The sequence below is a fragment of the Scleropages formosus genome, chromosome 25, assembly GCF_900964775.1.
Source record: "Scleropages formosus chromosome 25, fSclFor1.1, whole genome shotgun sequence".
NCBI lineage: Eukaryota > Metazoa > Chordata > Actinopteri > Osteoglossiformes > Osteoglossidae > Scleropages > Scleropages formosus.
In genome coordinates this window covers 3,864,879-3,936,967 of record NC_041830.1, presented here as the reverse complement: position 1 = coordinate 3,936,967, position 72,089 = coordinate 3,864,879, and the positions used below count along the sequence as shown (strand labels likewise).

At 44.0% G+C, this 72,089-nt stretch overlaps 1 protein-coding gene across 2 annotated transcripts; it reads right to left on the bottom strand.

Moving 5' to 3' along the window:
* Positions 1–12,187: 12,187 nt before the first annotated feature.
* Positions 12,188–60,764, bottom strand: kcnc4 (potassium voltage-gated channel, Shaw-related subfamily, member 4). 2 transcript variants are annotated; one of them, XM_018741802.2, is made up of 4 exons: positions 59,973–60,764; positions 19,345–20,281; positions 18,661–18,867; positions 12,188–12,332 (listed from the first exon to the last, which is right to left on the bottom strand). In XM_018741802.2, the coding sequence occupies exons 1-4, from the start codon at positions 60,582–60,584 to the stop codon at positions 12,289–12,291; spliced, it is 1,800 nt and encodes a 599-aa protein (XP_018597318.1). In that variant the 5' UTR covers positions 60,585–60,764; the 3' UTR covers positions 12,188–12,288. The 2 variants fall into 2 exon arrangements, with proteins under 2 accessions (XP_018597318.1, XP_018597320.1); XM_018741804.2 differs by lacking the exon at positions 12,188–12,332 and adding an exon at positions 18,001–18,264.
* Positions 60,765–72,089: the final 11,325 nt, after the last annotated feature.

Below are 72,089 nucleotides of genomic sequence, written 5' to 3'. Positions count from 1 at the left end.
TTACAGGAGGGTGTGGTGGTGCAGTGGGTTGAACCACAGTCCTGTTCTCCGGTGGGTCTGGGGTTCAAGTCCCGCTTGGGGTGCCTTGCGACGGACTGGCATCCCGTCCTGGGTGTGTCCCCTCCCCTTACGCCCTGTGTTACCGGGTAGGCTCCGGTTCCCTGTATGGGACAAGCAGTTCTGAAAATGTGTGTGTGTGTGTGTGTGTGTGTGTGTGTGTGTGTGTGTGTGTGTGTGTACTTTCCACTTGATGCGCTAATGTTCATCGTTCGAGTAGGTGCGTAAAACTCAGGATGGATGAATCCTGATAACCTTCCTACAAATTTTTTTCTTTTTTTTTTCAATAATTTCTTCTTCTAATATAATGAAATACATGAGAGATGAACTGTTACATATTCGGCAGTTCACTCTGTGTATTCTGACACCAGTTTTCCCAAACCTGGACACTTTTTTTGGATATTCTCGCTGGCGGAGCAGCGGCTCTCTGTTGGAGGTGCAGAAAGTGCAGAAGGGGTAAATGCGTCGGTGTGCTCATCAAGCTCCAGCAGCGTGGGTTTCGGACGATGCTCCCAAGTATACATCTGGCAAATCTTCTCTCTTCACCTAATAAAATGGATGACTTTCATTACTCACTAGAACCAATAAGGATTTTTCATGTTCTGCCGTCCTGTGTTTCATGGAAACCTGACTGAGGGAATCCATTCTGGACAGCGCTTTACATCTGCCGGGCTTCCAACTCTACAGAGTGGACCACACATCGGCGTCTACTGGAAAAACAAAAGGAGGTGGAACTTGTTTTTATATTAAAGAAGGTTAGTGTCCGGATGTCAGTGTTAAAGAAAATGTGTTGCCACAATTTATAAAAATTTTCCTTAACTGTAAGCCATTCTACTCACTGCGTGCGTTCTCCTCATTCATTTTAGTACATCCCACCCCAAGCCTGTGTGAAGGAGGCGCTGCAGCTTCTACCTGACCAGATCACCAGCATGACACAAAAATACCCAAACTCCCTTCTGGTTAATCTCTGGGATCTTAATAGTGCAAGTGTCAGCACTGAACTGCCTAGATTCAGGCAGCACATCAAGTGTCCCACCGGAGGCACTAACACTCTGGACCACTATTATACGATGCCTATCGCGCTATCCCCGTACAGCTTTGGGATTCTATGATCACTGTTTGCTTCATCTTTTCCCAACATACAGGCAGAAATTAAAATCTACTGGGCTTGTTGTCAACACTGTGAGGAGATGCACAAGCGAGGTAAAGCTGGAGCTACAGGTCTGCTTTACCTGCACTGACTGGAGGGTTTTTGAGGCTGCAGCTGCTGACCTGGATGAGCTTACTGATACTGTGACCTACATCAGTTTCTCTGAGGAGCTGTGCATCCCAACAAAGTTTGGAAATAATCAGAAAACACCAAAGCTAATGTCTTGTCCTGTGTCTTTGAAAAGGACACCATGATTACCCAACTTGAACTTTTGTTGCTTCAGTGCAATGGCAGTTTTTGCAGGAACTGAGGGCTGCACAGGCTGAAGATCTAGGACCTGAAGGAGTCCCGGAAGGTAGGGAGTACATCCTGGTAGGTATGCATCCGCAGCTACTCCATTCGGCACACAAACGACTCTCACACTACTCCAGTAGAAGTACTGCTGGCCCTCCATCCAAGACAATGTGCAGGAATTTGTCGAGGCCTGTGAGTTTTGTGCTCAAGCCAAGACCCCGACCCTAAGGCCAGCGGGATTGCTGGAACATCCTTGTCCCTTCCCGGCCTTGGTCCCACATGGTGGTGGATTTCCTAATGGATTTGCCCGCCTTGGAGAGCAACAGCATTATCCTGGTGGTGATCGATCGCTTCTCCAATCTTTCTGCCTCATTCTGCTTCCTCGACTTCCCACTGCACTGGTTCTGACCAAATAATGGGGACAGCTGGTAGCGTAGTGGTTAGAGCAACCGGCTTTAGACCCCCAAGTTCGAGCCTCACCTCCTGCTGAGTACCCTTGAGCAAGGTACTTACCCTGAATTGCTCCAGTAAAAATTACCCGGCTGCATAAATGGGTAAATAATTGAAATCTTAACATTGTAAGCTGATTTGGAGAAAAGTGTCAGCTAAATGAATAAATGTAAATAACTCTTCCACCAGATGTTCTGGCTGTATGGATTACCTGAGGATGTTGTCTCTTGCTAGGGGGCCCAGTTTGTATCCTGAGGATTGAAGGCTTTTTAGCAAAAGCTTGGGGTCTTTGTCAGCATCACCTCAGGGGACCACCTCTGTGTCAATGGTCAAGTGGAGTGCCTGAACCAAGACCTTAGCCGGTTTCAGTGGTCGCAGTTCTTACCATGGGCAGAGTACGCCCACAACACCCTTTCTCATTCCTCCACCCTTCTAATTTCTTTTAGGTTATCAACCTCCCCTATTTTCCCTGGCTTCCAGGCTCTACAGATGTCCCTCCTACCGACACCTGGTACCGGAACAGCGAAGAGGCCTGGTGCTCCATCCGTAATCACCCGCACAAAAATACCCAACACCACAAACAAGGAGCTAGCAGACATCGCTATACCCCGCTGTTCCAGCCAGGGCAGAAAATATGGCTGTCCACCTGGGACATCCGCCTGAAATTGCCATCCAGGAAACTCAGCCATTGCTTCATCGGACCTACGAGATCCTCTGGCACAGCTCCTTAGCCCAGCTTCACGTCTCCCTGGTCATGACTTGTTGCTTTGTCCCTTGACTCCGATGCTGGATCATCGCTCCAGCCCTGTTTGTCAATCAATCGAGCATTTGCCCATCCCCAACTACGAGAACCAGCCAGAGCCTTGGGTTTTGAATAAATGATCCTGCATTTGGGTCCAGCCTCCTCCGTGTTCTCTGTTTGTCCTGACAATACAACATTAACTGTTCACTTAAATCAAACTTCTGTATAAGTGAGAAGAGGTATAGCCACTTAATGCAGTCAAAGGATTTTTCAGCATGAATGGATCCAGTAACTTCTGCAACCTCAACATCTGCGATCATATATAATATCAAGGAGCTTTGTTAAATTAAGAGTGACACTCTTTATTAAATCCAGTGTGTTCTTCTGCGGGACGCGGTGGCGCAGTGGGTTGGACCGGGTCCGACTCTCCGGTGGGCCTGGGGTTTGAGTCCTGCTTTGGGTGCCTTGCGACGGACTGGTGTCCTGTCCTGGGTGTGTCCCCTCCCCCTCCAGCCTTACGCTCTGAGTTGCTGGGTTAGGCTCTGGCTCCCCGCGACCCCGTCTGGGACAAGTGGTTCAGAAAATGTGTATGTTCCTCTGCAATAATGTTAGGAAGAATAAGTACTAATCTTCTGGTAGCTGTTTTAGCAAGAATCTTAACAACTACATTCAAAAGGGCCATGGGTTTATAAGAAGAGCATTCACTTTGTTATTTTCCTGTGAAAGAAGAACTGGTATTGAGGCTTGAGGAAATGTAGGTGGTGGGGATCATTTTCTGAAAGACTAGATATGTTTCTAAAAGCAAAGGGGTTAGTTTGTTGAAGAATTTTGTTTTTATAAAACACCTGGGAAACAGGCATTTTATTACTCTGCATAGATTTAATAGCCTGAACAATTTCATCCAAAGTGAACAGTCTAAATTAGGGGTGAGTTATGAGTATACCAGTGGTATCTGTAAACCATCCAGAAAGTTATCCCTAAATTACAAACCATTACACACACACTGTCTGAAACCACTTGTCCCGAGCAGGGTCGCAACAAGCCAGAGCCCAACCAGGCAACACAGGGTGCGCGGCTGGAGGGGACACACCCAGAACGGGACACCAGTCTGTGGCAAGGCACCCCAAGTGGGACTTGAATCCCAGACCCACTGGAGAGTAGACCCTGGTCAAACCTGCTGTGCCACCACACCCCACTATGAGCAATTATTTCAAGGAAATCCTATTAAATTAGTTTGAAGGGAATTCTGATTTATAAAGAATGGAATGGTTAAAAAAACGTGATTAGGAATCGGCAATATTGTGGTAAAGTTTTATGCAGCTACTTGTGTGATGAACATAGCTGCAGATGTGTGATTCTGAAGTACAGTCTGTTTTTTTCACCATATGCACTGATGGAGCCTACTCTCTGGTGGGTCTGGGGTTCAAGTCCTGCTTGGAGTGCCTTGTCACGAATAGATAGGCTACCATGTTACTTCAATGTTTGTCTTTCTTACTGCAGTAGCATGCAAGACCCAGGGTGCCAACCACTGTTACAGTACCTTGTGGAACTGAGCGAGTGATTATGGATTTTGTTTATACAGCTCTGTGATCAGAACCACAGCTCCATGCAACACATCTTCAGAGAGAGAGAGAGAGAGAGAGCCAAAACCTGATAATTAAAGAAAGATGCCAAGAGGAAACAAATGGTGAAAGAAACAAATTAACTGTACTTCAGAATCACACATCTGCAGCTATGTCTCTTTTCTCCTAATGTAATACACGTATGAGATGTACATTGCTTTGAAGAAAAGTGTCTGCTAAATGAATAAATGTAACTGTAAGATGCAAAAGCCTTCCTGATGTCTAGTGTCACATCCACACCTGTACCACAACTAACAGCACCTGATGCCAATCAAGCACCTGATGACAATCAGAGCACGCAGCTTTAAAAGACCCACCTCAGGCCCTTTGCACTTGTGGGATCTCTTTGAGACAACAGTCCCCTTTGGACTTATGGCCTGTTCTTTACTCCCGCCCCGCCCCGCCCCGCCCGCCCGCCCGCCCGCCCGCCCGACCGACCGACCGCCCGACCGACCGACCGACCGACCGACCGACCGACCGACTGACCGACTGACTGACTTCAAATTGACCAACTCTTTGCCTGTCCTGGAGAATGAGAACTTGCCTGATCTTTGAGTTCCAGATAAACAATCCTGAACTTGGGTCCAGCCTTCACCACGTCCTCTGTTCCGCATGACATCTAAAGGGTTAGAAACTAAGTTACCAGAGGTGTCTAACTTGTGAAATCAGGCAGGATATGCTTCTGTGCTTTAGTGGGTGGGCAACAGATGATGAATTTATCATGGTATTCATATACAGAATCTTAAGATCAAAGAAGCAGATTTTCTGCCTTGCATGAAGATATCAATTCAAACTGAAAGAAAGCCTTTTTTTTAAGTAGCCACAAGTCAAGATTCAACGCATACTGTTGATCCACTTCAGCAATGGAATCTGTCCTTCAGGGCAGACTTCTGAGTCTTAATTATGTGAGCTGAGTATGATACTATCTGCTCTCTTAAAAGGCTTTTAATGATTCCCAAGGTAAAGACAAAGAAATTGTCTCTGATTTGTTTATATCAATAAATGAGTCAATATAGTTAATGAAATCACCAAACTTTTTTTTTTTTTTTAACCAGAAAAGAACAGTCAGAACCTCCACAGAAGTCACACTCTGTAGAACAAGGAAAATCTGATTTCAATTTACACAGGACTATGGTCAGTGATGACTGTAGCCAGATAGTCAGTTTCCTCTGCTGGTGTTATGAGCTTATAGTCAGTGAAGAAGTATTTCATGTAAGGAAAGAATTACTGCACAGCAGAGAAAAAGGAGAACACCCTGATATCTGGGTTGAAGTGGCACTATGAATGCTATTCTCTGTCAAAAATTTGGGGAAAATATTTGACATACAGGCAGTCCCTGGATTACAAACAAGTTCTGTTCCCAAGTCTGTCTTTAAGTTAGATTTCTACGTTATTTGGAACACTTAGGTAAGGTTTGTGTCTAATTTCAGTCAGTCAAATTTTGACTTAGTATATAGTGTACCTTTCTATGTATAAAAAACATTAAAGAAACACTTCTAGATACACTAAAACACACACACACACTTTCTGAACCGCTTGTCACATACGGGGTTGCGGGGAACCGGAGCCAAACCCGGCAACTCAGGGCGCAAGACACTAAAACACACACACACACACACACATTTTCAGAACCGCTTGTCCCATACGGGGTCACGGGGAACCGGAGCCTACCCGGTAACACAGGGCGTAAGGCCGGAGGGGGAGGGGACACACCCAGGACGGGACGCCAGTCCGTCACAAGGCACCCCAAGCGGGACTTGAACCCCAGACCCACCGAAGAGCAGGACTGTGGTCCAACCCACTGCGCCACCACACCCCCTACACTAAAACATATTTAACATAATACAATAATAATACAATGTAATGATAATAACGATAACAATAATTAATGTAACTACAGTATTTCTAATAGAGAGAGATATACCAACCAATTTCAATAACGACTTGTCCTGAGCGGGGTCATGGCAAGCTGGAGCATATCCCAGAGACACTGGGAGCACGACTGAAGGGGCAGGGAGCACACCAGTCCATTGCAGGGCCACAACTAGTTACCCAGCCACACAGCCTGGGAAAGGTATTGGAGCAACCGCAGGGCAAGCACCTTGCTGAAGGGCACTACAGCCAGAGGCAGGGAACAAACTGGCAACCTTCGGAGACAAAGGCAATCACTCCAACCACAATGCCACCAGACACTTCTTAGAAGCAGAGATAGAAGGAGATAATAATAATAAATGTTACTAAAGTATTTATAATAGAGAGATAAAAGGAGGAGGAGAGAGAGAATGTGTGTGTGGGTATAAAAAACATTAAAGAAACTTTAATGTTCGCTGTTTGGATGTTCATTGGTGTATCACCTTTTTCCGATTGCTTTATTACTTCCACTTTAGCTTCAGTTGTGATTGTTTTCCTTTTCTTTGATGCATCAGCATCACTTGCATCACATTCATTCTTTGGTGTCATAGTTAGGAGGGTAAAAACAAAAACTTAAAGCCAAATACAGTAACACATGAGACACTGTTAACAGCAACATGGACAGTGTCATACTTAGAGGGCAGGAGACTGAGGTAGGTGTGGACCCAATCGTGGGATCTTTATTGTCAATATACAAGGGAGCAGGCAAGATTTGTGGTCGGGGGAGAGGTGTGGATTGGCTGATCCACAAATGCAGGTCTTGTGGAGAATCCGATGTTTTAGCAGAGAAAACGATGCAAGTGTCGGGAGCCATGGTAGGTTGTCGCGGGTTCACTCGAGAGCACTGGAGAGACGGGTTTCTCAAATGAGATTCCACATCACGTGCTAACAGGACCAAACTCTGGGTTGAAGAGTGATGATGGTGAAAATCCAAGACTCGCACGGACCTGGATGTCTACAAAGAACTCTTAGCTACTTTTCACTCTGCTGTCTCCTCAGCTAAAACTACCTTCTTCCACAACAAAATACAGTCTGCAACTAAGAAACCACACAGACTCTTTGCTACTTTCTCATCCCTTCTTTGTCATCCACCTCACCCTGCTCCTTTTTCTCTCATAACAGATGACTTTGCTTTGTTTTTGAGACAAAGTCAATGCAATCATGAACAAGTTCTCAGCATCACCCTGCCTGGTTTGCGCTGGATCTCCCTGCAAATTCTTTCCAAACGCTCTCCAAATTCAAGAATGTGATGCTTTGTCCAGGTCTGCTGATAGTGATGCTTCTCTAGCAGCTGCTGGTGACTCAACAGAGCTTTCAGGAAGTTTACTTTGTATTCACTGGGCTTGTTTATGTAACATTTTAGATATTTCTTCAGATTTTATGGTATCCTAAAAAATGCTGTCTCTGACAGGGGTCAGCAGTTTATTTCTAGAATTTGGAAGGCCCTTTGTGATTGCCTGTCAGTTTGACTTCTGGCTACCATCATCATTCAAATAGTCAGATAGAGTATCTCAACCAAGAAATTAGGCATTTCCTCTAGAGCTACTGTCCCCACAGCCAGACTTACTGGAACTGATTTATCCCTTGGGCTGAATGAGCCCAGAACCCCCCTAGCCACTCATCCAAACCCTTGTACATTTATTCATTTAGGAAATGCTTTTCTCCAAAGCAACTTACAATGTCAAGCTACTTACAGTTATGTATTCATGGATACAGCTGGGTAAATTTACTGGGGCAATTTAGGGTAACTGCCTTGCTCAAGGGTACAACAGCTGCAGATGAGACTCAAACCTGCAACTTTTGGGTCCAAAGGCAGCAGCTCCAACCATGACACTACCAGCTGTCCCTTTTCAGTGCTTCATGATGTTGGCTCCTTCAGTTTCCCTGAACAGCTGAATCCAGTGAAATTCCCACAGCAGACGATTGGTACACAAAAAGAGAGGGACACACAATAACTTTCCAATATGTACAGATTGACTGACGGTGGCGGGCAGTGCTTTACCAGCCAAGACAGGAGGTGTGGCTGTCCACTTAATTTCAATTTTCCCTTTAAGAAGCTGTGTTCCAAATACAGTGGCCCCTTTAAATGAATTAAAAGGACCAATCTCATGACCTATTGTCTTTGGCTGCCACCTGTGTATCGCAGCCGCCTGACATGTCATGTATCCGTCTTGAAGCCCTGTTGAACTTCTGTTTTGAATGCTTCACTGGCTCTTTTAGGAACTTCTCCATGACCTTGTCTGTGACCTCAACCCTTGATTTTGCCCCCTTTTCATCCTCAACCATGCCCAAAGGTTTAGCCCCCACTTTGACCACAACCATGAACTTGGTTTTGAATTCTGTTTTCACCATGACTGGTTACTTTGCTTTGAACCCCACTTGTCTTTAACCCTTGCTTCACCTACAGCCATGACTATGACAGCTGCCTACCTCATCTCCAAGGTTGAAAGGAAAAGATTGGTGGTGTCATCTGTGGACAACTCTGATAACTCTGCAATAGATGGAAGGAAGGTAGCACAGCAGAGGAGAGGGAGGAGGACAGGTGAAATTCAAGGTTACAACAAAACATGACAGAAGGTTCTGAGGTGGAAACAGGTTAGTAATGGTGATGGAGGACTAAAAAGAAGATCAAGAAATATTTAAAAACATAAAGCAGAATGAATGAGAGGACCAGAAACCCATAGTTTCTAGAAAAGACAAGGTGAAGGTGATGGCCTGCCTTGTGAGTCGCAGAGAACTGAGACATAAAGAGCCCAAAGGACTGCATGAGTGACAGAGGGCTGGTTGTATGAATGTCTGCAATATGCAAGTTGAAGTCACCAAAGAAGATCCCAAGGAGGAAAGTCAACAAGATATCAAGGTCATCCAGGAAACAGCCAGGACTACCATAGAAAACAACTACTAAGAGTGCGGCTGGGGCACTAATAGAAACAGCATGAAATTCAAAAGAAGAAAAATCAGGAAGGTGGAAAGAGAAATGAATATTCCCACTGGGTAAAGATGAACAGGCCTGTGCTTCCACTGTTGCCAGAGGGCTGAGGGGTGTGACAAAGCAAAAGCAACTAATATGGTGTCAAAGGCCATGTATGTATGTATGTATGTAGAGCAAAATCACTAGTGAGATTTTAATGATTTTAGTATTTTAGTGGTGTGAGAAGATGTTAGGCTTAGAGCTTCTAGCACTCCCTGACCAGACAAGAGTAAGAGAGTCCTTGGTCACAGATGCAAACAAAATGGTGTTCACAACATCTAAGAAATTACTTTTTTTTATGTAATATTGATTTCTTAAAATACTAAGAACTGCAAATTTTTATTGTAGTCCTGGAAAAAGTATAGATTACGGTCAGTGTCAACTACAGTGGTAGAGGAGTTCACCTCACGGGGATACTCCAAGGCCAAGGCCTCTGCACTGTATATTGTTTTAACAAATGTTGGTACCAGTTCCTATGGTGCATAGAAGGACACATGGGAGTATGAGTTAGTTATGATGAATGGTCCTCTATTTTGCCAGAGTATTTCCTTTCTGCACTGCTGTAGACATCCACAAACAGACCTTCACACACAGAATTTACCTACTCCAGTATGTCTTTCAGTGTTTATAGGGACATCTCAGCTGTGTTTTAAATGTAAACACACTGCAGGTAGTTTGAGAAATTTCTTCTGGAAATGTGATACTGGATACAAGCTTACTGAAATGTTCAGCCAAATATTCAAAAGATGTTTAAAAAATTTGGTTTGTCACCCTTTCTATAAACCCCAACCTAATTTCTGTTTTTCCAGAAATTATTATAGGGGTTTATTACTCTTAATTGAACTAATTTGTCAATTCAATAATAATTCATATTTAAATCATGACAAATGGAAAAAAAGTAAAGTGAAAAAAAAATTCAAAACACAAATAGGACTTATTTGCTCTGGATGTTTTGCTTGTCTTAATGTGTTAGTGCAATGCCTGAAAAATGTAGTCATCTTGAAGAGCGTCAGTAAAAATATCTAACTGGATAAACGAGTAAAGCATGAAATGTACTGTATGTAGAGAGCATTTAGATAAACTTTTTAGAGGCTATAAAATGGAGGGAAGCTATTACATTACTATACAAAAAGCAAGGTGAAGCATTTAGAATCAAATTACATTAACTGCATGTTAAATGGTTTAAGTATTTATTTGAGCAGACGGTGTCAGTCATGAGTATGACAGGAGATAGCACAAGTGCTTATGCCAGCACTGCAGGACAGAAAAAGTCTTTGCTCCATTTTCCTATTGATTGCGAGGGGTAGGGGAGCAGCATTTCCCATGTTCACTGATCCCTACATTTATTTTTTATGACCATATACATTTTTTGCAATATTTGTAATAATTTGTCAAGAATTACAACTTTTAATTTGGTTTGACAAGTTGAATAACATACTGACATACTGACACTCCCTCAATCGGGAAAGAAGTGAGACTCGTGTTTATTTTAACTTTGTAAATCACATCTCATTTTTATTCCAGCAGAGGAGCATAGAAATACATGCCAACAGAATATAAGATATCTCTATTGTCATAGATAGTATTTGATAGTTTCATTCAGTTTATGCCCAAATATTTTACTATATTACACATTTCACAGTAAAGAAGCTCTGAGCAAAGGCAACTGAATTTCCCTACTGGCCATTCCATCCAAAACCCATTAATATTATCATAGCAGATTTTAAACAAATCCTTTTTTCCATTAAAACACAACAGTAAAAGTTATAAAAAATGCATTAGTAAATATACAAACTTAAAACTGTGTACACTTCGTCTGAGTTCTCCGTGAACTAACAAGAAAAGCACTTGTGAGAAGGTGTTTATATATGTGTGAAGGGTTTTTTTTAATAAGTAAACACACCTGCTACATAAAACACTGTGCTTTAGTTTACATATAGTTTGACATCAAGGTTTATGCTCGAAGGAAACTAAAGAAAGTCTCATTTCTTTTTACATTTAACTTAAGGCAGTTACAAAAGCAAGCAGTTATGTATATTCTTAAATCCCTGCTTGAGTCATATATTGTACACAATAGGGAACACTCTTTACAGTAATTGTGTGCCAGACAACATTTGCACAATTTGCACAAGAATTTTAATTTAGTTCACTCATTACACAGACAAAGTTCTCATTAATTCCAAACCAGGCACGACTGGAAAACATTTTACTCTTTGTATTTAAATCTACAGCCATAAAGTTATGACTGTATTGTTTGGTTCCATTTGAGTAAAGTTAATGTGCTGCAAAGAAACTGAAAATAGCAAAGAAACTGCAATGGTCTTTAAAATAACATTTACTTATTTGGTGGAAGCTTTTCTAATCATTCTGTTCGCCAGTGAACTGCTTGAGTTTATCTCTTGCTTGGTGCTTTGAGAAGCAGCTGTATATATGTTGACATGATAAAAACCATAACAATAGTTTTTCTGTTATGTATTAAACCAAAAAACATGTTGAAAAGCTGAAAAAATTGATTTCAGACCCAATTACTCATCAATGTCACACAACTCAGATACATTTACATTACATTCTTTTCAACAGTAATCTTTCTAAGTGACATTTCCTGGAAGTGATATTTTTCTGCTACATGAATAAAAACAGAACAGGTAATTAGCATTTTATTGAATATTGCATAGCTGAAAAAGCAATCTAATGATTATTCACAATCAAAGATGCATGGCAATAATCTCTTGTAGCTGTCATCAATAAATTCAACCTCAGTTCAAGTCTGTTAACAGTATTGAACAAAATTATAAAAATTATTAAGTGATGCATCCACTAGTGAACCCTGATATATTTCAGTGAGCTTTTTTTTACAGATGACTTACAGTTTTTTTTACCATGCAGTACATGCACGACACATTGAAAGCAGACATATTGATACCTTTTTAGATACTGACTTTACACAACACAGAGTCTAGGTTTGTCCTTCTTGGAGGAGCGCCCTGGCCATTGCCAAGGCATAGTTTCAGGGTGTAAAGATGAGAACTGTGAGACTGCCACTTGCACACATGTTGGTTAATTGCCTTCAACAGAGAGTGGTCATATCTGCTTAAGTGTAATTAGACGTAGCGCCAACAGCTTCTTTGCAGTTCTCTGCATTTAAGAAACAAACAGGAAATAAAATTCACTTACTAAAAACATGCACGAGTCAAAATTACTTCAAAAGGAAGACATTCTTAAATATGTTACTTGCAATTCACAATTAGATTCTCCTCAAAATAGGAACACATCCTGTGTTGTAAACAGGAGTGATTCCAAGATTTTTTAAATGAGATAGCACTGGGGGGTCAAGAACCAGTCGGGGGGTGGGGGAGGCACGGGAAGGCTGCCAAAGTTACGTTGGCTAAGTTAACTTACTAGCTATGTAGTATAATAATTGGACTCTTGGGAGTTTTTGAAGCCGCTATACCCACAAGGGTTGTCTTTACAAGGCCAATCAAGGCTTCAATAGCCTTCTGCTGTCGGTAGGCTACATCACTCACTACTGTTGCTGTTATCTGGAGTTTACCTATGCATATTATTGAGGTAGAGAAGGAAAACACCCCAGTACAAATATTTAAAAAATACGTAATTCAGTGTGTTCATAGCATGAAGAGAGATGTGGTCTATGGTCAAGTTGTGTCTCTCTTCCTGTTTGAAAAATGTAGGACCGCATCGCAAATCAAGCAGTTTCGGACAGTGCTCTGAACCAATGGAGTTGGGCATTGTCAGATTGACAGTACTCTAGCACAATGGTGTTGGGGGGCACCGGGGGGCCAATAATATTTCTGGGGGGGGTGATGCCACCCTGTGCCACCCCTTTAGGCATGCCCCTGTTACGGATGGTCTAAAGCCAAAGAAGTAGGAAATCGGTAAACTTGTGTAGACTCATCATCATTACCATGAATTTGCAAGAGGAATTGGACTGTAAAAAAGGAAGTCACCTATGTAACTTTCAGAAAGAACCTTAAAATAATATTCAGGTCAATTGTTTAAATATAATTACACAATTTTGTGTGTCCATTATTTAATCAAATAAAAAAAGGTGATTAAAATAAGTGACATACTCAGTAGTCAGGTAAGCACTCCATGCAAACGTATATTTCATAAAGGTTGTAACAACATAAACTTTACTTGAAACAGCAGTACAAAACTACTTGTGCAACTGAAATACGTTTTCGGTTATATAAGATGTAAGGGGGTGCAGTGGCGGAGTGGGTTGGACCACAGTCCTGCTCTCCAGTGGGTCTGGGGTTTGAATCCCGCTTGGGGTGCCTTGTGGCGGACTGGCGTCCCGTCCTGGGTGTGTCCCCTTCCCCCTCCGGCCTTACGCCCTGTGTTACCGGGTAGGCTCCGGTTCCCCGTGACCCCGTCTGGGACAAGCGGTTCTGAAAATGTGTGTGTGTGTGTGTGTGTGTGTGTGTGTGTGTGTGTTATATAAGATGTATACATTGGTTTACAAACCAAACTTCAAACGAAAGTGTCTTGGTAGTTACTATTAATTTTGTTGTCACTATAAAGTCCCTCTACCTCTAAGTCACATTCAATAAGAGTCTAATAAAAAAGATACCCCTCAGTTTAATTATAGGATAGGTTGTCTTAAAATATTGGCTAAAGCTATAGTTACTTCAAGCATATGTTTCCTTATTTTTTAAATAAATAATTCATTTTTATTATTTTACTGCAACAGAACTGTTTATCAATAAATGTTCTGGATCCTTCAGGTCTATGCATAAAGTATGTTCCACTGCTACGACAATAGCTATTGCACAGCCTAGGTGCAAAACACTAATGTATCCTGATGTAGAGCAGGCATTCTATTGAAAGAGAGAAGCAAGCAAAAGCCCTGCAGCATGATCACATTACATATGGACAGCCATTAGAAACTACTGTAATTATGTTATAATGCAACTGAGAAATAAAAGCACATTGAATCTCTATTGTTTTAGCTTTGCTTTCTCTATAGCATTACCTGTCTTATAGAATATGCATTAATCATAAATAAATGAATATGTTTATGGACATAATCTGAAACTCCAAGGAGTTTGTTTAGAAAGTACTGCTGCTTTTGTAAAGACAGAAGGATCTGAGAAAGAGGTTACCACTTCTGAGATACTTCACAACATTATGGTTCTGTGAACTGGAACAGATATAACCATAGACAGGGAAGAGAAAACAGGACAGCTCCCAATACCTCCCATTCCAGTTGTCAGAGAATAACAACAAGGTGCCTTCAGTTAAGGATACAATGAACCGTATGTAAGACTGCTGTAATAAAGGTAACGGTGAACTGTAGTTGTAGTTTGATGAGCCTTCGTTGGTTTGATTTGGACAATTCATTGTTATTTTTCACTTATGCCTGGATTAGTAATCCTGTATTGCAATTCCATTTTCTTTTCACTGTATCACTAGCAGGGGGGGTGCAGTGGCGCAGTGGGTTGGACCACAGTCCTGCTCTCCGGTGGGTCTGGGGTTCGAGTCCTGCTTGGGGTGCCTTGCGACGGACTGGCGTCCCGTCCTGGGTGTGTCCCCTCCCCCTCCGGCCTTACGCCCTGTGTTACCGGGTAGGCTCCGGTTCCCCGTGACCCCGTATGGGACAAGCGGTTCTGAAAATGTGTGTGTGTGTGTGTGTGTATCACTAGCATGGGGAATAGTGGTGCAGCGGGTTTGGTGGGGGCCTGCTCTGTGGTAGGTCTGGAGTTCAAGTCCTGCTTTGGGTGCCCTGTGGTGGACTGGTATCCCATCCAGTGTGTGTCCTCTCCCCCCTTGTGCCCTGTGTTGGTGGGTTAGGCTCTGGCTCACCACACCCCCACTTTAGACAAGCAGTTGCAATGTGTGTCCATGTCCATCCTCCCGTTAAAACCACTGGGACTGGACAACAGCAAATCTAAAGTCAGTTTTATCCCTCAGTCAATCAATAAAAGCTTAATACTGCAGGTGATCCTCAATTTGTTCACTAGATAGATTCTGGAAAAATCTTGGATATACAGTGGTGCTTGAAAGTTTGCGAACCCTTTAGAATTTTCTTTATTTCTGCTTAAATACGACTTCAAACATGATCAGATTTTCATGCAAGTCCTAAAACTAGATAAAAAGAACCCAGTTATTTCCCAGCAATAATAAAAATGACTTTTTGAACTTTTCGTAACATGGGCAGCATGGTGGTAAAGCAGGAAGGATGTACTTTGCCTTATGCCCTATGCTTCCAGGATGGATTACACACTGCCATGATCCTGCATTAATACAAGCTATTTGAGAGTAAATAAAACATCCCTTACTCCGTTCCTAGATTTTACCTCCTCCAACTCCTATTCTTTACTAATGGTTGTTGTATATCCCATAAACATGTGTGATGTTAATCTTTCATTCAACTTCCTTCATCACTGTCTTTTTGTCTCTTCAGTAAGTTTGCTTTTTTATGGCTGTTTTTAGAATCAGTGACACTCACCAGCACTAGACACGAACTGTAACTCTGTGTAATCAAGCTGAATTATTTTATCTGGGTGCACTTTACTGCCATCCCATCAACTTGGAGAGTAAACAATTGTTACATTTTCTGTGTGAAGAATTTTAAGTTATCCAGTCTAAAAATCATCTTCATCTTCAAAAAATTGTAACTCGACTAACTTGAGGAGGCAACACAATTTAATAAAAGTATATTTTTGGTTGAATAAATGTTGTCTGGAGTTTTGGTTCTGCCCATGTGGCTACACTGTGGAATTAGTATGTATTTTATTCCTGCCCTTATAGGCCACTCCATGCAATTTTGTTGTATGCGACATGGAATGTATGATAACAGAACTGCACCGTAGCAGTATTATTTGTAAGAACTTAAATATAAATGTTCATGCTGTGGAAGTTAGAATGCTAAACAACTTCCATTGTTGTTGGGTGAACTGCTATTCTGGAAGATCAAGCTTGCATTTCACATTTGTTCCATTTATTTGTCCCATAGCAGCAGAATGAATTAGTAATGTTCTGATACAGAAGGAGGATTTAAATATTTTATGATGCACATGTATGATTTTACTGAATCTCTAAAAGTACACACTAGCTTACAGCTGAAAAACATGTTCTGAGAAATTAAATACACTTGTACCTCATATTATGAACATCTGACTTCAAAGTTCTTGAAGATACAAACATTTTTAAGTTTATTTGTTTTTAGTATCTTTTTCCTCACTCGTCTATTTTATGTTTTGCAGAGCGAAAATGGTCTGTAGTTCCACTTTCAACCATTAGGGAAAACAAAACACTGGGAGGAGGAGCAGGCAGCTTCATGGAGATGTACAGTGTATATCTATTTTATTACTTCTGATTACAGAAATTACCCAGATCAAATAAATAAACAGAGGTATATTTACATATACATTATATTATAATGATAATTTGACAGCAAATGAATTAACCAGATACTGACAAACATGTTTGTTTCCTTGTGGCCAGTATTGCGAAGTTCATTATGAAATGTGTGGTTGGCATTTAAGTTGAAACACTTTTAATACATTCATTCAACTCACCCTCCCTTTACTCCACTGTTTGAGTCTCCTGTTTCACTTGATGAAGGAACACGGCACCATTCAAACAACACACACACACACACACACACACACACACAGAGTCAGAAACCGCTTGACTCAAGCAGGGTTGCAGTGAACTGGAGCCCAACCTTGCAACACAGGGTGCCAGGCTGGAGGGGTAGGGTACAGACCCAGGGCGGGACACCAGTCCGCTGCTGCAAGGCACCTGAAGTAAGACTTGAACTCCAGACCTGCCAGAGAACAGACACACGCCAAACCTGCTGTGCCACCACGCCCCCCCATTGACCAACATAGTACTTTAAAAATGAGGTTGTAGAGATGATTTATTTTCAGTCATTTTAAAATAGACTTTAGTGTTGTTCCATGTTATAAAAATAAACTGCTGTCAATCCAGTTGTCTATGCAGTTTGTGTTTTCAGTATAGAGTGACAGAGACTTTGTATGAGCTGTTGGAATTAGAATCCATAAAGTCTTACAGCAAATCTTCAATTCATTATGGCATTCATTTTCTGATGTTCTTAACAGTACCTAAGCAGTAAATAAATCAGTTTTATTGATTGTGACATAAAAGGTGGATTTATGAACAACTCCAAGTTAGGAAATGACTTGCAGTCCGTTGTGTTCATAAGTTGAGGTACAAGTGTACTAATGAACAAAACCTTGTAATACATTGTTTACAATTTACAGAAAATTTGCATTTGGAGTTCCCCAAAGACTATTACCTTTTTTTAGTTAGTAATGAATGCAGGAGACCAATGTGACATGTCATCAAACCCACAACCCTTATTACTTAAGGATTATTACCTCTAATTTCACAAGAATCTTGACAAAAATTCTATTGATATTGCTATCACCATAAAACAGTTGTTAAACCAGTAGTGTGCAGAGTATTGGCTCTGTGCCAGCAGTAAATGACTGTCCAGAGAAGAAGCATATCAGGAATTGTATTCTAAACTTCAGTTTAAAGGAGCCTTTAGTTGTAGCATATTATTCTTTATATCTTGTATTTTTCAGGAGAACCCTGAAGAATTCTTAAAGAATTTACATGACCTGTGAAACATAAAATTAACTTAGTCATTTTTATTCTATTTGCCAGCTGATTTTTAATTTATCAAGTTCTCTTGGAACCTGAAGTGTTCTCAAGAATCAAACCATTTAGTACATTTTTACCTTCTTAGAAATGTTTTAAATTTAAAAATAAATTTAACGCTTTCAAACATAAGGCTGCTTCATAACTCCAGATTTTGTTTATGTATTTATTTTGCCAAATCAACTTTATTTCCTTTCCTGTGGTGTGTTTTCAAAACCCTTAGAGTTAGATCCACATTCAAAACTTAGAAAGCTAGTAGTCTACAGTAATGGTCTAACTGGGTTCTTGGAACATGAGTTTGTAGCTGTTGCCTTGGGCAGGACTAAGCAGGCTACAGCCAAGTGAGTTTCCTTCTCTTCCTTTCATGGCTCAACAGGCAAAATTGTCAGATTCCTGTCTTATATCAGCATCCGATCTGGCAGGAAACATTAAACAGAATTCCATGAATGAAAATCAGTCAAATGTGTCATGTCATATTTCAAATGTAAAAGACAGTACTGTTTGTGTAGGCACTTAAAAGAATTTGACCACAAAAACACTGCCTAACCGAATAAATGAAATGAAGAAGCCAAAATATTATTCTACCATTTTCTTTTTCTGGAGGTAAGTGCATTTAAGAATGTTTGTGTTTTTGGGCTGTCAGAGACCAAACTGATGAACACAATGAGCCTAATAGATTTAATGTGACAAACTGACAAATCACACACATCACAGTAAATCCCTAACCCTTTCTTACTGACAACGCTCCTTCCCTTAGTGAAATATGCTTCTTGGGTCTATAAAATTTTCTCCTTTTTGTCATTACTTGTACCTGAGCGGATGATGGCATCAGTGGTACAAGTAAAATCGCTGGATGTCAGCAGGAAGCAGGTGGCCTCCTTCTTGGATTTTTCCTGGACACATGCACGGGACCGAGAGTGGTGCAGCGACCACTTCTCACTTGGGGAAAGAGGCTGTGTAGGGCTGCAGCCCTCCTCTTCACACAGCACCACACTGGCATCACCATTCTGCTTGGAGCCTAGTGAGGAGTGGCAGAGAGATGCTCTTCATCAATTTCTTTATGTGCAATATCCACTCGTACATTTTCCTGTGGTTCTAAGCAATGGCATGATGACTTTTTTATTTTTTTCTACCTCTCAACAAATGACACCAATACTATGTGTTAACCATCAAATTACAATGTTAATCATTTTGTTTGCTACAAAGCAATTCTTATTCTCATTCATCATTCAAATAAAGAAAACAATCTACTACAGTTCTACGAATATAAAACAGAATATTCACATTTCGTTTGGGTTCTGTATTTCAGTGTCCGTAGCAGGACAAAAAAATTCACACGGGGCATATTTTTAGTCAAGCATATAAGCAAGAGGAAATCAAAAATGCAGACTGGGGTTCAGCTCAGTTAGTAGACGAGAAGGAAGGTCTAGGAACAAGTCAGGGCAGCAAACGGGTAAGCACGGGAACAAGCTAGAATGCATGCTTCCCATCTTACCTGCATGGCTTTGACCTGTGCTGTCTTCAGCTGCCAATGGGCATGTGTCACTTTGGGTGCTCTCCCGTGGGGAACTGTTCAATGACTTCCCAAAAGAAGGTGAGTCTGTCATTGTATCTGGGTTGGGGTTGTGCTTCTTCTTCCTTTTGGGCAACTTCTGCTTGGCCATTGCCAGAGAGTAGTACATTCCAAAGTTGTTGACAATTACAGGTACAGGCATGGCAATGGTTAGCACACCAGCAAGTGCACACAAAGCCCCCACCATCATTCCCAACCAGGTCTTGGGGTACATATCTCCATAGCCCAGAGTTGTCATGGTCACCACAGCCCACCAGAAACTGATAGGAATGTTTTTGAAGTGGGTGTGGTTAGTGGCAGTGGGATCATCTGGGTTTGCACCAATCCGCTCAGCATAGTAGATCATAGTTGCAAAGATGAGGACTCCCAGTGCCAAGAAAATGATGAGAAGGCAAAACTCATTGACACTGGCTCGTAGTGTGTGACCTAAGACACGCAGCCCGACGAAGTGACGGGTCAGCTTGAAGATTCGTAGGATTCGTACAAAACGGACCACTCGCAGGAAGCCCAGCACATCACTAGCTGCTTTAGAGGAAAGGCTGCTCAGCCCGACTTCCAGATAAAAGGGCAGGATGGCTACAAAGTCAATAATATTCAGCATGTTCTTGACGAAAAGTAGCTTGTCAGGGCAAAAGATAATACGCACCAGGAACTCAAAGGTGAACCACACCACACAGACACCCTCTACCATAGTTAACTCAGGTGAGGTCACCACCTCTAAGACTGTTTCCTCCTTGGTCACATTCCCCACCATAACAGGTTTTGTGCGGTTCTGCGGGAAGTTGAAAGCTTGATGGGTCTCCAGGCAGAACGTAGTGATGGAAACCAGGATAAAGAAAAGGGATACAAATGCAATGGCCTGCAGAAGACAAACAACTTTAACAGAACTTGATGGGACAAATTTATCATTAACAGGCAATAAAATACATTTATTAGAATAATTTATTCTAATTCAATTTGCAGTATGAAATTTTATAAACATTTCAGTCAATACACTATTACAAAACAAGTATTTGTGTTGCAAGGATAGCAACAGATTTTCATATGGGCATTTCACCAGTCTAAATTTTAACAAAGAGATTGATAGATTATTTATACAGGTTAACACTGCTTCTGCATTTATGTTACATAAGGGCTATTATAAGTATTCGTTTTTCTATATAGTAACATGGTAAACCATTGTTGGCATTTCAGAGAGTCCACCAAATAATGCCCTGGACTGCCTTGGGCCATACACATTGAGCACAGTGTTATTTACTGAAAATCCTTCAGGTGAAAGCTCTTTCTGTTCTTTAAACAGCTCCACTGAACAAGAATATGCAAGAGAAAAACTGTGTGTTTTTGTGTACACTTGGTACCTATTTTTTTAATTGCACCTGGGAAGGCTTTTTAATTTGTTCCACTTGTCTGATAAAATGATTACTAAAAACCTAATTTGTGTGAATCATTAAGTAATGTAAGATTATGTATAATATATAATTATTTATAAAATTATCAACCTTTTAACATTCTAGCCTTACCTGGTGTACATTTTTACATGAACTCTACAGCACGTGACTCAATTGACATTCAACATTCAACATACTTTCAGCTGTTGCTAAAAATAAACTTCAGGTGAATTCAGATGACATTAGGATGTGCACTGTGTGCTTAAAGAAAATATCAGCACTGTTTGGTGCATTATATTGCACCAGAGAGCTGTAGCTACAGTTACACTTCAACATGGTAAATTTAAATTTACTTGGTGTTTTGTACTGCTGTTATAATCCTACACGTTACCTATATGTAAACTGTGTGTAACACGCTGCGGTGGCCAGGAAGGGGGGAGGAGTCAGGGATCAGCCAGCCACAGCCAGGACTAATTAAAGCCTCTATTTCTTCCCCCGGACCCGCCAGTGAGAGAGAGAGAGAGAAATGGAGGAGCAGGAGAGAGAGAGTGACCCGAGATAGCCACGACCACAACCCCAATCCGGACCACAACCCCGATCCCGACGACGACCCCAATCCCGGCCACGACCCCGCCCTCCCCCTCAAGCCCGTGGATGGCGCGGCCAATCTCAAAGCACCCCCACGATCTACCCGTTCCCGGTTCCCCCTTTTCCCCCTTTGTCTCCTCCCCAGCACTTCCCTAAATAAATGTCATCAATAGGTGAGCACCTTACCTGTTCAGCCTCGTCTGTTGCACTGTGTATAGAACTAGAACATTGATTTTTGTGTGCCACATACTAATGTTCTACAGTTTTTCTGTCTTATTTTAAAATATAGTAGTGTTGTGATATCTAGACTGGGTTTTAGCACAGGCCACCCACCCCCTTGTTTTTGTTATTAATTAGGAAATAGTTTTGCTTCTAGTTTTAATAGTTTTGCACATTTGTCTTTGCCACATAAACACATACAGTATGTTAGCTTCCTATTGTGCCACCTGACAGTTGGGGTACAAAGACAATGGAATCCTGGTGGGGAGTGCACCGAGTGAGGCTACCACCACTATATGAGTACCTTTGCCCATTTTCCATGTTTTAACATGTCACAAAAATCTTTGACACTGAAAAGTCTTTGGCAATCAAATATCATTATCATCACTGTAGACTCGGTGAATTCCACAACAATAACCTGGTATATCATACTCTTTCATCTTTCATTAACTTCTCCACGGGCTTCTGGTACTTTCAGTCTGGTGTAACGTTCATGTGTTTCCCACCTTTCACTCAGTCTTCCCTCACTGAAACTTGTATCATCCCTAAAAATACAGTGATACAGCCAGCTCTTTCCAGCAGTTATCCCTCCTCTCACACCCTTGTGCATTTGGCAGGGGTAGAAGCAAGGCCTGTGTATTCCCTCCCAGTGGGAATATTCAGTTCTCCCTTGCCTTCATCTTTGTCCTCATTTGAGATTCATACTGTCCCTATTACTGCCCCCATTGCACTCTATGTGATTGTCTTCTAATGACCTCCTGGCCTGTCTAGCTGCTTCTTGGATGACCTTGACATTTTATTGAATTTCCTCCCAATGGACAACACTCCACTGAGTTCCTCCTGGGAGGTTTCATTTTACGTCTTCAGGACATTCAAGTAACCAGCCTTTTGTCACACCTATAGGCCTTTGACCTCTCTGTGTCCCAGTCCTCTGCCACTCATAGGGTAGACAACCATCATAACCTTGTCTTTTTCCAGAATTCTGTCTTTCTTGGTCTTCTCTGATACTGCGCTTTATGTATAACTTTCTCCTTCTATCTATCTATCACCACCCTTACTTCACTCTTCACCTTGGTCACATTGCAGCATAACTTAAAATCCTTCCCATTCTCTTCCCTCTCCTCTACCATCCAAACCTCTCTCCAATCCACTGTTAAATTTGCATACTTATGACCCACAGATGACCCCACCAATGTCCTTTCAACATTATCCTTTTCTGTCACTTTCTCTGTCCTCTAACTTCCAGGTTAGGATGAACCACACATGGTTATCAGATACACTTCATGCTAATAATCCGGTTGCTGAGACGGCATCTTTGGAAAGAATGGAGTCCCTGTTCGATGTAAGTTATATCCTGAATGTATCGTCTGACGGCATACCTGTGTGTTGTGTATCATGTAACATGTTTTGTTTGGTTGCACCTGCTGACATTGTAGAACATTTCATTTGCTCAAAATGCGTGACAAATAATGACTTGGTGCGGAAGGTCCGCGATTTAGAAGAGCTCATTAAGAATTTGATTTCTATACGAGAAACGGAGAGTTGGTTGGACTCGGTCTGTCCCGATGCCTCCGTAGTGTCGAACTAGGCGTCGACACTTACAGGTCCCAGTACAGCTAACGAGAAGCCGAGTACACCGGAGCGCTCTCACGGCGACTGGGTTATGGGTCGGAGTAAGAAGTCGAAAGCGAAGCCTAAGCTATGGGTTCCTGGTTCGGGTTCTCCCGTCCAAACCCAAAATAGATTTTCGGCTCTAAGCAGTTCACCTAATAATAATAATAATAATAATAATAATGTGCTCATTTTGGGGGATTCGGCTGTCCGAAATGTTAAGGTTCGGGGGCCCGGGAATCGAAATGTAAAGGTTAAGTGTTTCCCACGCGCACGTGTGTTCGACATGGAGGCTTGTGTCAGTTCTCTGGCCGATAATGCCGTGTCGACTACGATGGTGCATGTTGGTGGTAATGATATTCGTTATCAACAGTCTGCGGTGTTAAAGAGACGATTTATTTCTATGTGTTACAAGGCCAGAAGGAAATGTCGTAATCTAATAGTGTCTGGTCCTTTACCTAAACTCTTCATGGGGGACATAGTGTACAGTAGATTGGTATCTTTTAACAGGTGGTTGGAGATGTGGTGCCGCTCAAATTGTATATCATTTGTTAATAACTGGGATGATTTCTGGGAAAGGCCCAGGTTTTTCACGCGTGATGGTGTACACCTCAACTGTAGGAGTTTGTTTGTTCTGTCCCAGAACTTGGCCTGCAAGTTGCAGGACTGACTCATGGTCCATGGATCATTTCCTTTAGCAGCTTTGTGTATTGATGGGTCTGTTACTTGTTCTGATATCAGTAGTCATTTCTCATGTAATGGGGTTTCTTGTGCCTTGTCCAGTGTGGGCCTAAAAACTTTAAATAAAAGCGTTAAGTGCAGCCAAAACATTCAAACTATAAGGCCACGGCGTTTAACTAAACTTAGTGATAAGAGCGTTTGCACCAACCTAAAATACATTAAAACAAACATTCTCAACTTACCACCGAGGCCAAACTGTAATATAAAATGCTGTCTGTTAAGTATTCGTTCACTAACGAGTAAAGCTGTCCTAGTAAACGACTTAATATTAAGTTATAAGTCCGATCTATTCTTTCTTACCGAAACCTGGCTCGGTGAGTCCGATACTATTCCGCTAATAGAAGCCGCTCTGGACGGATATGATTATTTCCATAAATCTCGTTCTGTGCGTTGTGGAGGTGGAGTCGGTGTTCTTTTTAATACTAGATTACAAATAACACAGAGAAATTGTGATTATTTTGCGTCGTTTGAAGTTCTACAGCTAGATTTCACATCAAACCCCAATATATAATTACATTCCTTATCTACCGTCCACCTGGACTGTACTCCTCTTTTCTCGAGGAATTTAGCAACTTCATAATCGATTTAGTCATTCTGAACCGCTTGTCCCATACGGGGTCGCAGGGAACCGGAGCCTACCCGGCAACTCAGGGAGTAAGGCCGGAGGGGGAGGGACACACCCAGGACGGGACGCCAGTCCGCCGCAAAGCACCCCAAGCAGACCCCAGATCCACCAGAGAGCAGGACCCGGTCCAACTCACTGCGCCACTGCACCCCCTTGTGATTTAGTCGTTAACCATGATAAAATAATCCTGATGGGTGATTTCAATATTCATGTAGACGTGTCGTCGGATACTCTCGCTAATAGTTTTCTGTCTCTCTTAAACTCCGTCGGTTTTACCCCAAGTTATTACCGGTCCTACTCATTCCCGTAACCATACGCTTGATCTCGTCATAACCTACGGCGTTGATGTTCATCATGTAAACATTATTCCTTTAAACGAGGCTATTTCTGATCATCATTTAGTAACCTTTGATCTATACCTGCCCGTGCCGTCGGACAATAGTAAGACCAAAATCGTGTGGCATATTGATGACACTACTACTGCTAAAATTATTAATAATATTAGAAGCTCGGATTTTGGAACGAGTGTAGATATTGATCAGATGGCTCTAGATTATAATTCGGTGGTAAAATTCGCCCTTGATTCTGCAGCTCCACCAAAAACTAAACTTATTCGAAATATAAAGAAACTCGCCATGGTTCAACGAATCAACTCGTGCAATAAAGTTAGAATGTCGTAAATTAGAGCGTAAATGGCGTTCAACTAAACTAAACGTTTATTATGTAGCCTGGTCCGATTGTCTAAAAAAATATAGAAAGGCACTTTTTCATGCCAGATCCGAATACTACGCAAAGTTAATTGATGAAAATCACAAGAACCCACGCTTCCTGTTTAATACCATCGCTTACTTAACTGGCAAACACAAAGATAAACAATGTATTTCTACTACCATTACTAATGATGAATTTATGTAGTTTTTCAATAATAAATTAGTGAATATCCGCAAATCCATAGTGCCTTCTAGTTTGGTTTTAGCAAACATAAGCGCTTCTGACGATATTAGTTGTCCGCACTATCTCAGTAACTTCGACGTAATAACTGTAGAAGAAATTACTGTGCTAATTCGCTCTATGAAAAGTACTAGTACCTGTCCTTTAGACCCAATCCCCACTAAATTACTGAAAGCTGCAGTTTCCGTGCTTGCAGAACCTATTGTTAATATTATTAATACGTTGTTACTAAATGGCTCTGTTCCAAAAGCCCTTAAAATTGCCGTTATTAGACCCCTACTAAAGAAATCGGATCTGGACTGTAATAACCGATGTAATTATAGACCGATCTCCAATTTACCGTTTTTATCCAAAATTCTAGAAAAAAATCGTAGCTTTCCAAATTGTAAAATATCTTAATCACTATTATATATTTGAAAAATTTAAGTCTGGTTTCCGCACTGGTCACAGCACTGAAATGGCGCTCACACATGTTGTTAATGATATTCTCATTTCTTCTGATGCTGGTCAGATTTCTATTCTTATGTTACTTGACTTGAGTGCTGCGTTTGATACTGTTGACTATACTATCTTACTGAGTAGACTTGGAAACCTGGTTGGACTAAGAGGTACTGTTCTGAAGTGGTTTGAATCGTATTTAGCAAACCGTGAACAATTTGTATTGAAATCCGATGACAGCACCCTGTCCATCTCTACTACAGCTCAGTATGGTGTGCCGCAGGGCTCCGTGTTGGGTCCATTACTTTTCTCACTTTATATGTTACCACTGGGTGATATTATTCGCAAGCACAATGTTAATTTCCATTCGTATGCTGATGACACACAGCTTTATGTATCGTTCAAGCCTGATGATCCATCACATGTGGTGTCGTTAACTAATTGTTTTACCAGTATAAAATTATGGATGAGTAATAATTTTTTATCTCGAAATGCCAGTAAAACAGAGGTACTTGTGGTGGGTGGTGATGCTAAAACTCTCGACACAATCACGTCAATCTTTACAACAAATGGTATTACCTTCAAGCGTACCGATTGTGTCAAGGATTTGGGTGTCCTGCTGGATGGAAAGCTGTCATTTGTATCGCATGTAAATGTTTTGATTAAGTCGTGCTTCCTTCAATTAAGAAGCATAGCTAAAATGTGGCGATTCCTTTGTAGACGGGATTCTGAGAGACTGGTTCATGCTTTTGTTTCCAGCAGGCTGGATTACTGTAATGCTTTATTGTCGGGTTGTCCGTACCAGACTGTATCCAGGCTACAGTTGGTACAAAATGCTGCTGTGAGAATTGTTACTAGAACTAGGAAGTACGACCATATAACACTGGTACTTAAATCCTTGCACTGGCTCCCGGTCTCTTATAGAGTTGATTATAAAATCCTGCTTTTGACCTATAAGGCAATACATGGCATTGCCCTGGCTTACCTTTGTGAGATCATTAATCTTTATATCCCAGGACGATATCTCCGTTCATTAGATGCAGGTTACCTTAAAGAACCTGTGATCAATGAGACCTCAGTAGGAGGTCGCGCCTTTAGTTATAGAGCACCTAAACTGTGGAATAGTCTACCAGTTACTGTCAGAAATGCCCCGTCTATTTCTGTTTTCAAATCCCGACTTAAGACTTATATGTTCACTCAGGCATTCCACCTCGTAATGTAATTCAACTTGCCTTGGTTATTTATTTTATCACCTTTACAAAAATGCATTTTAAATTTACTTAAGTAACAAATTACTAACTCTGTCCTATCTTCTTGTTGAGCACTACCTCGCTACATAAGACCTGAGGAGGCTGGCCAGTGGTGACAGACGAATCCCATGCTGACAGAGGATAATGTCCATCTGCCGTGACGATCGATACGTTCCATGCCGAGTCGGGGATCCAAGATGCCATTCACCAACATTATAATTACTTGTTAAACACTGGCTTACAAATTGTTATTTTCTAGAATGCCCAGGAGGGGTGGGCTACCACTGGCCCGTGGACCCCCAGAGGTTTTTTCTCCCTCAACTTTCAGTTGGGAGTTTTTGTTCCTTTCCCCAGTGGTCAGTAGGTATACTTATAGCTCTATAATAAGTTCTTCATTATGGTAGCCATTAGTTGACCGTCTTCTTTGTTTGTACCTGTTTTTCTTGCCTTTGTCTGTGTTAAAGCGCTTTGTGTCACTGCGTGAGAAGAGCGCTCTATAAAAAAATAAAATAATAATAATAATAATAATAATAATAATAATAATAATACACACACACACACACACATTTTCAGAACCGCCTGTCCCATATGGGGTCGCGGGGAACCGGAGCCTACCCGGTAACACAGGGCGTAAGGCCGGAGCGGGAGGGGACACACCCAGGACGGATAATAATAATAATAGAACACAACTCCATGCTGTTGAAAGAAAATTGTGGAAATCTAAAAATTCTCCCAGACTCAACAAGTTATATGGATCTTCTTCAGTTCTTTCACTCTGCTTAACAAGTCTGCAGCCAAATATCTATATAAACTTCTCATCAATTTTTTCTTCCCTCCTCACCCTTCCTCCTCTCATTTCTTCTTCCTCACAGTTGACAGTTTTGCCTTGTTCATTAAAAACAAGCTTTATTCTATCACCAACAGGTTCTTGTCATCCATTTCCTCTATTTATGTCAGGACTCCCTGCAAAGCCTTGAATTTCAACCCTTTTGGAAAGTTATATTTCTGACCTTCTGCTCTCAGACCAAGAAACTAACTTCTCTCTGTATCCCATTCCTGCTCTTTCGTTGGAGTACATTTGTCCACTTTGTTCCTTTTATTCCTTCCACCTTTAATTCCTCACTCACCTCTGGTTCCTTCCAATCTTTAAATTTTGTTGCTGTTCATGAAACCTCTGGATTCTAACTCAATCCACAGCTGAAAGCCAGTGACTAGTGATTCCACCCAGCCTGCATTCTGCGCAGTGCTTGAAGTTCTCCAGTTGACTAGAGCTGTCTCCCTTTCCTCTGACCTCATGCTCTTTCATCTCTCTGCAGTATTTAGACACTGTCAATCATCAGATTATGCTTTTCTCTCAATAACAGCATGGAAAGCATCATTCCTGAAATAGTTTCAGTCTTGCTTGTTAAGTATATCTTACAAGATGGTTTGACATGGCTTCCTGTTTTTCCTTTAGTGTAACTGCCCCTCACTCTTCTCCATCTACACTGCCTCCTTTGGCTCTCTCATCGCCTCTCAAGTGTTCTCCTATTGTGCTCTGCTGATCATGCACAGCCCTTTCTCTTATTTCTCCAACCAAAATAAATGCATTCTCTTGCAGCAGATCCATCCACGTCTGGCACTCTCTGACATAGTGGACAATTTGATCATTTCATCTGCTTCACCATGTTGCTTCAACAATTGTCACAAGTTTATGCTTTTCACAGCACACTAAAGCAATAACCTAATCCTACAGAAACCTCATCTATAAGATTTGCAGGGATCAACCTCACACCTCTCTCACACCATGTAGCTCTTTGTGTTGGCTCACTGTCTCCCGTGTGGTCTTCTTGCCTCTGCCATCAGGCCTTTCCAGCTGATCCAAAATGCCACAATACGGGTTGTGCTTGATCAGCCAAAGTATTTTCATGTATCTCCACTCCTTGAATCTCTCTACTGGCAAACCTGTAGCTGCCTGTATCAAGATCAACACTGTGATTACAGCTTAAAAGATGGTCAATGGATTAGTACTCAAGAACTTGATCAAGCACTATGCTGCTCCACCTTTGGCCATGTGGTGTTCCCGGTCACAACAGGTCCAAAATCAAAAGTTTGTAGGTGCTTGGTTTGTGATGAAAAGATCTTCCTCTCTATCTTACAACTGTAGAAATCTTTCTAGGATTGAAGAAGAGTTTCAAAATTGATCTACTTTACACCTACTTCTCTCCTGACCTTCTAAAAGCTACAAAAATGCAATAAATTTACAAAGCACCATCTGTCACTATCAGCTTTTTATTTCATGTCTGACTCAATTCTACAGACAGCTGCCTGTGTAATATACAATGGCAAAAATTATGGTATAAAACACTTTGATAATCCTGTGTGTCACGTCCCCCGCAGCTGGCACATCGGCGACACCTGCCGTTTCCTAATGGGAACGGCAATAAAGAGGGAAGCCGAGGAAGCCCAGATGTGGAACCTTGTTTTGCCTCCTTTGTGTCCCTTCGAGCCATGCTTCAGTGAACCTACTCCGACATCGACTTTTGCCTGTGTATTCCTGACCACGTTCTTTGCCTAGCCTTTTGTACTACGTTTGCTGATCGTCTGACCCACGCCTGTCCCTCGACTTTGCTTTTTGGATTCTGATTTGGCTTCATTAAACATCGGTGTACGATAACTCTGCACTTGAGTCCGTCCTTGCTAAGCGCAACCATGACAGAAGGTTCCGCCAGCTACCATGACTCAGCGGAGTATGCGAAACTGCGTACGGCGCTCGCCACGCAAGGCGACATTTTGGGAGCGCAAGGCCAGTCACTGCAGCGCCTACAAGAAACGATAGAAGGATTGATCCAGGCTCTCCTGGCAAGAGGTATTCTCCAACCCGCCTCCCAGAGGGCACCCGCGACTCCTGCTGCGCCTGCCCCGCCCGCACCACCCGAGGCAACCGGTATGGTCGCAAGGATCGCGATCCCAGAGAGGTATGACGGTTCGCTCGATCAATGTTAGGACTTTCTGATGCAGTGCGAGTTGGTCTTTGAGTGTTCTCCTCACATGTATCAGATGGACGCAGCTAAAATCACTTTTGTCCTATCCTTGTTGACCGGTCCAGCCCGGGCATGGGCAGCCACTGGGTGGCGCACTCGCCAAAGAACTACCTATGCCGCTTTTTGCGAGAAGTTCAAAGGAGTTTTTGACCACCCACACGCGGGGCGCGCGGTGGGTAATTGTCTCATGCGTCTCACCCAGGAAAATAGAAGCGTGGCTGAGTACGCTCTTGAGTTCAGACCCCTCGCGGCCAAGAGCGGATGGAACTCTCGTGCCCTCCTCACCTGTTCTGCAAAGGGCTGAACCCCCGGATCCAGGATGAGCTCACGCACAGGGGTGAGGATGGGGACTTCGACCGGTTTGTAGAGACCGCCATCGCCATTGACAACCTTGGCAGGAGTCGACAACCCCGGGGAGACCAGACCCTCCCCCCGGGGGCCGGCCCAGAGGAGGACCAGCTCAGGAGAGAAGAAAGGAGACGGCGCCTGGTGGGGAAACTGCATCTCTATTGCGGGTCCCAGGAGCATCTCCGTGCCGCATGCCCAGTGCGACCACCCCAAGGGACCTCCAAAGACACGAAGGTGAGTCCAGGGGAGCACCGGGGACAGTTGCGGTTGCCAGTGAGTATTTCCTGGGGGGCAAGCTGGGTGCAGGCAAGTGCCCTCATTGATTCAGGAGCAGCGGGCTGTTTTATGGACGTGGGCTTTGCCGAAGCGCACCGTGTCCCTCTTAAAACCTGTGAAGTCACCCTGAGCGTGAAAGCCCTGGATGGTCAACCCTTGGGGACCGGGGTGGTTGATACCAGAACTGTACCTCTCCTGCTCAAAACAGGAGCTTGCCACCATGAGAGACTTACCTTCTTTCTGCTCCAAGCTCCAGACACCCCGATCATTCTAGGTTACCCCTGGTTGGCACGCCATGACTGTCTTCAAATGGAGTACCAAGGAGCTGGTTTCTTGGGGAGATTCCTGTCGCTCGTCTTGCCTCATCCTTCCTTGTCGGGCCACGTCGGTGGAAGGGGTAGAGGGCTTTCCCCCACCGGTCATACCCCCAGACTATGAGGATCTACGAGAGGTCTTCAGCAAGGTCCGTGCCGCCGAACTGCCTCCTCCCCGGTCCTGGGACTGTGCTATCGACCTCTTACCAGGTACCACGCGACCTCGGGGTCAGGTGTATCCCCTGTCGTTGCCGGAACAACGGGCCATGCAGGAGTACATCAGGGAGGCCCTCGAGGCCGGCCTGATCCGGCTGTCGACGTCACCGGCGGCGGTAGGGTTCTTCTTTATCGGTAAGGACGGGGGACTAAGGCCATGCATAGATTACCGGGGGTTGAATGCAATAACCGTCAAATACCCACACCCATTACCGTTGATCACCTCGGCCTTGGAAGGTATTCATGGGTCGACCTGGTTTACTAAATTAGACCTCCACAGCGCGTATAACCTTATTCAGATCCGTGAGGGAGATGATTGGAAGACGGCCTTCTCCACTACACTAGGTTATTATGAGTACAGGGTCATGCCTTTTGGCCTAGCTAATGCCCCCTTGGTTTTCCAGGCCTTTCTGAACCATGTGTTCGGCGATTTCCTTAATCTCTGCATCATCGCCTACCTTGAAAATATACTGATCTACTCGAGGACCCGAGAGCAGCATATCCAGCAGGTCCGGTCGGTCCTCAGGCGGCTCCTACAACATCGACTGTATGTCAAGGCAGAGAAATGCGAGTTCCACCAACGTCAGGTCTCCTTCTTGGGCTACGTCCTGAGCCAGGAGGGAGTCTCCATGGACCCCAGGAAGGTGGATGCAGTGACCTCCTGGACTCGACCTACCACGGTAAGGGTGCTCCAGCGCTTCTTTGGGTTTGCCAATTTCTATCGTCGCTTCATACGAAATTTTAGCACAGTAGCTGCACCCCTTACCGCACTAACAGCTAGCAAGGACCGAAGACTCCCTTGGAGGTCGGAGGCAGAAAAGGCTTTCCAGGATTTAAAGAAACGGTTCACCTCCGCCCCAGTGCTGAACAGCCGGACCCTTCCTTGCCGTTTGTGGTGGAGGTCGACGCCTCCTCTGTAGGGGTGGGTACAGTCCTGTCCCAGAGGCAAGGGGACCCTCTGAAGTTGTACCCCTGTGCCTTCTTCTCCAGGAAGATGACCCCTGCCGAACGTAATTATGACATTGGGAACCGGGAACTCCTTGCTATCAAGCTCGCGCTTGAGGAGTGGTGTCACTGGCTGGAGGGCGCTGTCCATCCCTTTGTGGTACTCACGGACCACCGAAACCTTGAATACCTTGAGACCGCAAAAAGGTTGAACTCCCGACAGGCCCGATGGGCCCTGTTCTTCACCTGTTTTCACTTTACTGTTTCCTATCGACCAGGTACCAAGAACAGGAAAGCCGATGCTTTATCGCGGATGCATGACCCAGATCCGATGCCCACCAACCCAGAGGGGATCCTACCTCAGGGATGTGTGGTGGGTCCAGTCCACTGGCAACTCCTCCAGGACATCCAAGAAGCCCAGGACAGCGAGCCAGAACCGCCTGGGAAACCAGCAGGCCGTGTTTATGTGCCCATTTCCTTCCGCACAGCAGTGATGAAATGGGCCTATGAGGCTCCGGAGGCAGGGCACCCCGGGATCCGACGTACCCTCTCTCTGGTACAAGGACGGTTCTGGTGGCCTTCAATGTCCGATGACGTCAGGGACTTTGTCCAGGCCTGCACCACCTGCGCTCAAACCAGGACCGTACCCGAAAAGGTGGCTGGTCTCCTACAACCCTTGCCTACGCCGACCCGACCCTGGACCCATGTGGCGCTGGACTTCCTAGTGGACCTACCGGTCTCCGAGAGTAAGACCATGATCCTCTCTGTGATAGATCATTTCTCCAGGGCCTGTAGACTGGTGCCCCTTCCGAAGCTGCCTACAGCTCTCGAGGTATCGGAGGTCCTGTTCGAACACGTCTTTAAACTATACGGACTCCCCGCAGACATTATTTCAGATCGGGGGCCCCAGTTCACCTTTCGGGTGTGGAAGGCCTTTTGGGGACGGTTCGGAGTAACGGTCAGCCTTACATCTGGATACCACCCGCAGGCCAACGGCCAAGCAGAACGCCTACAGCAGGATGTATCAAGGTTTCTCCGAGCCTACTGTTCCCAAAGACCGCACCAATGGGCTCGCTACTTGGCCTGGGCAGAGTATGCCCACATCTCCGCACCTCATACACCCACAGGTATGTCGCCCTTCCAGTGTGTATTAGGCTACCAACCGTTCCTGTTCCCTAGATAGACCTCTCCGTGTCCTGTTCAGGCGTGGAAACGTGGCACAACGAGAGCGCCCGCGTATGGAGGACGGTCCGGTCCCACCTACTCCGCAGTGCAGAACGCCACAAACATCAGGCGAACCGGCACCGGCGTACCCTTTTGTTCATGCCCGGGCAAAGAGTTTGGCTCTCCACCCGAGACCTTAACCTGAAGGTCCCCTCAAAGAAACTTGGGGCCCGCTACATTGGCCCCTTCAAGATAGTGTGTCGCGTCACACCGGTTACTTACCGCCTTCAGTTGCCTCCTGACCTCCGAGTGCACCCTACGTTCCATATCTCCCTCCTGAAACCGGTAGGAGTGTCCTTGAATCAGCCACCGGTAGACACCACACCACCGCCTGCGCTACCCCTTGCAGGGGATGATATCTACTCGGTCCGGACCCTGCTGGACTCTCACCAACGGAGAGGTCGGTTGCAATATCCGGTGGACTGGGAGGGGTACGGCCCGGAGGAACGTTCCTGGGCAGCCGCTTCGGACATCCTGGACCCCGACCTGATTGCTGCCTTCCACAGGGACCATCGAGAGTGCCCGGCCCCGCGCCCCCGGGGGCGCCCTCCTTCTCGGCCCAGGGCGTCCGGGGCCGCCCATGGAGGGAGGAGGTACTGTCATGTCCCCCGCATCCGGCACATCGGCGACACCTGCCGTTTCCTAATGGGAACGGCAATAAAGAGGGAAGCCGAGGAAGCCCAGATGTGGAACCTTGTTTTGCCTCCTTTGTTTCCCTTCGAGCCGTGCTTCAGTGAACCTACTCCGACATCGACTTTTGCCTCTGTATTCCCGACCACGTTCTTTGCCTAGCCTTTTGTACTATGTTTGCTGATCGCCTGACCCACGCCTGTCCCTCGACTTTGCTTTTTGGATTCTGATTTGGCTTCATTAAACATCGGTGTACGATAACTCTGCACTTGAGTCCGTCCTTGCTAAGCGCAACCATGACACTGTGTCTGTATCTAAAGCTCTTTTTGGTGAGACTTTTGTTTATTTTGAGTTATAAGCCACTTAGGAGACTTGCATTTGATGAATGAATTAACCAGTAAACTTAAAAGTGATGTACAGTTTTAGTGTCGTGACCCACAAGGACAAGACCGCTAAGGGGCCAGAGGAGGTACCACTAAGTGCCACTAGCCCAGACCCATGCATCTGTTCACAATGTGGTGATTAGTGAAGCATAAAAGGAACAAACAACTGAAGTTAGTTTGCAGATTCTTAATCAGCGTTCCATTTGCAATTTCTTGGCGAACTTTAGTTACTAAGTCTTCTTCCATATTTATGTTCTAGTTCCAAGTACCTGTTCTGTTTACTCCTGCCTTTTGTGTTCCTTTCCAGGTCTAGTGTTCCAGTCCGGTATTTTGTCACTTCCCTGGTTCAAGTCGCACTCACAGATTTGGTTAACTTTTCACCTTTGTAAAAATACTCTGTTTCTCTTTGTCCCGTGTTCATCGTTTCACCTATACACTGTACTTCCAGTTTGCACTGTGCACTTACAAATACACTCTGAACGTGGATTCATCATACTTCTGCCCATGTTCGGATGTTAGAGTAATATGCGTCCATGTTCTAAATTCTGCATTAGAATTTATAGTTATAGCACATGCAACCTTCACTTGAAGGTACTAGAAAGAAAGAAAGGACTATGATCATGAATGAAAAATGGAAAAGCCATCACTATATAAATATTTAAATTCTCTGCAGTAGCAAATCTGAATTAATTATGGGGCACAAAATTATCTTAATGAGAAACACAGCCAGTTCTGTGGCTTCTGTGCAAAACTTTTGTACAAACCAGAAAATGCACAGGTCAGTGTCCTTCCTTATTAACAGCTAGACAAAGGGAAAGGTAAGTGAAGGTATGTAGTGGAAGTTTAATCAATTTTATATTTTTATATTTCATATACTTTATTTTTTCTAAAGTGTGCTGTGACTACTTTCTTAACACGTCTGACTTGGGGACCATCTACTGTTCCTCTCTTTCCTTGGGAGGCATGTTTATAGTGAAGCTAAGACATCTTGCTTTCTCTCTCGCATAACCGAGGTAAGCTTAACCAGCCATACACAGTTAATCGCTGTCTTCTCAACTCTTTCTACCTGCATTTGTGTGTCAAAAGTTGGTTCCTTCAGGAATACCATCAAACATATATAAGGATGCGCTGTTCTTTATTCTCTTATTGATACTCCGATCCACCATGGACATGTTTCATGTTATCTCACTGAGTGCTAATGAACAAATACAACTAAAATAGTGCAAGGGTTTCCTTTATTCCCTGACAGGTATGGGTATCAGACCTAAAACAACTACTTTGATACAGTATAGAATTCAGTGCCTGAGAGGGCAGATAATATTTATCTGGCAACAAATTCATATTTCACAAAACTAGCAGTATGAAGAGGGAAGCTTGTGCTAAAAATCAGCAAAATTAGATGAGACCATTAGATGAAAAAATATATTTCTTTCAGCATTTAATGATTGAGGGGGGTGCAGTGGCACAGCAGGCTTGGCCCTGCTCTCTGGTGGGTCTGGGATTCGAGTCCTGCTTGGGGTGCCTTGTGGCGAACTGGCGTCCCATCCTGGGTGTGTCTCCTCCCCCTCCAGCCTTACACCCTGTGCTGCCGAGTTTGGCTCTGGCTCGCTGCAACCCTGCCTGGTACAAGTGGCTTCAGCCAATGTGTGTGTGTGTGTGTGTGTGTGTGTGTGTGTGTGTGTGTGTACAGCCTCACTTCACCACAGTTTAGTAAGCCTATGGATGCAACTGATCTCTTATTTATCTGCTAATTCTGTAGTATTTCTGCACTTTCTTTTTCTGCAGGAGGCTTTTTTCAGTTCTGTACTCTGAAATCCACCAAGTTCTATCACTTTTGTTTAGGGTGACTTCTTTTTCTCATTCTGAAAAGGAAACTTAGACATAGATCTTTCCTTTTGCGTTCACTTTCCAATTATATCTCAGTCACTGCCAAGACAAAAAGGAAACTACACAAAACACTGAGGCAGAACAATGGGGCAGGCCAGATAAAGGCTTCAGCAGGTGTTTTCATGTAGCTGTCACCACTTGACAAAGACAGAAACTCCTCCCTTAGCAGCCCTTCAAAGGACTGAAGACAGCTGTCACCAAGGTTCAGCTGTACAGCTGTACAAAGCAGCATCCTGTAGCCACTGGTACTTTCCTAGCAAACAGACATGCCTTGCAGGCATTTTATAGTTTTCACAGAGCTCTAACTGGATGTGACAAATGTATGTGGTTCTTGAGACAAGAGGACACTGTATCAGGGCTTCTGGACTGAATGGTGTTTATACTGAGTGCTGAGCAGAAGAGGAAGAGGACAGTACTGTCTCTCACTCAAGGAGCAATCTTTTCTCATTGTCTAACTGAAGATACCGACCAACTGCCACGATGGACGAGATGTAACCTGGTGAACTGGGAAATGAAGCTAGCATACAGCAACAATGCCAGTATTACCCGCAAACTGTCTTAGAAGTCTTATTTAACCTAGAATGCCTAGGAGAAGTGGGCAGCCACTGGCACTTGGTCCCCCAGAGATTTTCTTCCTTGACTTTCAACTGGGAGTTTCTGTTCCTTTCCTCTCTGGCCAGCAGGCAAACTTACAGCTCTATAAAAGCATTTGTATTATACTAGTCTGTAGTCAACTGTCTTCTTTGTTTCTTTGTTCTGATGTATTTGTTTCTTTGCCTTATACCTGTGTTCAAGTGTCCTGTGTTACTGCATGAGAAGAGCACTCTATAAAAATAAATTGAATTGAATTTTCAAGAAAGAGGGGTGCGGTGGTGCAGTGGGTTGAACCACAGTCCTGCTCTCGGGTGGGTCTGGGGTTTGAGTCCTGCTTGGGGTGCCTTGTAACGGAGTGGTGCCCTGTCCTGGGTGTGTCCCCTCCCCCTCCGGCCTTACGCTCTGTGTTGCCGGGTAGGCTCCGGTTCCCCGTGACCCTGTATGGGACAAGTGGTTCTGAAAGTGTGTGTGTGAGTGAGTGAGTGAGTGAGAGAGAGAATTTTCAAGAACTCAACTCAGCTCAACTGACAGGTACTGATGGGCCAAATGGAGCGCGGCTCTGGCAGTCGCCGTGGCAAAAACTCAGGCTTGGGAGGAGTTCGGTGAGGCCATGGAGGAAGACTTTCGGTTGGCCTCAAAGAGATTCTGGCAAACTGTCCGGTGACTCAGAGGGGGGTAGCAGTGTGTTTTCAAGAAGAAACTTAAATAGGGTAGTTATGACAGCTGAGTGTTAATGGTAACTAGGTGTATATGTTAGGGTGGCATGATTACCAGCATGGGAAGCAGAAATAGGTTTGGCTGTGTGTGTGGTCCTGTTTCATATACTCCATTCTGTTTATCTGTGTGCCGCATACTGTAAAGGTATAGGTGTACTGTCTTCCCACAGGGTCAGTGAAATGAGTCCAAATATTGCACTTTTGGCATAGTCTCAGCTACATGTACAGGTCTCACATCAGGCAAGAAAAACCTCAATGCTCTTCCTGACAATAATGCAGCAGCACAGAGTACTTCTGTAAAAATAAGTTCTGAGAAGTCTATACAATGTTATTTCAGTGTTTCTGAACATTGTTTCCCTATGATGTAACCTGAGGAGGCCGGCACTTCATGTTGACAGAAGCTGATGACGGCATGTCATGGTGAACAAGATGCGCCAGAACATGAAGTTATTAGCCACTTGGTGTAATGTAAATAGCAATGATTTTATCAATACTTGTAAATTGACTTAAAACTTTTTTTTTAAATTCTTGAATGCCCAGGAGGGGTGACAGTCAGTGGCACTCGGACCCCCAGAGGTTTGCCTTTTGGTTGGGAGTTTTTTGTTCATTTCCTTCATGGCCAGTAGGCTTACTTACAACTTTAATAATTACACAGTTATTACAATAATTTAATGTATAGCCAATGTTTATTTGTATTATGCCGCTGATCCATTGTTCAGTGCTCTTCATCACTGCCTTTCATTTTCTGTGTTCTATGGCAAAGAGCACTCCATAAAAATAAATTGAATTCTTTCTAAAAATATGCTTCATGGACTTTCAGCCAGATGTATTTTCATTTATTAATTTAGCTGACATTATTTTATAAATCAGGAGGGGGTGCGGTAGCGCAGTGGGTTGGACCGCAGTCCTGCAATCCTGCTCTCGGTGGGTCTGGGGTTCGAGTCCCGTTTGGGGTGCCTTGTGGCGGACTGGCGTCCCGTCCTGGGTGTGTCCCCTCCCTCTCTGGCCTTACGCCCTGTGTTGCCGGGTAGACTCCGGTTCCCCGTGACCCCATATGGGACAAGCGGTTCAGACAATGTGTGTATTCTCCAAATCAACTGTCACAACCCCAAGAGCTGAAAGTCCTGAGGTTCACAAGAGGCACCACCTGAGATCCATGTAATTAAGCAAACTGGCTTTCAACAAATCAGTTCCCAGCCCTATAGAGGAGTTGAAGTCATATTGCTAATTTGTGGGTTCTTGATCAGCTCTTGACTGCTTTCCTGGTGATTATCTAGGGACTCTTGTTCAGCGGCCTGTTTCTCAAATTATTGTTCTTGTGTGTTTCTGTTCCAGTCCAGAGCTCTTGTCCTGTCTACACCAGTCCACTGTGATCCTATTCCAGTCCTGTGTACCACCCTGTCATCACCCCGTATTTTTGTAATAGCCCCAGTCACACAACACTATTTCACCTATTGTATAATTCCCCGTGAATCTTTTATTCTGTGTCCAACGAATCATCCATGCACTTTTATTCCTGGTTAGCACTGTGCACCTGTATTTACACTCTGTGGTCGGGGTCATTGCACTTTATGTCTGTGTCCAGATGCTACAATAAAACATGTCCGTGTCTGTTGTACAGTGTTAACATACCTATAATTCAATTCAAACAATGTAGGTAACTTATTGAGAGATACTGCAGCAGAAGATGGGATTGGATCCTGCAACCACAAAGTCCAAAAGTAGCACCTCTATACAACATGGTACACTATTGACTGGGACCTGCATTCATGAAAAATATAATATAACTGAAACAAATAAATACATGAATAATGCTCAGAGCTTAGCCAAATGAACACACATTCTAAAAACATAAAGCACACACAAACACAAGTTGGACAGGGAGTCTGTCTATAACTTCAGTTGTTGGTAAATCCAGCCACTTTTTCAGAATCAATAACATTTTAATAATACCACTTAATCCCTTAATTTATTTGAGAGTTATGTACTGTTAAAAAATTAAAAAAAAAAAAATCAGATAAAGCCACAATGAATAAATGAATAAAGACTTAATTCACAGCAAGACTTTTATTTACTGAATTTCATTAACAACTCAGAGAAAAACTCAAATGACACGTTTTTAAAATTATGGTCATAACCCAGTTTATTTATTTTTGGTTGGATTTTAATCACAGGTCTATTTCAAGAATTAAACGTATTAGCCTGGTTATGCGTTTGAGCGTATTCATGATATACTTTCCATATGTGTTCACGGGACGGCTCACACCTACCATTGAGTGAGTTTGCTGAGCATCCCATTTGGGACTCCTTGTAGAAAAAGAGGTGGAGAAATGGTGAGTTTGTGGAAAATACTGCATGTGCGGTGTGACAGAGATGGGTGTGGCTGGGGTGAAGTATAATACTTTTCTCCCGAAATTTTGTTTTAAAAAACTTCAGTTCAGGAAACAGAAATAATAGACTGATTGTGGGTTTATGGTGTACATTCCATATGGGCTTCCATATGAGTCTGCATGAGGGTTTGCACCTGCTGTTAAGGTTATTAAGCTCCCAAAAACTTTGTGAACTCTAAGCAGTGGTAAATGAAGTAAGGTTAGGCACTCTGTGGGGAGTAAAGGTTACTGCATTCTCAGTAAAGCAAAGCAATGAACAAGTGAAGTGACATATTGCTAAGCTGGACAAGCCAAGCTAGCTGCAGAGGAGAGGAAAACAAAAACTCCCAGCTGAGATGAAATGGAGAAAACAAACCACTGGGGGTGCAGCCCACCCCTCGTGGACATTCTAGGAATTATATGGGTGATAATTTAAAAGTATGTTTTGAAATATTGATGATAGCATCAATTTCCAGTACATGTTTGTAGTGTTTCTAGAGTAAAAAGCTGGATTTTGAGTTGGCTACATCAACAGTACAAAATATTGCAAAGAACTTTAATGTAAAGCAGCACATGAGTGTAAAGAAAGTACCAACATTGTTGTGTGATGGCAACGTGAAGCCATGTAAAAACAATTAAGTGTTAATGCTAGCAACTAGTGAGCTACAAAAACAGTGGGATAGAGTATGTAAAGAATATGGAACATAGCAAAAAGGGAAAATTATTTTCAGCATATGGCTGATATTCGTTCTTAAAACTAATGCAATGCTTGGGTGGGAGGTTGTATAGGCTAGTTTAATGACTCTGTTGAGTACAAAGTTAGCCAATTAATTTGACATGTACAATTTTAAAATAAAGGCCCCCAACATGGTTGAAGTGGTAGTGCTGACGAGAATCATATACTTGCTTGTAGTCAAGCTGCATGGCAAGACCAAGAGCGACAACTGACTGGAAGACTGGAGATGTCAAAAGCCACATAGCAGCATTAAATGGTTGAGGAAGGTAAACATTAAAATGCCCACACCTGTGGTGAGCCAAGTTAGAACCAGAGTTGTAACAAGACATCAACAGCAGACGTTACAAAAAAAGGGTGCACAAATTTCAGCAACAGTAAACTAAGATCTGAACACCGAAAAAGTCAAACCAAACAATCAAACCAAACACCTGAAAAGGTGGGCTAGCTGAAGTGCTTAAAAAGGAGACACACTAGAGTTGCAACCTGTGAAACCTAAGGAACACATTACAAGAAATAATTTAGTTTTAGTGGAATGCCGGAGCCAATGGAGGCAAGCTGCTAGTGTGTTTATTCTGACAGATGGGTGGATGGACAGAGGAGACCTGCAAGGGCGGGTGGGTGGGCATGCAGATGGAATGATAGTGTCCAGATGCAAGAGCAGGCTGACAGTTAGGTAGATGAGCAAGGGTAAGCTGCAAAGGCAAGCTGCTGGATAAGCAAACAATTAGTGGTATGGTGGCACAGTGAGTAGTGCTGCTATCTCACAGCACCTGGGTGGTGTGAAAGGATATGGGTTTGATCCCTGCTCAGTCTGTGTGGAGTTTGCATGTTCTCCCCTTGTCTGCATGGGTTTCCTCTCACAGTCCAAAGACATGCTGTTCAGATTCACCCATAGTGTGTGAGTGACAGAGAGAGTGTGTTCTACTGATGTATGGATGAGTGGCCCATTGTAAGTAGTCTATCTAGCAGCATAAGTCCTTGGTGAATAAGGTGTGTGGGCTGATAACACTACAAAGTTTGTTGAAAGTTGCTTTGGACAAAAGTGTCTGATAAATAAATGTAAGTGGACAGAAGTGAGATGCTAGGGTAGGTAGACAGTGGAGGAGATCTATATATGGATTACTATTAAGCGGATGAAGAAAAGCTGACAGAGCTGTGCACAGCAGGTGCAAGGTGTTATGGATGTGAAAAAACTGTTGATAGTACAATGAAAATATAAAAGAAGAGGGGATTATTTTTAGTAGTTACACATCTCAAGGAAGTCATGTGGGGAGATTTACATGTGTACTGTTGGAATGCTGTGAAGAAACAATCTGTGGAAGCATAATAACAGTGTCCATTCTTATGCATGGTGTATGTCCACTGGAGATGTAGTCAAGCACACAGAAAAAGAAAGAGAGTGAATTATTTTTTAAACCATACTGAAAACCTAGTGGCTCAATTCAACAAAGGAATTAGGGGGTGCTGAATTTATGCAGATAGCTCAAAGACCCTGAAAACAAAGCTCTACGAACGCAAATGGGGGGCAACCTGGACACTGGATGCGTGGGCATGAGCAACCAAAGCTGTCCAAAGAGAAGACTAAGAACTAGAGACAGTTCAGAACAGGACGAGAGGTGGTCTGATGCAAAGAGACATCCACCAGAGGAGCTACCCCAGACACAGAACATGTGAAAGATACCAGGGGAAACAGAGCACAGCTTGTGAGTCAACAGGAAAGGGGGAGGAGAGCTGGAGAAAGCCAAGGAGGCAAAAGGAAAGGGAGAAACCAAGCATAGCCAGGGAGGAAGAACCACCACCTGAAAGGACAGGGGGAGGTGATAGGGAGATCGGACAGCAAGGAAACCAGACCCAGCCCTAAGTGAGAGGGGGACAGCCCAGGTGTGCTGGCTCCGGCAGACAGAACCACTCTGGCAGACAGGGAGGGGGGAAAAAATCCAGGCACAGCATGGAATGAGGAGGCAGCACAGGCACCATAAGGATAGGAAAAGTAAAAAGAAGGAAGAATCAAGACCCAAACTAGAATGAGACAGGGGTACCTGTCACACAGGGAGTATCAACGAATGGAAAGGGGCAGGGAAAAAGAGGAAACCGGGTATGACCTGACAAGAAGGGGGACCTGATCCATAGCAGAGATGCCGACGCAAGGCAAGTATTAAAATACTCATCTCTGCAGGGTGACGTGGAGTACAAAACGAAATGGCATGCATGATGTGCATTTAAGTAATAAAAGAAAACCAAAAATAAGAGCTAGTATGCTGGAATGAAACGCAAAACAACGTCATTTAGTAAGAAAGGAGATAAGCTAAATTTATCGTTGTAGGGAACTGAGGGAAAATAAAACTGCACACAGAAAACCTAGCCTAAGAGAGCATATTAACAAAAAACAGAAACTGTGGGGGTGACAGCAGCTGGAAAGAAAGGTGGGTTGGGGAACTTGCGGTGGCAGGATTGCCTGGCAAGGAGCATAGGGAAGACGGTTCTGAGACTGGGGCAAGCTGGGGCTGCTTGAGGCTAGGTAGGTAGCAAGCTAGGAGCAGAAGGTAAACCGCCACAGGGGAAGAATGCTTGTGAAGAAGTGAAACCAGTACTGAGTGTGGGACATGCCAGTTTGCAGATAACAGTGCACATGGGCCATGGAGGTTAACAGGCATTCACTATGCATTGTGCATGACAGCTGGGCATACCAGGGGCTTAGTCTAATACTTCTCTCCATAACTTTTGTTGTAACAGACTCCACATTGTAAAATTTCCCCTGCCATTAGATGGAAGAAATCAAAAAAGTTTCATGTTAAATGGTACAAATTAGAATGTTTCACATACTTAGCATTCACTGCTGCTCTCCTAGCAACGACCTTCTCCTAGAGCAAACTATAGACAGCAGCCAACAATCCACACAAACTTTCCCACTATTCCCTCCTACTCCTATTCCTTCCGTGTTACAGCTGACAATTTTGCCTCATTTTTGAGAGACAAGTTCAGTTCCATCACTGACAAGTTCTTAGCATCTACCTACACCAGTTGTTTTGGATCTTCCAAGCAAAGCGTGGTTCTCCAAATTTCAAACTATATCAGAAGGTGAAATCTTGACCTCATCCTATCACCAACCTGCTCCCTTGATTCTATCTCTTCCCCTCTTCTGCAGGCCTTTTCCCCACAACTTATTTTCCTGTCATTAACCCCTTGCTCTCTTCCAGTTTCTTCCCATCTCCCTGGCTTTCAAAACTGCCCTTATCTCACTGCAGTTAAAGAAACCTTCTCTGGTTCGAAACTCAGTCCAGACCTACTTGCCAGTCTCTCTTCTCTTTTTTTTCTGTTAAAAGTTCTGTAATGCACAGCCTACAACCAGTTTTCTGTAGCCTTCGTCCAGAACAAACTCTTTTAAGCCGATCAATATGTATTCAAAGTCAGCCATTCTACTGAGAGTACTTTGCAGTATCAGGTGCTCTCCAGCCAGCTAGAGCAGCCTTCCTTTCTTTAGTATGTATTCTCCTCAACCTGTCTACAGCATTTAATACTGTTAACCACCGGATTCTACTCTCCCCTCTTGGACAGCTTGGCCTCAAAGGAACGGTACAGAAATGGTCTGAGTCCTACCTATCTGGCAGACCTTACAAGGTGGTCTGGTTTGGTAGCAACGTTTGTTGTTTTACTATATACTGTACCAGCTGTATATGGTTGAGATGTCAATAAAGCCACTTTGACTTTGGTTTATATGATGACATCACACAATCTGCATGTATTTGGTCATATCAGCCCTATTAAGTTGCTGCAGACACATCACATTAGTTTGTGCATTCTTGATCAGCTCTTTCCTGCCTTCCCCGTGATTAGTGGTTGTTGTGGACTGTTTCCAAAATTCCATTCCCTGTTTGTTTCCTTTGCAGTCCTAATCTACTGTCCTGTCTGCACAAGTCCTTTGTAATCCTGTCCAGCTCCTGTGTTCCAACCCTGTGTACATCATGCCATGGTGTATTAGCTCTGGTCACGTAACCCTGTTCCAATTGCTGTAAGAACACGCCGTGTGTCTCTTTGTTCCATGTTCATTGTGTCACCTCTGCACTTAATTTCCTGATTTTCACTGCACACTTGTACTTACGCTCTGCATTTGAGATCATGACACTTTACATAAAACACCAAAGAATATAAGGCCAGGTGCCCCTATGGTACAAACACTGCTATGTCATGATGTTTCCATATTTCAGTATAATAATGTCCCCATATATACTGCTAAACAAATTCAAAAGCGGTTTAATGAATACTAGGATGATGCCTTCTTTGACCTCCCCAGTCACCAGATCTAAATATCGCTAGACCATTAACAGAAGTTCTTGAGCACAGAGTGTAAAGCAGATTTTCACCTCCTTTACTTCTCAAAAAACTGGAAGCTTTTGTTCCTGAAAAACAGTGCAATATCCCCCCACATACAGTACAGTTCATGACCTCTCAGCATTTCAATAAAGACTGAAGCAGTTATGAAGGCAAAGGGTGGCCCTACTCCTTATTAGGTCCTTGATGTTATTTTTTTTGTTAGGCGTTAGGCGTTTTGTTATGCATTTTTACATCATCAGAAAAAAACATACTGTAAAGTTGGAACAATTTAGTTCATTACCATCTTTAAAAAAGCAATTCCATTACTGAGTTAGCATATTTTTCAACAAGTTATTGTTTTCTGAGAACAGCTATTGCAGGCAAGAAAGGACAGGGCAAGGTTTAAAATGAAAAGTATAACCAATATGTAAGCCACATCTAAAACGTCATAAAAACACATAGCCAGCCAGAGATACAGCATATACAACTACAAGCAATTTTGCAAGTTGGTTTGTTGTTTTAGGAGTTATACAATTAAAATCAGTAAGACTACCACTGCATTTAATAATAATAATAATAATAATAATAATAATAATAATAATAATAATAATAATAATAATAATAATAATAATAATTTATTATTATTGTGGGGGCTCGGTGGCGCAGTGGGTTGGACCGGGTCCTGCTCTCCAGTGGGTCTGGGGTTCGAGTCCCGCTTGGGGTGCCTTGCGACGGACTTGCGTCCCGTCCTGGGTGTGTCCCCTCCCCCTCCGGCCTTACGCCCTGTGTTGCCGGGTTAGGCTCCGGTTCCCCGTGACCCTGTATGGGACAAGCGGTTCCAATAATGTGTGTGTGGGCCTGAATGCCATGGAAATAGAGGAGGCTGATAACTTAAGACACACTGGAAAGGAGATAAACATGCGGAGGAATGGGAAAGCGAATTGTGGGCATACTCCGCCTACTGTTAGAACCGTGAGCACTGGTCCTGCTTCTGGTTGCAGTAACTCCTAAGAAAACAGCCAAGATCTTGGTTCAGGCACTCCACTTGTCTGTTTGCCTGGCAGCGGTATCCAAGGAGAGGCTAACTGACACCTCCAGCCTCTGTAAGAATGCCTTCCACACTCAGGATATGAACTGTGGCCCGCGATTGGAAACGATATCTTCGGGTAGCCCGTCGATGCGGAAGAATTGATGGAACAGTTGTTCAGCTGTGACCAGCGCAGTTGGGACCTGTGGTAGGGGATTGAGATAGCAAGTCTTATAGAAATGGTTGACGGGCACCATGATGATGATGTTGCCCTCCGAGGTGGGTAGATCCGTAATCTACAGCCACATAGAACCAAGGCCGGGAAGGGACAGGCTCCAGCAATCCTGCTGGCTTTTGGGTTCAGGATCTTGGCTTAGGCACACATGTCACAGGACTCCACAAATTCCTGCATGTCTTTGCCAATGGAGGGCCACCATTTTTGTTGGAATAGTGAAAGGGTCCCTAAGCACCCCGGATGACCTGTGGTGGGAGAGTCATTAGCCCTGTGGAGCAGCTGAGGTCACATTCCTACAGGAACATACTCCTTTCATTTACATTTACATTTATTCACTTAGATGCTTTTCTCCTAAGCGACTTACAATGGATACTATGTAGTGTTACTTTCCCTTGGGAATATCCTCAGGCTCTGGGTCCTGCTCCTAAACGCCCCTAAGATCCTGTGAAAATTGCCACCAGACTGGAGCAACAAAACAGGACTTGGGAAGAATGGGTTCTGAAGAGGTCCTTATCATGGATGCAGGACAATGAGTCTCTGCCTTGGTGTTTTTTGACCCTAGTCTATAAGATTCACACACACACACACACACACACACACACACATTTTCAGAACCGCTTGTCCCATACAGGGTCGCGGGGGAACCAGAGCCTACCCGGCAACACAGGGCGCAAGGCTGGAGGGGGAGGGGACACACCCAGGATGGGACGCCAGTCCGTCACAAGGCACCCCAAGCAGGACTCAAACCCCAGATCCACCAGAGAGCAGGACTGTGGTCCAACCCACTGCGCCACCACGCCCCCATCTATAAGATTCAATAAAGCGGAAATAGGTAAAGAATAATGCCCACCGTGCTTGTCTGGGATTCAGAGAATGGGCTGTTTGTAGATATTCTATGTTTCTGTGATCAATGAAGACCAAGAATGGGTGAGTGGCTCCCTCCAACCAATGTCTCCATTCCTACAGGGCTAATTTAATAGCTAACTACTCTCAATTCTCAGTTTACTGGAATAACAGGCATAAGGATGGAGTTTCGCCAGGGTTCCCTGTCACTACGAGAGCACAGCACCCATCCTTATGACTGAAGCGTCGACTTCCACTACAAATGGCAGTGAAGGGTCAGGGTTGTGAACAACCTCTTGAGGCTCTGAGATGCCTCCAGGGCCTCTGGAGACCAAACGAGTCTCATGGCCTTTCCCTTATGCAGGGAAGTGAAGGGCACAGCAATTGTACTGAAGCCCCAAATAAACCGACAGTAGAAATTGGTGAACCCCAAAAACTGCTGCAGGGTCTTTATGAAGGTTGGATGTGGCCAATCTAGTACCACCTGGACCTTCGAAGGGTCCACTGCTATCCCATCAGGGCCAAGGATTAACCCCAGTAAAGAAACTCGTTCTTGATGGAAGAGGCATTTTTCACTCTTGACAAAGAGGTTGTTGTCTAAGAGCTGATTTAGCACCTGATGTACATGTCCCATATATTCAGAAAATGATCTTGAGAACACTATGTCATCCAGGTACAAGAGGACATACATGTTGACTAAATTTCCCGGTACGTGGTTTACAAATGCCTAGAAGATGGAAGGGATATTTGCCAGCCTGAAAGTCATGACCAAAAGCTGTCTTCTACTCGTCTCCCTCTCAAATGCGAATCAGATTATACGCACTGTGGAGATCCAATTTGGTAAAACTCGTGCCCCCTGAATCTGTTCTAAAGGGGTCTAGATGAGAGGCAAGGGGTGCAGGTATTTTACCGTAACCTTGTTCAGACTACAGTAATCTATGCATGGACGCAACCCCCTATCCTTCTTCTTGATAAAAAAAAATCCCACCGAAGCGGTTGAGATTGAAAGCCTGGTGATGCCGGAAGCCAGTGCTTTAGTCACAGTCCTCCATGGCCTATTTTGCCTGTGTGGAGGCAATGTGGATGCCTGGCCTTCCTAAAGACCTCCATGATGTTCTGGTAAGCCTCAGGTACCTCGAGGGGTAGTGGTGCCTTGAGGCTCTCTATGGAGGTTGCCCTACATGAGGGCAACAAACAGAAAGATGCACAATGTGGACCCCAAGACACAAGCTCCTCAGTGCTCCAGGAGAATGCTGGGCCAGCCAGGTATATCACAGGATAAAAGGGTTGTCTGGGGACTTAATAAAGGGGGGAGACTTTTCTTACGACAAACCCCCATCTGGAATGTTAGCAACTCTGTACACAACTCCACGACACCTGTACCCAGAGGTTGCCCATCAACTGCACTAACCCATAACGAGATGTCACATGCACAGATGGGAATCCCATATGCTATGGCGAACGTGAAATCCATAAAGCTGCTGGCTGCCCCGGAATCTACAAACGCGTGCACAGCGACCTGGTTTCCCCCCCATGAGAAAATTATTGGAACTGAGAGCTGAGAGACCTGTCAGAGGGGGTCACTCACCTGATGTAGTGGCCGGGGAGCTCCCTCAGAAGCTTCTGTCAGGCATGTTGCCCAGAAGTGCTCTGGGCTGCCACAGTAAAGGCAAAGCCCCCCACAGAGCCAGCGTTGCCTCTTGATTGGCGTCAAACACCGTCGGCCGAGAACGTTTATTAGAACACTGGCCTACAGTGGGGTTTTGGGAGGGATGGAGTACTGTGGCGTGGTTGGTTTGTTTCCAGCCCCCCTTGATTCTGGCACGAGGGGTTGAACATCTTTCCCTGTGTATTACTGCAGTGCACTCCAATGGAAATAATGCTCTCAGTCTTAAGACCCTTTTTCCTCAAGGACCTGAACCTCAAGTCACCACTAGCACCCCTTTATAGCCTTTCTCCAGCTTAATCACACTCACCCACTGACACTTACGCCTGTATAATCCCTGCCAATAACTGTTTTACATTTTTCCTACAGTCCCCAACTAATTACAATAAATATCTGTTCCCGCTCGAACATGACACTCCTCAGTAACATGGGTCATTACAATATATTTTGTTAACCATGCAAAAAAATTCTATTCATACTGTGCTGGAATTATTTGTTGCAATACAAGAAGCTCTGATAACAGTCCCTTGTACTGAATACTTCATCCACTATAAATGTCGTAAGAAGCTTGCTGTTGTATATACCTAACACTGTAAGCTGCATTGAGCAAAAGTCAACTGAATAAAGGACAGTCAGCTAAATAATAATAACTTGCTATTAATCTTCATTAAGTATTACACACACACATTTTCTGAACCACTTGTCCTATACGGGGTTGCAGGGAACCGGAGCCTACCCAGCAACACAGGGCGTAGGGCCGGAGGGGGAGGGGACACATCCAGGACGGGATGCCAGTCCGTCGCAAGGCACCCCCAGCGGGACTCGAACCCCAGACCCACTGGAGAGTAGGACCCGGTCCAACTCACTGCACCACTGCGCCACCACACCCCCTGTTAGGTATTACATATGTAACAAATATTAAATTGAGTAAAATACTTTTCCAAATAATGCAATGAATCACACAGCATTCTTTGCCAAGGGAACTTAGAAATATAGACATATAACAAGAAACAACAATACCTGAGTCACAAGCTTAGGTTCCCTAGACAGTATTGCAGCATTCTATTTTCTATTTTAGTGTGTTTGGAATCATTGCTGTGATAGGAAGTCCATCTGAATGTAAAGATGATGTTTCTAGAGGCATGGCAGAGTAAGGTTTGCATCACACACAGAACTGATATTTTTAAAATAATTTTCTTATTTATTTAGCTGACATTTTTCACCAAAGTGACTGAGAGCATTATGGTATCTACAACTATATATACATTTATACAGCTATTTTTACTGTATCAGTTTAGGATAGGTGTCACGCCCACGCCATCAGCCCAAGCGACGGCACCTGCATCGAATCAAAGCAGCAGGGTATAAAAGCACCACGCTGACTCACTGGGTTGCAGAACCTTTTCAGAACCACCGCTTCGACTATGAATCCAGAGAGCATATAGATACCTTCCTCATCCATCTCAATCCTCTTTGCCCCTTTGTTCCTGATCCCCTGGCTCTACGTCTTCAGTTCCAGAGCTTGGCTTCGTTAAATTGACCTTGGCTCTTGTTTTGTACTCGGAACAACGTTTGCCCCTCAACTGATCCTTGCCTGCCCCACGCCTACGATTCTGGTTTGCCCTTTTCGTGTTCTTAATAAAAGTTCCCACAGTTGGGTCCACCTATCCCTCTGTCTCCCAGTCTCGTCTATGAGAATAGGATAGCAGTAAGCGGGAATGACATGCAATTTTCAGAGTCAAACACAGCAGCACTATCCACTATGCTGTCAGTTATTCCATAAAGAAAACTATCTTGACTATCTTGGTCTGACTTGACTATGATACTTTTACCCACATTGCAGATAGGTTACTCTCATGCTTCTGGCAAACTTCAGATGTGCTTTAAGATGTTTTTTTTTTTTTTAAGTAATGGCCTCTCGTAAGCCACCTTCCCATACAGACCAGCGTGATGCAAAACTCTTGATATAGTTGACTGATGCACTTTTACTCCACACTCAGCTACTGAGCACTTTAGGTTTTGTGAAGTGACTGTTGCTATCTCTGTGGCTTCTCTCACAGGTCTCCTTGTTTGAGCACTGAGTTTTGAGGGTCAACTTTTCTAAACACTATCTGGGAGATATGTTTTAGTTTCCTTCCTCATAACTGAATTAGCAATGGACACTGAAATATCCAAACAACCGGATATTACTCTGTGGCTTTTTCTTAATTTATAAACTTCTATTACCATTTCTCAAAAATCTGCAGTTTTTTTTTTCACACTTTTCCTTCAGAATCCCAGCCTGGCTAAAGATGCTTTAACTGTATGGGTTTTATCCAAACGTGGCAGTTTCTTTATTGGTTTACAAGTACAGGCCATCTGTAAGTTAACTGTGTCATCATTACGGCAGTTTCACTCATTCACTTTCTGAAACCACTTGTCCTGATGAGGGTCACCACAGTTAAAACCCTATCCCAGAATCTTTGGGTGCAAAGCCCGGCTGGGTTATGTGGGCTCTTGCTATGGAACACTACCCCCAGGCCTGGCTCCAGGGGTAGGTCTCGGTGACCCTACTCTGAGCAGGGTAAATGTTCTCTTGTTCCCATTTGGGGTTTTTCAGATCGTGTTAGTGTGGATCTTCAGTTATATGCTGGTTTTCTAAAATGTGCCAAGAAATAAAATTTTCAGTTTTATATTTAGATAATTTTCATCTTCCTGCTCATCCCTAATTTTATTACAGACTGCAACTGGCACCAAGGCAACTGAAAATATTCTTTTCATAGCTAAAGATTAATGGAGGTTTACCTCATTAGAGTCTTGTCCTGTATGAATGTTACAGGATTAATGTTTTAACAATACAGATCTCGGTAACAAGCATATATTCTTCAATGGGATTCTACACTTGGTTACATCATTTCATCCAACTAGGCATTATCTGCAATTATGTGAATGTATTTGACTGATGCTAAAAGAGATTATTATACTCCTTGTTTATACTGAATTGCTGCTGTTGTATTAATTTGACTTGGAAGAAAACTAATGAGTCGGCATAAGAATCAGATTCCTTGCAACTGGGAAAATGACCTCAGATTTTCTTACAGTGACACACAGAAGAGGCAGCAAGTGAGGTCTGTAATGACATTAATTCTGAGGTTTCATATTTTCTGCAAGAGATACTTTCAGTATTTTTTATTTTGATTGTAATCATTTATATTAAAAGCAGTACCCACACCATATCTCAGTGCATTGTAACTATGAGAGAAAAGTTACTGATTGCTTTCTTAGAATAATGGGCTGTCTTCCGGCACCTCTGTTCAGTATCCTTCCATTGTCTTAGCAACTCTGAAACTAAACTGTACAGTTAACTCACTGACACATTTATAAGCAAGGACAGTTTGCTGTCTCTCAAATTACATCACGCCGCTTGCAGCCAGCGACATTACCCTTATGCTCAATAAGATGTTGCCACGCCCACGCCACCGAGCCAACGCAAAACACCTGGGGCACAGCGCAGACTGATGCATAAAAGGCAGAATCAAACCAGGAGCTGACGTGGAACCTTGTTTAGCCTTGTAGCTTGTGACCTCCTTACCGATACTCTACTTTTCCCTGATCCCTGAGTCCTTTCCCTGTCCCGTAACCCCAGTCCTTAGTCCTCATACCTCCTTGTGATCATTGAACCCTTGCCTGTGTACTGACCTTGCCTTTTGGATTGTCCCTGTAACGACGTTCGCGCCTCGAAGACCTCTTGCCTGTCCTGTGACAAAATCTCTCGGATTTCCCTGAATGAAGCACGAATTCCATTCTGCACTCGGGTCCGCCCCTTCCTTCCGGAACCATCCATGACAGACGTATGTTTTACCATTAGAATTACTCAGTTCAATTAGAACATAAAGCAAACGCTACAAATGTGTTTTTGTTCAGAGATTTTATGAATCTCAGATATTCAGCAAAAGGATAAATGAAGCCAACCAATCCTGGTTAACGTATCTGCATTTAACTTGGAAAAAAAAACTATACTGAAAATTTTGTTTTAAATACTCAGGAACACAGCAGAACTTCCATTCTCTTGAAAAATAGCCTATGTAACATTTTCATCTCTACTTAACATGTTTTAAATATGTGCTGAATCCAAAAGAATGGCATAATAGATGGTAAAAGGAATATAAAATAGAATCCATAATAGATGTCAAACTCACACACACACACAAACACACTCAAACTCAAAATGTACAAATGTTTCATTGTGTCAAACTGGTTTATATTGACATCTTGTTCCAGTCGTAAAATTTACATGAATTGTTATTAGTTACAAGGGTAAGTCAAAAGGTAATGTAATAAAAAACATTACCACGGATACTTTTTCACTTAAATGATGCTATACCCTTTTGATTCTATTTTAGTTCTCTGTTGCAATTCTTATACTATCGTATGTTTCATTCATGGGGTGTGGTGGCGCAGTGGGTTGAACCACAGTCCTGCTCTCCGTGGGGTCTGGGGTTCGAGTCCTGCTTGGGGTGCCTTGCGACAGTCTGGCATTCTGTCCTGGGTGTGTCCCCTCCCTCTCTGGCCTAAAGCCCTGTGTTACCAGGTAGGCTCCGGTTCCCTGTGACCCCGTATGGGACAAGCGGTTCTGAAAATGTGTGTGTGTTTCATTCATACTGACCATATATTACATTTATTTATTTAGCAGACGCTTTTCTCCAAAGCAACTTTCAACGAACTCTCTGTAGTGTTATCAGCCCACACACCTTATTCACCAAAGTAAATAAGGTGTGTGGGCTGATAACACTACATAGATAACACTACATTTTCTTCTGTCAAGACAACTCCTTCCACTGTAACTTACACTGCTAGATACACTACTTACACTGGGTCACTCATCCATACACCAGTTGAACACACTCTCTCTGTCACTCACACACTGTGGGGGAACCTGAACCGGAACATCCTGTGTTCCTGAGTATTTAACACAAAATTTTCAATATTGTTTTCTCCAAGTTAAATGCAGATACAGTAACCAGGACTGGTTGGCTTCATTGATCCATTTTTAAAATCTTTGAATATATGAAAACTGTTACCAGCAGGTCTCCATGTAAACATGAAAAAACACACAAAACACACCAAGTACACAAATATACAAACTAAAATTCCCTTCAGTCGAAAAACAGACTATCAGAAAACCCATAAACCCAGCAAAAGACAGCATTCTGAAAGTTACCGCATGTTACTGATGCTCTAATGTTTCATGACTTTTACCAGGGATTAATGGATATCCATCTTTTAGATCCTTATATCATGCACAACAAGATGCCCTACTGAAATGGCTCTAAAGGCATTGCATTTAACTAATGTAAAGGAAAACATTTTATGTCTATGTACTGAATAATTCATTATCTAGAAAACACCAAACACATAGCCCTGGTGTGTGGCTGTAGGGGACACGTATCTCTCAGTATTCATCAAGTGAAATGTGCTGTATATACCTTGAATCATTAATTCCAGTATTGCTCACAGTTTCAACATTATGACAAAATTATGACTAACAATGAATTTAAGAAAAGGGAAATAAGTGATTTTTTTATACAAACTATGGTTATTGTTGCAGATAGGCTTATTAAAATTCATAATTAAAACAACAGTTAACTGTCTAATGAAAACCATGAACATAATCAAAGATTACACTTTCAAAAGGAACACTGGTTAACTAATTTGATAAATCACATGGAAAGCCTCCATTTCTTTCCAGTGGTAATGCTACAGAGGAAGGTAGATTGGCACCATTTTCTTCTGTCAAGACAACTCCTTCCACTGATAATGATTAATTTCTATGAAATAATGATAACATGATAATTGATAATATGATACTTTTTAATGATTAATTTCTTCATCCTACAAAATATGGATAGCTGGCTGCACTTCACCTCTTATGCTAAACAACAATTTGCTACAGAATTTGAGAGCTGGTATCAGTTCTCACACACAAACATTGTGTGGTGAACTCACGTGCAAAGTATATTAAAAAGTGCTTGTTGTCAGTGCAGAATAAGAGCAGAGGTGTAGTAGTGACACAATGAGGAGTGAATTTCTTTCACAGAGTGATCTTACGGTGGACCGGACTAGAGCATGGGGATGATGGGGAAGTAATAAAATCTGGAAAGAGACTAGACTGGAACATAGGGTTACTGTGAAAACATGGGCAACTTGACAGGGAGGAGACTGGAGAAAAAGGCTGGTCTGGGGATTTACTGGAACACATTGGGAGCTGGACTTCAGCAAAGGTAAGGACAAGAACAAGGATCACAGGTCAAACCTTATTGCACGTAAGGCAGTTGTAGGCTGATTAAGAATCCGCAACTAGATGTTCTCCCTTCACCCCTTTTACAGTGCTAGGGATCAAATGTCAGTGTGCTGCTGTGGCTGGGTGGACCCAGGTTGGTGACCCATGTTTGTCTTGAGTATCGTTCTCAGGCATTGCAACAACCGTGCATGCTCCTCTTTCTGTTGTTTAATGACAAGAAAATGCAAATTTCATAGCAGTTACAAACAATAAAAATCTTTGTGACACATTAGAAAGCAGAAATAATGGATATTATAATGGATAATGGAAAACTCACCTCTTCCGGACTCACTTCTCCCACATTCTCTTAAGTGGATGATAAACCCGTAAACGTTTATGTTCAATAATTTTGTGATTATAACTATTGAATATTGAGAAACCTTTATTTAGAAACTTGTGGGATGTAAATGCTATTTTGTGATGACAAATTGTCAATTAATGGATAATCCTTTAAATAGCTACTTGTGTGTTGTACATTGGTTCATATGGTGGAATGTGACAAATTAACTGTGCTTTAGAATAATGCATCTGCTTCCAAGACTCTCTTTCTGTTGATGTAATGCACTTCTTGGATTTTTCTGTGAGATATACATTGCTTTGGGAAAAAGCATCTCCTAAACAAATAAGTGTAGATGGATATTATTAATTTATTCAATTCAATTCAATTTATTTTTAGAGTGCTCTTCTCATGCAGTGATACAGAGCGCTTCAAGTACAGCTGATGCGTTTCTCCAAGTGACAATGTTAAGCTACCTACAATTATTTACCCATTTACAGACACCCCTCTACTTACGTAAATTTGACTTAAGTAAATCCACATTTAGGAAAAAAAATTCCTGACATACATATTATTTACAGCGCTTTTATTTCACGCAAAACATCTGAAATACGTTAAGTACAAGTTGGCATAGCCAGACAAGGCAGGAAGTTGCATCTTCCCAGTTCCCGCGTGTTCTGAGCCATGAACGCATCACCCCTCGTTTCGCATATTTTTTACCCATTTCATTATTCACAATCCCTGGTGGTAAACTTGCACTTAAAGGAAAAAAAGAACTGTCTCGCAAGCGTACAGCAATCGACTTGGAGATGAAATTGAAAATAATAAGGGAGTAGAAGGTTTTTTTTTATTATTAAACAATTCAAACACTCCCAATACAAGAATATTAATCCAGAACAATCAAATGACAGTATGAAAGTGGATAAAGATTGTCTATAGCATGGGAACCAGGTTTAGCCATATCAACTAAATACGATAGTGAAGGATGCTGCATGTATAAAGGAGCACGTGATGATGGCACGCAATGATGTTGAATGGTGGGAGAGGGGTTTCTGACATACGTAACTTTTGACTTACATAAGGGGTTGAAGAACGGTCTATTTGCGTAAGTTGGGGGGTGTCTGTATTATTTACTCAGTTGCCTTTCTCAAGGGTATAACAGCACACCTGCAATCCAAATCCAAAGGAAGCAGTTCTACCCAGTGCTAACCCTGCATAATGAGCATATTTCTTTCATAAAGATCTGTTCAGAAAGTCAGCCCTTGTAAAACAAACTTATTTACTATTGATTTAAAAGGGAAAAATAATGCATTTCTGAACCACAAAAGATTCAACAATGTTTTTTTTCCAAATATGCAAAATTCCCATCTATCTTTTAAATATAAAGATATACACACACACACTGTCTGAAACCGCTTGTCCCGAGGAGGGTCGCGGGAAACCGGAACCTAACCTGGCAACACAGAGCACAAGGCTGGAGGGAGAGGGGATACATTCCGGATGGGACACCAGTCCGTCGTAAGGCACCCCTAGCAGGACTCGAACCCCAGATCTGCCAGAGAGCGGGACCCAGCCAAGCCCACCGTGCCCCCATAATATAAAGATAATATAATTAACATAATTATATATAAATATAGTTCAAAACAAAATTTTAAATATTAAAACTATTCTGGACACCTTGATACCTTTAAAAGGCAGCTCCAACCTCACATGGGTTCAAATCTGGAACAGTCTGTGTGGTTTGCATGTTCACCTCATGTTTGCGTGGCCTTTCGTTGGGTCTCCTGTTTACAGTGGTGACTCTCCTTGCTTTCTGTGTTTATGTGTGAGTTAATGACTGTGTGTGTATGTGTCTGCATGTGAGAGAGACAATCAGAGGAAGATTGCCCTGCCAAGGAATAGGATCCCATCTAGGTACACCCTGACTTGTACCCTATGCCTGCACAACAACCCTACATTACACAAGTGGATATAAATAACAAATGGATTCCGTTCTTTTATTTTTAATTTTTAAAATGCTGATATTTATTGTAAATTGCTTTATAGTTTTAGCTAGTACATCTTTGTTGTTTATTAAGCACTCTGCAAAGCTGCTTTTAAAATGCACCATGCAATAGTATATATTATATTAATATAACACTATTTATTGTGGCAAAAGTTTTGATGTTGTTACTGTAATCAGTCAACACTTGTAACTCCTCTCTGCCAAGATATTCATACAGGATTAGTAACGATAAAAACTGGTAAACCCACACAGTCATAATGTTAATATCTTTACAAATAATTCTCCTAGATTTATTGCAAATGTTACAAATGCATCAATAGAACTGCTTCTGGCTATTTACAGGACTTGATCAACCGGTACACCCCAGCCAGGCCCCTTCGCTCATCTACTTCTGCTCGCTTGGTGGTCCCGCGCACGAAAGGCAAAGCTTGGAGATTCTCGGTTCTGGGTCCGTTGTGGTGGAATGACCTTCTCCTGTCACTCAGAACTGCAGAAACTCTGTCTGTTTTCAAGAAGGGTCTGAAAACCCACCTTTTCCAGATCCACTTTGCCCAAGATCTCTTCAGATCAACTATGGCGTAACCGTTCACGCATCGTAACTCCAGAAGTATCCCCAGATACAACCTTTATTCAGCCATTACTCTGGTATTGTACTGCTCATTTGTGTATCTTGTAATATTTAATTTAAAAAAAAAAAATTGGTGTGGGTATCAGGATTTGTCTGTGTCTTATGCACCTACTTGAACGATGAACCTCAGTATAGCAAGTGGTAGGGAACAAACTAGGTTTGCTTGAGACTTTCATGTCTGTAGCTATGTCTCCTTCTCTCAATGTAATGCATAAATTATACTTTTGCTGAGATGTACGTCGCTTGCATCAAAAGCGCCTGCTAAATGAATAAACGTAAATGTATTGCTTCAGGGTTTGAACTGATAAGTAAGGCTTACCTTTGCCTTTTCATAATCTTTTAGCTCTTTTTTACTTTAGCTTTTTTAACTTTAGCCTCTATTGTCATCAGAGATCATTTTTAAAAATCAAGAGATTTTTAGTTGCATGGAACGTTTTACTTCATGTACAAGTAAAGGTACTGTATATATTAAAGAACACAATGGTCACCTTTTGTTAGTTTTTTGTACACACACACATCTTCAGAACCGCTTATCCCATACGGGGTCACGGGGAACCGGAGCCTAACCCGGCAACACAGGGCGTAAGACCGGAGGGGGAGGGGACACACCCAGGACGGGACACCAGTCCGTCGCAAGGCACCCCAAGCGGGATTCGAACCCCAGACCCACCGGAGAGCAGGACTGCGGTCCAACCCACTGCGCCACCGCACCCCCTTAGTGTTTTGTATTTAGAGTTTTTCTTTGGCACTGTTCTCAACTGAGGTTTTGCAAAATTGCGCTTGAGTACAGGAGCTTTAGAGACCCATTGAAAGGAACTAATTTTTGTCTTTTTACTCTGCAACTAGGGGGGTGCGAGGACGCAGCGGGTTTGGCCTGTGCCTGCTCTCTGGTGGGTCCAGGGTTCGAGTCCCACTTGGGGTGCCCTGCGATGGACTGGTGTCCCTCCTTGGGTGTGTCCCCTCACCACACAGCCCTACGCCCTGTGTTGCCGGGTTAGGCTCCGGATCGTCGCAACCCTGCTTGGGACAAGCGGCTTCAGTGTGTGTGTGTGTGTGTGTGTGTGTGTGTGTGTGTGTGTGTGTGTGTACTCTGCAACCCATACTGAAGAGCACCTGCTATTTTCGGTGGCACTGAGTTCTCCACAGATAACTGTTAAGTAACATATCACTTTACTTTGGATTTCAGAAATTAAATCCACTGCATTTATATATACATACATACATACATACATACATACACACTGTGGGAAGGGAGACATGGAAGAGAAGACACGCCCACTATGATGGGAGGCTTCTCGACTTGTGATGTTCATTGTCACCAACCAAGGCTCCTATTTCGAAGTGAAGCTGCAGTTCACGTGTGACTAACAGCTCATTATCCGAATTTCACGGTGAAAAATAAATTCTAATTCTTGCAGAAGAGCTTTGTCATCAGAAAGAAGCCTACGCCTGGGAGTTAATTTGACACCAGTATTATAAGTCACGCGCGGTTTATTTTTAATCGTCATTTTATTTTATTTTCCAATCATAGAAATAGGAAAAGGTCGAGAGAAAAAAAATGACTAAGATGCATGGCTCAGGCACTCAGATTAGCTAGAAACAGGAAAGCACCTGTTGATAGTTGTTCCTTAGCCTAAGCTTAGAAAGGATGCGCAAGAAGACCGTCGAGGCTGCCACGAAAAAAACATGATGATGTGTTCAGTATCTTTACGCTACCGCGGTCACCGCGACCGAGTGTTTTGGAAAGAAAAATGAAGAGGTATTTACCCTTGCTGCTCTGGATGAGTACGGGTCTTCAAAAAGAGCCCATATCTTTGGTTGCCAGACTTCGTAGCACCCGCGGGATCTATCTGAGCAGTCCTCGATGCCGAAGCGTCTGGGCAGCTCTCTGTCCTCGTCCTCCTCCTGATCGGGCGGTTCGAAAATGTCCAGCGCCTCCTCGGCGTCCCTGTGCTGCCGGTACGTCATCCAGCAACAGGGCTCTACGTCCGTCTCGTCTATCCCCCAAAAGGCGAGCTCCTCCTCGAACAGGGGGCCGCATACGTCGGCGGGGCAGTGCAGCTTTCCCGTTCTGTAATAGTTCAACACATACGCGAATATCCCCGGGTGACGGTCGAAGAAGAACTCGCTCGCGGGGGTCTGGTCCGCGTCCACGTCGGGGCTGCCCCTGGACTCGGGTTCTACCAGCCAGGCCAGGCGCGTGCCCGGCAGGGTGCGCAGCGTGCTCCGGTACGTCTCGTGCCGCATGCCGCCTACGTTGATGACTATCTTGTCCGAGTCTTCTGCCCTGGACATGTCTTCTTTCAGGCATGTTTTTGACGGGGGTTTATTGCCAGACTTGCGCCCACGGTAAGACGAAACACACACCGAACTGATCATAGATCAAAGTGAAAAAGACCGCTTTTCTAATTATTTTTACCTGGCTGGAGCTAGTATACTAATATTAAGAAATTAATTTTCTTATAGAACGAGTTTCGCCTGCGCATTATTTTGCAGTATGAATATTTCTGTCCATTCCACTTCTCAAAGGGGTAAAAACTTTACCAGCAACAGTGATCGGAAAAGAGTATAATATATAATCTTCAATTAAAAAAAAAAAAAAAAAATCAGCCTTCGTTCATATTTCTGCACGAGTTAATATCTTAATAAAAATGAAAACACTTTTCAAAAGTAAAATCTTTAAGTATTAGAGAATACTACTAGAAAATAAATCTACAGCAATAAGGTTATTTCTCCTCAGATATAAAATAAGCGGTCAGCATGGAGTTCTTATTACTTTAGACACTGGTGTTTTCTACAAAAAAATATTGCAGGACTTCGTCTTTGGTGTTAATAAAATACAAGAGATCTTTCTGAACCGATTTGGATTTCACTGCATTTCCTGTATTGTTTCCCGGTAAAATAATGAATTCATCAAATTACCTTTCCTGTTCAGTTTGTCCGTCCACCAATTAACTTGCGAAACGCTCTTTTCTGCAGATGAAATATGAAAGAAATATGAAGTGATGCTGTTTCGTGGGTTCGGAAGACAAACACACTAGGTTGTTTTCTCCAGTGGATCTGTTGCTCCTCCTAAACGCCTGCCGCCTGTCGCCCGCCCGCCCCCGGTAATCACGCGACCCGGTGTGGCGTGGGGTGGGGTGGGATGAGGTGGGGTGGCGGGGTTAGTCTGAGCAGCAGGAGACGCGTTAACTGCAGTTTCTCCGCTCGGCTTCCGTTAGAAACCAGTATCATCTCTTGAGTGGCGGTATACCTTGTTCAACTTCGGATATTTTGCTACTTACATTCAGAAAGACGAAATAACATATTTAATAAGGGAACGATATTTTACATATATGTTTCTGATATTAAAAGATCATTTAAACACTAAAAAAAATACCATTTGCACTCCTGTTGTTCGCACTCATCACTCATCCCCTTTATTATGAAGCGGGTGACACACTCGAATTTCATTCGATTAAATCAATGTGGAAGATGTCGGGTTTTCCCTCAGTTACTTGGGTGAAAGTGTGTTTAATAAAATGATCAAGCACGATGGAACAACCTAGTGTCCCTGTAAGGAACAAGCGGAAGTACAGCTGCTATGGATACACGTCTCATGCGGGGTTGGTGCTTCGCGATCACTATCCTGCTCTCAGAGACACCGGATTTTAAATGCGCAAATACATTGTGACAGTTGTGTGGTTCGTTAGAAATAACGTTTAAGATACAAATTTCAAGCGTTTTTGCTATTCAATGAATGAAATGTTCTTCAATGAATACGGTTGTGCTACAGTTCTCTCCGTGCAATAGCTACTGTAATATTTTGGGGGGTGGGGAGTACGGGGAGCGAGGGACGGTTATTAACGGCAAGAAACAAAACAGTGCAAGGCAATACAAGTGTAAGGAAGATGAAACTGACTGATGAACTGATGAAATCGAAAAAAAAAAATCGAATTTAATGTATTCTAAGTTGCACTCTTTATGGTTGCAAGTGAAAAATAGTCCCTGGCAACCCCATATTTAACCTATGCTGCCCTTTCTTCCAGGTGAGATTTTAAATAACCCTGCACGATGGAATAGTTCATTAAATCGTTTCAGGATTTAAGTAATATTAAACCAGACTTGTTAGGATTCCCATTTTAATCATGTCTTACTTTTTTGTTTATTGTCGTTAAGAAATTGAATTAGATGGTGCTCAACTTATTGTCTACATGGATGCGTTTCAGGAGTTGACCATCACGTGCTTCACGTAATGCACTCCTGTTTTCAGAGATTTGTTACGGTGGAGCACGCAAAATTTTCCTTATTTCTTTACTCAGCGGGTAGCGTGCCATCCCAACAGGCAAAAGTGTTATATCTCCCCCTAGCGGTGTTCTTCCCCTCTACCGCTATTAGCTTTATACTTCCTCTTAGCTTCCCTTCCTCTGTTACTGCTGAAATAAATTTCCTGATTTTTTTTGTTTATTTTTCCCTCCAAACAATAAACACAAAATTGAAAACACAACACAGTTACACACGCCTCAAAAGCCAGCGTTATCAGGTCAAAAGCATTGAGGAGCAGGTGAGAACATCAGCACTGAATGTTCTTGTTGAAGTGCCACACCTACAATTCATTCCTTCTATGACCAAATGGATTAAAAAGCTCTAGGTAGGCAGCAAGGGGCAGTCAGACGTACTAAACCGTTTTTCACCTTCTCAAGCAACCACCCCAGCAGCAATCAAGGAGATGCTGACAGCAAGGATCAAGAGCTTGAGCACAATGGCTTGGCCACATACCTGATACACCAGCAATGCTAATTTAGATACTTTTGGAACTGAGTCCCTCTTTTGTTTTGTATCTTTTTTTTGTTTCATGAAGACCCAATAAAGACCCTGGCCAATGGAGTTGGTGTTATCCTAGGGCTCCTCGAAGCCGTATTTCATCCTGCACTTCATAGCATGTTATCTTTGCTAAAAATTAAACTTTCCCTTCAGACCACATACACTGTCATCTAGTATGTAAACATTACTGAATATTCATTACACAATAATCCAAACAACTGGAAATGATCAAAGGAATTAAAGTGTTGAAAGGTAACAGTAAATACAAAACATGAGGTAAAAGTTAAACATGTTGCACTTTGCATCCTGCTATAATCTAGTGAGCAAGAAAAACTATAGTAAAAAATAAAATTCATGAATTTAATTTCAGATATGCAACTGTTTTTTTACAGTCAGATATACTGCTGCAAAAAATTAAATGCTTACAGTGAAAAGAACAAATGCCAGAGGTACTCATCCAAAAGAAGCTATTTCACTGAAGTGAAAAGAGGGTATTTATTCAACCTCAGCATACAATTTACACTGACATTTATTCGTTTAGCAGATGCTTTTCTCCAAAGCAACGTACATCTCGTAAAAAATGCAATGTGTGCATTGCACTAGCAGAAAGAGAGACTTAGATGCAGAGGCGTGATTCTAAAGTAGTTACTTTCCACCACATGAACCAATGTACATCATACGAGTAGCTGCATAAAAGTTTATCTGAATATTGACAATTCCTAATCACATTCCTTATAATTTTTTTTTAAAATTTACATTACATTACATGAAGGTTTATCCGTTGTTCAAGAGTTTTGATTTAAAAGTTATAAAGCATGAACATTTACACATTACATGAACTTAAGACATCATGGGAGAAGTGAGTCTGGAAGATGTGAGTTTTAAAACCCTTTTTAAATATCGATAGATATTCAGCAGTTTTAAGTGAAAGGGGAAGGAAGTTGTGTGTGGGACCACCAAGTGGGCAGTATTTGCCAAGTCAAACAAAACTTCTGCAGCAATGTTATGTATCAGTTGTAGAGGTTTGATGGCAGTAGCTAGAGGCCAGACAGGACATAGTTGCAGTACTCCAAGTGGGATACCACCATGGCCTGGACAATTAGTTGCGCAGAGTTTGTTGTTACAGTAGATGGAGATGGATCCTGTGGATGTTATGCAGGATTTATCTGCAGGTCCGAGTTATGGCTTGGATGTGCTGAGACAAAGACAGACTGGAGTCTGGCTTCACTCCTAGACTTTTAGTCGAGGGGGTAGGCAAAATCGTTGAGTTGTCCAGTTTGATAGAAAGTTCGTAACAGGAAGACGGGCCAGCTGGGAGGTGAAGGATCTCTGTTTTGGAGAGGTTGAGTTGTAAGTGGTGATCAGACATTCAGGCAGAGATGTCTGATAGGCACACAGTGGTGCGTGTGGAAATGTCTGTAGCTCCAGGTGGAAATGAGAGGAAAAGCTGGGTATCATTGGTGTAGTGGTGGTATGTGAATTCTAGAGAGATGATGATAGCACCAAGGGAAGAGATGTAGATTGAGAATAGCAGGGGACCCAGTACTGAGCCCTGTGGGACACCAGTTGAGAGAGGCTGAGGAGATGAACGGGAGCCCTATCAAACCACTTGGTAGGAACTTTCTGATAAGTAGAACTCAAACCATTATAGTACTACTCCTTTCATGCCACACTGAACAAGAGAGGAGAGTAGAATCCGGTGGTCAAATGCTGCAGACAGGTCGAGGAGGATGAGGACTGAGGAGAGGGAGGCTGCTCTTGTCGACGGGAGAGCATCTGACACTGCCAAGAGCGCTGCCTGGGTGGAATGTCCAGCTTTGAATCCAGACTGATATCCGTCGAAGAGATGGTTCTGAGTGAGGAATGCAGATGGTTGATTACAGGTCGCCTGTTCCAAAGTTTTTCACAGAAAAGAGAGGAGGGAGACTGGCCTGTAGTTTTGAACCAAGTCAAGATCCAGATAGGGTTTCTTTACCAGAGGTGAAATGAGAGCAGTTTTGAAGGCAGATGTGAAGCAGCCACAGAAGAGCAAGGAGTTGATGGTCTTGGAGATGAAGGTGGAGAGTTGCGAGGAGATGGTCTGTGGGAGTGTTGATGAGATCGAATCAAGCAAGCAGGTTGTGGCTCTGTGTGACAGAAGGAAGTTGGAGATTTCAGTTTCTGACAGGGGCTTGAATCCTATGAGCACAACTTTCCTGGGAGGTCCAGTGTGATCAGGACAGGCAGATGCAAAGAACTTCTCCGTGACTGTGTTGACTTTGTCTCTGAAAAACAAAGCAAAGTCATCAGCAGGGAGAGAAGATGGAGGAGGAGGCAGCTGAGGACGGATTATGGATGAGAAGGTGGTGAAGAGTCTGTGTGGTTTTTTTTGATTGCAGACTGTATTTTGTTATGGAAAAAGGTTGCTTTAGCAGAGGAGACAGAGTGAAAGGTTGCTAAGAGATCCTTGTAGACATCCAGGTCTGTGCAAGTCTTGGATTTTTGCCATTGTGGTGTCTGAAAGGAAGGTACACCATTCTTTGGAGGTTTTACAGAAACCCGGCATTGGAACACTTTGAGTGCACGAATAAAAGAGTTCATTAACATGCAGCTCATGTCATATTTTTCTCTGTGGAACCATTTTTGCTACCGCATGAAAAGCCCGCAGTAAACCCTGTGCAGCCTATAACAAAATCCTGCTTCAATCTAGAATTGACCAATGGTGATTAAGCAACAATTATACTTGTACCCTACAGGCTGACGGGAACCTTTATTTTACATCAACTCTAATTATGTGCTCTTGGTGTAAAACACCACTGCCATCATTGCTCTGCAGCCCAGAGTTTGGTCCTGTTGGCATGTAGTGTATCAGTTAGCCATGGGGTGGAACTGGGGCATGCTGGTCTGGAAGTTAGGGGCCAGAAAAAGTCTAGAGAGGAAGATAGGGTAGAGAGAGATTTTAGGTTGCAGTGGAAGGTGACAATGGGCGCAGAAGCAGGAGAGGGATTAGTAGTGGGGCAGGGCTGGAAGGAGATGTAGAAAATGATCATAGACAGGCAGTGGAGTAACAGAGAGAACAGAACAGTAACAGTTATGGGAGAAGACATGGTCAAGGCAATTGCCAGCTTTGTGAGTAGCAGGGGACAGAGACAGGGAGAGGCTGAAGGACTGCAGTAGCAACAGAAGGACTCTTGCATGAACATCTTTAACAACAAGGGTGGAGGCACCCAGGAGAATCAATGGAAAGTTGCCCCTAGCAGAGAGCTCAACAAAATGTCATGGTCATCGAGGAAGCGGCCAGGAGGGTGATAGAGAACAATTAGAGTGAGTGTGATTGGGGCAGTGATAGAGGCAACATGCAATTCAAAGGAGGACAGGGCATGCAGGTGGAGAGGGAGAACAGAATATTCTCACTGGGGAGAGGTGAGCAGGTCTGTGCCTCCACTTCAGCCAGAAGGACAAGGAGTGTGGGAAAATGAGTAGTTTGTGGAGAGGGCTGCGGGTGTGGCTGTGTTATCCAGGTTTCAGATAAGGCCAGACTGCTAGTTTCAGAGTCCCATGGAGAGATTGAAATAGGATGGGGGACTTGATAGACAAGGATAAACCAGGTTACTGTAGCAGCAAGAGCATCTGAGTCTCTGATGATGGTGATGTTGCACAGCTTTGTTGCTGTAGACAACTTTGATGTTTAACGCATGATCCCTCGCGGAACATGATGTTGACGGCAGAATTCACATAGTGGCAGAGGCTTCCCTCGGTGGACTCCTGTAGGTAGACTCCCTTGTCTCTGTACCCCGAGTCTTCACACCTTGAGGCTGCAGCTACCGCTGCAATTACAGTACGTGTTACCTGCTGCAATTTGAACCAGGCTAATTTACATCAGCTGAGAGGCAAAATCGAAAACTGAAACAAATGGAACAAAGAAGACAGCACCAGTAATCAAACTGCCTGGGTGACAGCCAGTCTACAATACGAGACACAGTTTTTAGCTTTCCATGCACTCAGACAAACTGCAAATTGAATAAAATAATTAAATACTGTGGTACACGGTGCCATGGGTTGGGGTGGGGCGAAGAAGGACGCAGAAGCAGCGTTCATTTCGAATGATTTATTTGAACACCGGCACCAGGGAAATAATGCTCTCGGTCCAAGGACCCCCGTTTCCTCTAGGACCTGCGCTTCCAACCAGCCTTGCCAGCTTGCTTAGTGTCCCCAGGCTCTCTCCCAACACACTGGCGCACAGTCACCCCATCATTTTCTCCAGAAGTGCCCCCAGTGGTTGCACACTTATGTTCCACATTTTTCCCCACAATGCAATTATTTACATCTAACAGGTTTCCTGCCTAAACACAGTAACGCGGGTCGTTACATAGCCCTCTGTCAAAAAGATACCAGTGCCCCCGCTGCTGCCTGCCCCACAAATGTCCCACTGTCCAGCGTTGTCCGTCACGTGCCTCCGGTTGGGAATGCAGGTCCAGGACGCTCAGCGCTGGTGGTTGGGACGGGGACAATCGCAGTAGCCCGCCATGGCGGCGCGCCCGGGGGCTGAGGCGGCCATCCTTATCCCCTGTCTGCCCGGCCTCGGTCCCAAGTCTCTCACTCACACGGGGCACGTACCAGGTTTGGTGGTGCCCACGTGGCTTTTGCTGACTGCCTTGCACTCCCCACAGCTGACCGGCTTCCGTGGGACCTTTGCGTCGGCTCTCCACTGCCACTCCTGTCCCAGCTTCGTCATCAGGGGTGAACATCTGTCTTGCACCCCTGGTCGTCTCGCCGTATGCCTTGCCGCTCGGTCACCTTTAGGCAGAGGACCCGTGCAGGCTGCCCTGCTTGCCACTCATACCTCTGCTGGTTTGCCGCACACCAAGCCTGCCGCGACACTTGTTGCACAGCCCTCTTCCTTTTGCGGCGTTTGGTCCGCCGTGGTGCTCTAACTTTAAAAAGCTTGTTGGGGCTCCAGGCAGGCTGGATGCTTTCTTCATGAAAGCGGCGAAATCTTGCTCCACTGGTGAATTCGCGTTGGCGGGTTCGCTCACCTCTGCCACAGAGCCCTGCCTGTTCACAGACGAGGCACGCTGCTCTGTGTCGTCCAACATGTCATCCGACCTCCTCGGGAAAGTGGCGCTCTCCGTGGGGTGACTTTTCTTCGCACCCGCTGGCGGTTCACTGTCTCTTTCTGCCGCATTTTTCCTGGGCACAGGAAGACCCCACTCGACCTGCTCACCCGTCTCCAGCGGCACCTCTCAGCCCTTCGCCGTCTTCACCACAGCGTGCACTTCCCCAGGGTCCCCTTGGACACCTGTGCTCTCCATCTGCTTCTCCACCTCAAACTCCACCGTTGCAAGCTCTTCTTTCACAGGACGCTGTTTTTCCGCCCTGCTGGCTTTCGCTCTCGCGCCAGTTTCCCCTTCCTCCTGTTTGGCGTTCACTTGCTCCGGAATCCAGCCTCTCATGATCCTGCCCCATCCCACTCCTAACACCAATGTGGCGTGCATATTTACATTGAACAGGTTTCCCGCCTAAACATAGTAATGCGGGTCGTTACAATACAATCAACAACTGCACAAACACAAAACAGATTATTTTATTTATGAGAACAGCTACATGATAAGAATGCAACTTGGGATACAGCGGTAGCAAAACCGAAAACACAAGAATCACAATGAACTGCAGTGGCAATCCTCCATCCCAAATATAATGCAACAATTTCTGGCCTGGGATGTCATTTGCATCATAGACATTGATCTCCCAGACCAGAACCACCCTTAGCATAACTCCATTGTACTGTACACAGCTCCACAACTATCTGTACTCTATAGCCTAGAGAGTATTTTCCACGTTGTCGGGATTTGTGTCACATACCTTCTACTACCATGATGAGAAAAAAAAAAATCCTATATCAGATTGAAGAATGCAAGTAGGGTGCAAGTTCGAGAAATTAAAATAGTGGACTGTTGACCTTTCCAATTTTTTTTTAACAGCAGGATTTACACTTGTTTCACAAGCCTACAATTGTGCTAAAAGATGCAGTTGATAATAGAAGTGTCAATCGTATCAGTTAACTGGAAATTATGTAATTCTCAGTTACTGAACTCTTTCTCACTGTTCTAACTGTTGGCGAGGACTAAATTTACAATGGTACATTCTTGAACAATCATCAGGCAGTTGTCTTTCAATTCTGTAAAAACAGAATATAGTTGCCTTATCATAACTCATTTTTAGAAAATGACAAGAAAATAGAAAAAAAATTATTAGACTCAAGTTAATTTATCTTTTCTTCCATTTATTATCAATGCCCTCTCCGCGAACCGCCACCTTACCGTGGTGGAGGGGTTTGAGTGCCTGAATGAGTCCAGGAGCTATGTTGTCTGGGGCTATATGCCCCTGGTAGGGTCTCCCATGGCAAACAGGTCCTGGATGACAGACGAGACAAAGCGTGGTTCAAAAACCCCTTATGAAGAAAAAATCAAGGCTTTCATTTACCCCGCCCGGTATGGGGTCACCGGGGCCCCACCCTGGAGCCAGGCCTGGGGGGGGGGCTCGCATGCGAGCGCCTGGTGGCCAGGTCTATGCCCACGGGGCCTGGCCGGGCTCAGCCCGAAGCCATGACATGGAGCCGCTCTTCGGTGGGCTCACCACCTGCCGGAGAGACCGTAAGGGGCCGGTGCATTGTGATTTAGGCGGTGGTCGGGGCCGAATGCCCGACCGACCCAAACCTCGGGTGCCAACTCTGGCTTTTGGGACTTGGAATGTCACCTCACTGGCGGGGAAGGAGCCTGAGCTGGTGCGGGAAGTTGAGAGATACCGTCTAGATATAGTCGGGCTCACTTCCACTCACAGCTTTGGTTCTGGAACCACTCTTCTCGACCAAGGGTGGACTCTCCACTATTCTGGCATTGCCCAGGGTGAGAGGCGGCGGGCGGGTGTGGGCTTATTAATAGCCCCCCAGTTTAGCCGCCATGTGTTGGAGTCTACCCCGGTGAATGAGAGGGTCATCTCCTTGCGCCTTCGGGTCAGGGAACGGTCTCTCACTATCGTTTGTGCTTGTGCGCCTAGTGGCAGTGTAGAGTACCCGGCCTTCTTGGAGTTCCTGGAGGGCGTGCTGGAAAGCGCTCCCACTGGGGAATCTGTCATTCTACTGGGGGACTTTAACGCCCACGTGGGTAGCAACAGTGACACCTGGAGGGGCGTGATTGGGAGGAATGGCCTCCCTGATCTGAACCCGAGCTGTGAGTTGTTATTGGATTTCTGTGCTAGTCGCGGTTTATAGATAACGAACACCATGTTCATGCATAAGGGTGTCCATCAGTGCACTTGGCACCAGGACACCCTAGGTCGGAGGTCGATGATCGACTTTGTAGTCGTTTCTTCTGACCTTTGCCCATATGTCTTGGACACTCGGGTGAAGAGAGGGGCTGAGCTGTCAACTGATCACCACCTGGTGGTGAGTTGGATTCGATGGCGGGGGAAAAAGCTGGACAGACCTGGCATGCCCAAACGCATAGTGAGGGTCTGTTGGGAACGTTTGGCGGAGGCCCCTGTCAGAGAGGTCTTCAACTTCCACCTCCGACAGAGCTTCAACCAGGTCCCGAGGGAGGTGGGGGACATCGAGTCTGAATGGACTATGTTCCGCGCCTCCATTGTCGGGGCGGCGGTTTGGAGCTGTGGCCATAAGGTCTCCGGCGCCTGTCGCAGCGGCAATCTCCGAACACGGTGGTGGACACTGGAAGTAAGGGATGCCGTCAAGCTGAAGAAGGAGTTCTATCGGGCCTGGCTGGCTCATGGGACTCCTGAAGCAGCTGACAGGTACCGACGGGCCAAACGGAGCGCGGCTCTGGCAGTCGCCGCGGCAAAAACTCGGGCTTGGGAGGAGTTCGGTGAGGCCATAGAGGAAGACTTTCGGTCGGCCTCAAAGAGATTCTAGCAAACTGTCCGGCGACTCAGAGGGGGGAAGCGGTGTTCCACAAACACTGTTTACAGTGGAAGTGGTGCGCTGCTGACCTCAGCTGAGGATGTCCTCGGGCGGTGGAAGGAGTACTTTGAGGATCTCCTCAATCCCTCCGACACGCCTTCCGTAGAGGAAGCTGAGGCTGGGGACTTGGAGGGGGACTCGTCCATTACCCTGGCTGAAGTTGCTGAGGTAGTCAAAAAACTCCTCGGTGGCAAGGCTCCGGGGGTGGATGAGATCCGCCCCGAGTTTCTCAAGTCTCTGGATGTTGTGGGGCTGTCTTGGCTGACACGCCTCTGCAGCATCGCGTGGAGTTCGGGAACGGTGCCTCTGGACTGGCAGACCGGGGTGGTGGTCCCTCTTTTTAAGAAGGGGGACCGGAGATTGTGTTACAACTACAAGGGGATCACACTCCTTAGCCTCCCTGGGAAAGTCTATGCCGGGGTACTGGAGAGGAGAATCCGACCGATAGTTGAACCTCGGATTCAGGAGGAGCAATGCGGTTTTCACCCTGGCCGTGGAACACTGGACCAGCTCTATACCCTCACTAGGGTGTTGGAGGGTTCGTGGGAGTTTGCCCAACCAGTCCATATGTGTTTTGTGGACCTGGAGAAGGCATTCGACCGTGTCCCTCGTGGCATCCTGTGGGGGGTACTTCGGGATTATGGGGTTCAGGGCTCGTTGCTACAGGCTGTTTCTTCCCTGTATGACCGGAGCAGGAGCTTGGTTCGCATTGCCGGCAGTAAGTCAGACCTGTTCCCGGTGCATGTTGGACTCCGCCAGGGCTGCCCTTTGTCACCGATTCTGTTCATTATCTTCATGGACAGAATTTCTAGGTGCAGCCAGGGAACGGAGGGTGTCTGTTTTGGTGGCCGCGAGATCTCGTCTCTGTTTTTTGCGGACGATGTGGTCCTGTTGGCTTCATCAAGTCAAGACTTGCAGCGTGCACTGGGGAGGTTTGCAGCCGAGTGCGAAGCGGCGGGGATGAGAATCAGCACCTCCAAATCCGAGGCCATGGTTCTCAGTCGGAAAAAGGTGGATTGCTCCCTCCGGGTTAGGGGGGAGTTGCTCCCTCAAGTGGAGGAGTTTAAGTATCTCGGGGTCTTGTTCACGAGTGAGAGAAAAATGGAGCGGCAGGTTGACAGACGGATCGG

Bases quoted from the DNA above. Each gene is read 5' to 3' on its own strand.
- kcnc4 (XM_018741802.2), bottom strand. From the start codon at position 60,584: ATGATCAGTTCGGTGTGTGTTTCGTCTTACCGTGGGCGCAAGTCTGGC. The intron at 20,282-59,972 runs GTAAATACCTCT...TGTCTTCTGCAG, and splicing joins ACTCATCCAGAGCAGCAAGG to GCCATTGCATTTGTATCCCT. The intron at 18,868-19,344 runs GTAAGATGGGAA...ACTCCTCACTAG, and splicing joins CACAGGTCAAAGCCATGCAG to GCTCCAAGCAGAATGGTGAT.